The sequence below is a fragment of the Haliotis asinina genome, chromosome 2 (assembly GCF_037392515.1).
Source record: "Haliotis asinina isolate JCU_RB_2024 chromosome 2, JCU_Hal_asi_v2, whole genome shotgun sequence".
In the NCBI taxonomy this organism is placed as follows: Eukaryota; Metazoa; Mollusca; class Gastropoda; order Lepetellida; family Haliotidae; genus Haliotis; species Haliotis asinina.
The window spans coordinates 22,888,936-22,949,414 of NC_090281.1; the positions used below are offsets into that span (position 1 = coordinate 22,888,936).

The 60,479-nt window shown below is 39.9% G+C and overlaps 2 protein-coding genes and 1 pseudogene across 3 annotated transcripts; 2 read left to right on the forward strand and 1 right to left on the reverse strand.

The window, feature by feature from the left end:
- Positions 1 to 23,330: 23,330 nt before the first annotated feature.
- Positions 23,331 to 25,975, forward strand: LOC137272357 (histidine N-acetyltransferase-like). The gene is made up of 3 exons (XM_067804729.1): positions 23,331 to 23,492; positions 24,847 to 25,077; positions 25,258 to 25,975. Exons 1-3 carry the CDS (start codon positions 23,331 to 23,333, stop codon positions 25,771 to 25,773), a joined length of 909 nt encoding a protein of 302 aa, XP_067660830.1. The 3' UTR covers positions 25,774 to 25,975.
- A 4,106-nt stretch (positions 25,976 to 30,081) lies between these two features.
- Positions 30,082 to 37,523, reverse strand: LOC137271649 (neuronal acetylcholine receptor subunit alpha-10-like; annotated as a pseudogene).
- A 9,792-nt stretch (positions 37,524 to 47,315) lies between these two features.
- On the forward strand, positions 47,316 to 56,892 carry LOC137273410 (neuronal acetylcholine receptor subunit alpha-6-like). 2 transcript variants are annotated; one of them, XM_067806079.1, is made up of 7 exons: positions 47,316 to 47,418; positions 49,686 to 49,819; positions 50,238 to 50,383; positions 51,128 to 51,172; positions 51,916 to 52,019; positions 53,224 to 53,762; positions 54,184 to 56,892. In XM_067806079.1, the coding sequence occupies exons 2-7, from the start codon at positions 49,771 to 49,773 to the stop codon at positions 54,510 to 54,512; spliced, it is 1,212 nt and encodes a 403-aa protein (XP_067662180.1). In that variant the 5' UTR covers positions 47,316 to 47,418; positions 49,686 to 49,770; the 3' UTR covers positions 54,513 to 56,892. The 2 variants fall into 2 exon arrangements, with proteins under 2 accessions (XP_067662180.1, XP_067662181.1); XM_067806080.1 differs by lacking the exon at positions 50,238 to 50,383 and having other exon boundaries at positions 47,329 to 47,418; positions 54,184 to 54,516.
- The last annotated feature ends 3,587 nt before the right edge of the window (positions 56,893 to 60,479 follow it).

Consider the following 60,479-nt stretch of genomic DNA (forward strand, 5'->3'; position numbering starts at 1 on the left):
GTAGATAATCGAGTTTCGATCAGACAATCCAGTGATCAACAGCATGAGCATCGACCTGCACAATTGGGAACTGATGACATTTGTCAACCAAGTAATCGAGTCTGACCACCTGATCCTGTTAGTCGCCTCTTACGACACGCATAGTCACCTTTTATGGCAAGCATGGGTTGTTGAAGCCCTTTACTTCCAGCAACATATAACAGTACACTTAGAATGCTAAGCCTTGAGATTCTTTTGAATTTAGGTATTCTATAAATATAACAAAATTCAACCTATATCTATGAAGTTGAAGTTATTTGTGAAAGCCCTAATCAAGAGTGACCAAACTCCAGTGACTATGCTGGGACACATTAATAAACGGTGTTGTGAGATCTTTAAACTGTATTGAAATATGTCTTGTCAATTCCACTGACATTCACCAAATGTACCCACCTAGTAGTTTTAAGTGTACCTACCCAGTTTAGCATGTTTCGTTTTAATAGTGTGGTCTCCATTTTTAGTAATTCCCGTTTGCCCGTCCCGGCTTTTCTTCGTCCGAGGTTTTATGGGGTATTCTCCTATTTGTCAGACCAGAAATAATCTACAACAGGGGTAGGTCACTCCCTTGTTTTCTTTACCATTTGTACTAATTAGTATGCGCCTCCTCATGCTCCAATGCACACAGTGACCTGATTCGTCTCCATCGCAACTTAGGCTGCGTTTAACAGTACTTCAGCCAGTTTACTGTATCAGTCGAAATCTTACAATGAATGAATGAATGAAGAGCAAGAAGTATATGTGAATGAATGAAAGAAATGATAAAAGAAAGAAGTGCATATGTGAATGAATGAAAGAATAAATGATACACCACGGCCATTCCTTCCAAAACATGCTAAAAACGCAAAACTAACGTTAGATCACATGTGTTAACATCAGCTTGTTATTGTCTAACTGGTCAGACGTAACAATTGTCAGACAGATTAAAACAACAAACTATCTGGTTGACTGCACAGCTGCCTGTTGACGTAGTCTACCCACATCACCTACTTTTCCTGCGTAACCTTCATCTACATCACCACCCTTAATATATTGAGCAGAGAGCACAGAAGGCCCTATAGCTGTAACCACTGAACCGTGGCGTCTCTCTGCTCCCAAGTTCCCAAGTGGGGGTGTCCTTCTCTACCTCTTCCATTATGACAGACATGTACTTTTGTACTGTGAGTACTATGTAACTGAACGAAATGAATTCTTCTCCACCCTCATTGACCAACTGGATGTTGACAGTTATGTTAAAATTGAACTTTTGGATGAAAATGAAATGCTTGCATTATTCTGGGGAGCGGCTCAAACATTACCTGGAATTGTTAGCTTGACCACTTGGGACAATGTGTCACTATTATTTTGTAAATATGTATTTCATCTCAAGAATGTGTTGGACAGTCCTCTCTTTTCTGTGCAGCAATAACCGGCAGTCTGTGTACGTATGTTATTGAATAGTTATTTACACAGCTTATGACGTTAGCATTCATATTTCTATTCTAGCATTCATATTCTATATATTAACATTATGTGTTTGCTCTGAGTAACATCAGAGATGCTGTAAATCTTCGGATGTAAATTCTGGAGGAAATAAAGAAATTCATTCATTCATTCATTCATTCATCACCACCCTTAATATATTGAGCAGAGAGCGCAGAAGGCCCTATGGCTGTAACCACTGAACCGTGGCGTCTCTCTGCTCCCAAGTTCCCAAGTGGGTGTGTCCTTCACAACCTCTTCCATTAATCTTAAAACATCTAACAAGCTCAACGCATGCATCTTTTTATTAAAATGTGATGTTATACATAATCATAAGAGTATTTGTATGTATTATTCAGTTGATAAATTATTATTTTATGATATGTATACATATATATATGTATGACACGCTGGACAGGTCTAGGGCATTTTGTGTTAATTTACCATTCCCATTTTCATAATGCTTAAAAAAGACACTCATTAATCTATCACAGAGTTGTCATTCCTTCACTCCAACATGGTTGCTAAATCCCCTATGATCATAGTATATCGACTCTGCCATACCCAATTCACCTTATCCTGAGAAATCAACCAGTCATGACATACCCACATCGCATAATTAATTTTCCGTACCTATCGAGTAAAAAATACATAAATTGGGAGGACGCCTTGTTAACTAATGGGAGTGAGCCTTGTAGGGAGTACCCTCACTCTCACAAACCCACATATTGAGGAGAAGCGGCCGTGTTTGTCGGGGATTTTTCTGGCTTTGCTAAATAAATCGTACATAAACATGTAAAATATTTTGCTTTGATTCTGTAACTACCCACATTGTGACATTGAGACCATTTTGATTTATTGAGTAAAATACGATTGAATAGTTTTGAGTTTGAATCTTGCCACTTTAGCGCTCTATCTTTTTAAATGGGGCGTGCATACTAATATTTAGGTGGTTTTTAGTATTCCATCTATTTGTTTAAATTAATTGATTTATCTGTTTTAGCTTTGTTTGGGTTTTTTTATTGCTAGTGGCCCAGCGAGTGAGTCTGCTTTGATACCTGTAAATTTATTCTGACGTTTGACGAGCGGGACGTAAACAAGAACATATATGGAGCCCCTGCATCAATACGTATTAAAGTGTTTGAAACATTATTCTAGACCAGTATTTGTACACAACTGATGAAGTGTACCTGAAAGATCAAGGTTCATAAGCACTACAGGGCACATTTCTCCTACCCCATTTAAGAATGTCCATTTCTGATTGGTTCACGTGGCCTTGCGATCATTAGGTTTTATCCCGCCACGTGGGAAAAGCCTGCATCCACGGCAGTCAGTGAACTGTAAAGCAGTGGTTCGAATCGACTATAGTTAGTACCATGTTAATATAATACATGGTTTCAGCTTCTTTTGATGCTCTATTTACATAAAGTGCTATTTAAACATCCGTTATGGTAAATACGGTGTAGCAATGTGATGAAGAGTATGCGGGTTTTCTTCATCCCATTTCATCCACCGATGAGAATGGTGGTATCCTCTTTTGGTTCACACCCGGATTGTCGATTGCTTTATCAAATACACAACAGGACTGTCGAAAAGCAGTGGAGTGTGACAGTGCTCAACACTGTTCTAATGACACTCGGAGCGTCGACGACCTTGGAGAACTTGTGCCCGAGAATAGCAGGACCTGTCTCTACGCTAATTAACGAGCTAAAACACATACACAAAGACATCGGTGAAAGAATGAGCTGTGGAACCAGTTCCTGATAGTCGTCGCACGAACAGTAGTCGAGAAAGTTGGCGTCATCGTGAATCGAGGGTCTGTGAGCATGTAAACTGCATATTGTGACACAGTGGCCACAATAAAGAATAAAGAAGAACTTGACAGAAGGCTTCAGCGTCTCAACGAGCAGCTCCAAAGACAAGAGATTTCCGTAATGAACTGTGCTCATCAGACTGTCTGCCTCGCTCATAGTGACCACATTACTGTACTTTATAACGTATTTGGTTTTCCTTCATGTCCGGAGCGTCGAACGCCATAGTGTTGACACCTGATTACCTCCGTACGTAATACCGGAAACATCGAATTTACAAAAAATTCAATTCAATTTTAGACAGCTCAGGCAAGTCGTTTGTTTAAGGAGTAAGAGGATTAGGAGGCATGGTCGACTAGATTTCTTTGTTTAACTAATCCCACACGGCCTTCACCAATAGAGGGAATGATTTCTGTTCAGTTATGACATTGCTGTTCTCCATATGTCTCTATTTTCTCCACACATCTCCATGTTGTTGTATATTTGTGTGTTTTGTAACTCTGATTGGGACTGGTGAACAAGCTTTACTGTACCTCACCCATACAGCATATAATACAAAATATAAATGAAGCATGTGTCGTCATCCATATGAACTATCATATAATAACATATGCATACATATCATTACATCAAATACAACAATCATATAGGTAAACATGAAAAATAGAGTTATGGTTTGTTGTGTCTGACTAGCTCTTTGTAGAAACACTGAACATTTGTGAGAAAGTTTTTAACAAGTTAATTAGTTTCCTGTTAAAAAATTAAAAATCAAGTTTTGTGTTTTATGATAAAATCGTGGACGGATTCAACTATTTTCTGGTTTTCACAGTGAATAAGTTCTTTTCCGTTCACCGAAGTCATCATAGACCACAGTGAGAAAAGGTCGATCTTCAAGCAGTAAGGAAGACCATGATAGCGTATGGAGTACGTGTGTCTTGGTCATCTCCTCCGTTACCCCCTCCCCGAATCCACACCCCACCAGGGCGTGTAGGACTTGTCTCGGTGGATAAAAAGGGACTCCTATAACTCCATATACCCCTAATCACAATGCTATAATTTGTCGTTTTTGTGTATCCGGTATTGTGTATTCTGTAATATTGTATGGTACTGGTGAAGTGTTAATCAAAGCAATATTTTGCTTGCTAAACGAACCACATTCTTTGAGAATCAAAATATGTTTTAAGCACATTTCCAAAATTGAAATGCAGCATGCACACAATAACTAAATTGGAAGGAATATCGTGCCGGACAAGGTTTTCCAGAGCACCTGCACATAAATGTCAATGTCTTTCAAAGACTACTATGTGCAGGTCTTGCAAAAGGACAAAGCAGGTATGCTTGACAAAGTTCTTGCAAAGGGGGTTTATACACAACACCAAAACCAACTGGTCAGCTCGACGCCTTATAAAACAATCAATTCGAGATTTCCTTTGAATGTGAGATATTTGGCTGCGCGTCTTGCGCAATCAGTCTTTTTCATCCATATACACTCACGAACACCTGTTCATTTCAAAGCTGGTGTCCCCTAATGACCTAATGTGATCCATGGATGAATTTTGTATATGACAAGTAAAATACACTTGAAAGCGGCAGCTGTTTTACTCCAATAAACAAGACCAGCGGACGAGACATGACTTTTTCGGCGCAAATTGTCGTAGGCGCTTTGCGGAAATTACGTAAGTGAACGCGGAAGAAACAGAAGTGTCATCGTTCCGCTCAGTTTCCATTGTCTTTGCGAGTTATGCTGAGATACTCAGCAAACTGAGATAAAAGTAAAAATGATGAAAAAGTGGAAATCAGTGTGTGGATTAGAACTTGAAAATCACTCATGAAGTCTCTGACAAAGTAATATCTGTTCAGGTCATGATCATTTGGAAAAAAACACGGAAGTTCTATGGATGTACAACTTCTTATAAGGTAAGCAGCATTTCGGCGTAGCTGTTAAACTCGTTATCAAGAAAGGGATATCTTACAGGTAGTCCTGTAAGTTAAACCTTTGTTTTGGGTCGTGGTCAAAATCGTTTGGTGTAGTGACAACGGTGTTGTTTTATGGGATTAGATTACGGATTATACGGATTTTCTATAAAAAAAAGTAAAATGTGTGTCCTCAGAAAACGAAATAAGACACGTGTACAGGATTGTAAGTGAATCGATGTTGGCGAGTTCAATCAGTGACTTCAGTTAATAAAATGGGCTTTCAGTTCACTCCTTCCATTAGTAATGAGTTATTTAGTTTCTTGATAAAACTGCCTGCAAAGCAAGGTGAATGTTGAAAATGACAGTTTTCAGGATCATTTTAGCAACTTCAGTTATGGCAAATGCGCTGCTATGCTTCACATTTCGTCCTACTTATTTTACGGGAAGATACCTTTATGTAAACAGCTATATGTTCATTTTGAGAACTGGTAAAAAGGGAGAATATATCTCGTGAAAAGGAATTTTGAAAGACTGCAGATCAACAGTTCCAGTTGTCTCAACAACATAATTTCTAAAATACTTAGAGACCACAAGCACGAAATCCAAAGTAAATCTTTTCGAGTGAAGCAAAAATAGTGAAAATTTATTTAAAAAATAGAAAAGTAAATGCAAAGTCAATCTTGATTACATTACGTATTCCTCATAGCCCGATATAATGATTACACATTAATAGTATGGATACGTTAATCTATAGTTTAAACCAATCTCCTCAAGTAATCGGGACTGGATTGGCAAGCATAAACATACATATCAATGCCGCTCCATACCAATAATATAATTACATAACACACATGATAACAACACTTCATGTTCCGCTCGTCAAACGTCAGAATAAATTTACAGTTATCAAAGCAGACTAACAGGTCTGCTAGCAGTAAAAAACAAAACAAAACAAAAGAAAAACAAATATATTAATAAATCCAAATGAATAGATGGAATACTAAAAAACACCAAAATATGCACGCCCCCTTTAAACAGGTAGAGTGCAAAAGTGGCAAACCGGTAAAATATGCCAAGATTCAAACTCAAAACTATACAATCGTATTTTACTCGATAAATCAGAATGGTCTCAATGTCATAATGTGGGTAGTTACAGAATCGAAGCAAAATATTGTACATATATGTATCATGAAATAATAATTTATCAACTGAATAATACATAAAAAATACTCTTATGCATGCGTTGAGCTTGTTAGATGTTTTAAAGATTAATGGAATAGGTAGAAAAGGACACCCCCACTTGGGAACTTGGGAGCAGAGAGACGCCACGGTTCAGTGGTTACAGCTATAGGGCCTTCTGTGCTCTCTGCTCAATATATTAAGGATGGTGATGTAGATGAAGGTTACGCAGGAAAAGTAGGTGATGTGGGTAGACTACGTCAACAGGCAGCTGTGCAGTCAACCAGATAGTTTGTTGTTTTAACCTGTCTGACAATTGTTACGTCTGACCAGTTAGACAGTAACAAGCTGATGTTAACACATGTGATCTAACGATAGTTTTGCGTTCTTTAGCATGTTTTGGAAGGAATGGCCGTGGTGTATCATTTATTCTTTCATTCATTCACATATGTACTTCTTTCTTTTATTATATCTTTCTCATTCATTCACATATGCACTTCTTTCTTTTATCATTTCTTTCATTCATTCACATATACTTCTTGCTCTTCATTCATTCATTCATTCATTCATTGTAAGATTTCGACTGATACAGTAAACTGGCTGAAGTACTGTTAAACGCAGCCTAAGTTGCGATGGAGACGAATCAGGTCACTGTGTGCATTGGAGCATGAGGAGGCGCATACTAATTAGTACAAATGGTAAAGAAAACAAGGGAGTGACCTACCCCTGTTGTAGATTATTTCTGGTCTGACAAATAGGAGAATACCCCATAAAACCTCGGACGAAGAAAAGCCGGGACGGGCAAACGGGAATTACTGAAAATGGAGACCACACTATTAAAACGAAACATGCTAAACTGGGTAGGTACACTTAAAACTACTAGGTGGGTACATTTGGTGAATGTCAGTGGAATTGACAAGACATATTTCAATACAGTTTAAAGATCTCACAACACCGTTTATTAATGTGTCCCAGCATAGTCACTGGAGTTTGGTCACTCTTGATTAGGGCTTTCACAAATAACTTCAACTTCATAGATATAGGTTGAATTTTGTTATATTTATAGAATACCTAAATTCAAAAGAATCTCAAGGCTTAGCATTCTAAGTGTACTGTTATATGTTGCTGGAAGTAAAGCTCTGTGCTCGGGACCCGTGAAGATCTGGAGTAGAAGAGGGCTTCAACAACCCACGCTTGCCATAAAAGGCGACTATGCTTGTCGTAAGAGGTGACTAACGGGATCGGGTGGTCAGACTCGCTGACGTTTGCTGACACATGTCATCAGTTCCCAATTGTGCAGGTCGATGCTCATGCTGTCGATCACTGGATTGTCTGATCTAAACTCGATTATCTACAAACCGCCGCCATATTGTTGGGATATTACTGAGTGCGACATAAAACTAAACTCACGAAATTAAACTGAATTTTCATTCGAATTGCATCTATTTTTAAACCATATGTTTGCAAAATAAAGAAAAGAAGCAAACGAAAATATTTTCGTCCACGAGCGAGATTAGTCGAATTAAGACCGGAAGGATTTCATTTTTTTTGTCGTGATACTTATAAACACACTTTCATTCATAAATTTACAACCCCCAAGACAATAAAAAAAAGCTATGAAAATTTAAGTGGAAGTCCAGATTCTTGTACTTGTTACAAAATTAGCAGAATTAAGTCAAAATGAGTTGAATTTTGTGCCATGATACTTACAAATATATCGTCATTCATTTACAACCTCCAAAACACAGGAAAAGATGTATTTTGAGTAAAAGTAATTATTCTGGCATATTTTAAAAAATCTTCCTGAATTCGCAAAATTAAGTCAAAATCAGTTGAATTTTGTGTCATGATACTCACAATGGCACTTTCATTCATTTACATCCTCCAAAACATTAGAAAAGATGTATTTGGAGTGAAAAGGAAATATTCTCGCTCATGAGCCCAATGTTTTTCGCCCATGGGCGAGATGTTTTTGAAAATCGGTCTCAATTAGCAGAATTAAGTCATAATGAGTTGGATTTTGTGCCATGATACTCATAAATATATCCTCATTCATTTACAACCTCCAAACCACAGGAAAAGATGTATTTTGAGTGAAGGCAAATACTCTTGCCCATGGGCCAAAATGTCTTTCTCCCATGGGCGAGAGTTTTCAAAATTGCTCTCATTTAGAGGAATTAAGTCAAAATGAGTTGAAATTTCTCTCATGATACTCATAAATGTACTTTCATTCATTTACACCCTCCAAATATTGGAAAAGATGGGTTTGGGGGTAAAAGGAAATATTCTCACCCATGGGCCAAAATGTTTTTCACCCATGAGTGAGATTTTGTTAAATAGCTCTAAATTAGCGGAATTAATTCAAAATGGGTAGAATTTTGTGACATGATACTTATGAACATACTTTCATCCATTCACAACCTCCAAAACATGGGAAAAGGTAAATTTTGAGTAAAAGTAAATATTCTCACCCATGGGCCAAATGGTTTTCGCCCATGGGCGAGGCGTTTTGAAAAATCACTCTAAATTAGCCGAATTAAGTCAAAATAAGCTTAATTTCGTGTCAAGACAATAATAAATACACGTTCATTCATTGAAAAGCTGCAAAGCCTGGGAAAAAACATGTAGTTTCAATGAAATTAATTATTCTCGTTCATGGGCCAATATGTTTTTCACCCATGGGTGAGATTTTTAGAAATCGCTGTCAGTTAGCAGAGTCAAGTCACAACAAGCTGAAATTTGTGTCATGATACTTATCAACATTTTTTCATTCATTTACAACCTCCAAAACATTTATTCTGGATGAAATTAAACACTTTCGCCCATGGGCCTGCCCATGGGCCTACCCATTGGCCACTGTTCGCCCATGGGCGTGCCCATGGGCGAGCGAGTTTAAATTTTGAGTTTTCGAAAAAAATTTTTTTCATTTTTTTATCCTTAGTACATATACACAACAGCTGTATGTTTAATTTTGCGAAATCCCTTGTGAGAGAGTGGCCACAGTGCTGAGAGTTTCTGGACTTTTGTGAGTCCAGAATTAAATTGTGACGTGTTTTTGGTTTATGTTCAGGTCGCGTGATGGCAAGTGAATTGCAGTTTAGAGGTAAAATATCGCACATTACATGCTGACGTCCACGTTATGTCGTATGTGTTGTACAAGGTGGTTTAGATCATTCGACATTTTAAAAATAAACTGAGGGGCAAAAACTAATATTCTTCTCCTCCCCCCCCCCCCCCAAAAAAAAGTACATATGCAAAGGTATATGAAAGATATCATTGTATTTTACAGACAGAACACTTAACGTCGGGTGGACCGACTTTAACAACCAGATGTTGATGTTGATAGGAATAGTGAGCATTCTTGCAATACGTGTTGGATTGTCCATAATTCGATCACATTCCACTTCATGTTATCATTACACAAATCACAGTACACCATCAATATCGAGTGTGTACAGACGTTTCCAGTCTCCTGACAATGGCTGGAGTGATGTGACGCCACTCTTCTTGCAGTGATGGTGTCTGACTGTCACGTCGACGTTGCTGACATTGCTGAATCCGTCTCCCAAAATGGGTTGCCACAAAACCACAACTGAGAGGCTCGTGAAACGTCTTATAGAGACTGGTGGAACATCAGACAAACCACGAAGCGGAGGACCACAGGTGACCACGACCACAGGAGACCGCCATCTTCGTCTGCTGCACATACGTAACAACAGGTTCCTCACTGTGACGTCATCAGATCCTTGCACAGAATTCTCCTTGTGAATTTTCTCCCAAAACACGCACAAACCATATTTCACAGAAAAATCGTGATGAAGCTCCACGAGACCATTGAAATAACTGTTGCATTTGGGACAATGTTTTTATAATGCCTCAGGCCATGCTTTGAATGGTTGGATCGTGTCAACGTTTATAAAACCAGCGTTTTTTTGCCCCAGAGTTTATTGTGCACATTTGTCACACCCCCTATAGCTAAGGTACAGTACGCACCGTGCACTTAAAAGACCCCAAGAATCCGTTGGTGGATGACCAGATTGTGGCCACACGAATATGTGCAAACATGTAGTTGCGGGTACAGCTACGTGCGGTAAACTTGGACAACGTACCGTGACTATGTGCCCAAGTCCAAGTGTATTGTACATTACAATCATTATTCACAGTTCAGATATATCTCCATTGTTGTTTGTTGACATAATACAGCCGGCATATCAGTTGACGCGTTATCTATTGATGGTAAGCGTCTTGATATGAGAACAAAGTGAATCTACAATCACAGACCCATTGATGTGATGCAGCAATACTTTATTAAATCACTTCGCAACAATCGCTTTTCACAAAACAGCGTACCATTTCAAGCACTTACTATAGAGATTTGCGTCAGCAAATATGTTAATGCACTGGGGACACCATATGACTGAAAAGAATCCGGTGGACCGTTGTTCCCAATTCCTTACAAACTTTGGCCTGAGTTTGTGTTAACGGTCGTTCTGGTTCTATCTCAGGGGTCGTTTGATTTCAAGTCTGTGACATGTGAAGAAGTTGGCGGGCATTATCCTGCCGCAATAGGTCTAGTCTGCATGTGAACAGAGGATTGAACATAATTATCATACTGGCCATAAAGTTTGAAAAGTTGTGGTGGCGCCGCTCCATACCATCACATTTTCATCCTGACAATTTTGAGCAATGCAACATATATCATATTTGGGATTTCACTTTCTTAGTAAAGACATATGTTGCAAATATGACATATGTTGCATTTGTTCACTGTCTAAATGGCATTGTGTAATCATAATTTTGAGCAACGTAAACGTTCTTTAGGTGCTTGTAGACCAACTTTTAGCTCTGTCAAGATGAAGTGTGAACAGTGTCCCCGCCATGTTTACTCAACCTCAAATGCTGCATATACAGGAAGCAAAACTTGGCCCACCACAAGACGCCATTGGTTGGATATTTCGATTCCTCAACCAACTAAGTATAGCTAACCGGGTCCTGGGGTGTGTTTTCTCCAAGGTTTTCTGTCCGGACAACTGAAATTGATCTGAATAATATTCACTGAAGACACTCTAAGTTCAGTGACTTCATGCTCAAATTCTTCACATTGTATCTTTGAAGTAAACCTTAATTTTCACCAAAGACTTCTCAACCCCCATCTTCACCGCCCCCTCAAGAATAATACAAGGCGTCGCCCTTGCTGCATGTGATGATAAATTGCTTTCAGCCCATAGAGATCCAGAACAGTGATACACACCTCCCGTTCTTTAACATTGCACTTCAGTGACATTACGATCATCTTAGTGCCTTGTGCAGTGTTAACTCTAGTTAAGGTTGCTTCGTGAAAGCAGCCCGTGGTTAGTGAAACTCACGAATGCAAGACTAGGGCTCACTATTCGAACTGGTCCGGCTGTGTAAGATAGTGTATCAAATATATTTACATATACCTCTCTACTGTGACATTATTACATGAATAATATATTTTGTACTCAAGTACCAGTGGGGTCAGCAGTTCTGTACATATAAAACATAAACGTATCAAGCTTAAAGAATATGGAAATGTGGAGGGGATCGGTTTGTTTCGAGTATAACAAGCAAGGGGTGGAGGGTTGGGCACCCACGCTATACATCAAATCTGGGGGCTTCACTTCCTACACGCTTCCCCATAAAAACATCATAACACGCCATTACGCACGCGCGCGGGCGCGCGCGCGCACACACACACACACACACACAAAACAAACCACCCCCAAAAAAAACCCCAAACCAAACAAAAAAAAATCAAAAACAAAAAAACCCCCAAAAAACCAAACCAAACAATACAAACCCACAAAAACAACAACAAAAAAAGCCAAAAAACAAAAAAAACCCCACAAAATAAACACAAAAACAAAAACAAACAAACAAACAAAAAGAAGTATTGCTTCATAATGATCCAAGCTATTTTTTATTTTGTGCATAACGTTTTGACAAACAAGTGAAATGCTCAAGCGTCCAGTGCCTCTGAACCAAATTCTTGGTATGCTTCAGACTGGTATGTCATGTCATGCTATTGGACACACTGTCATCAGCAGGCTAATACCGGCGAAGTGAAGACTGCACCGAGGTCTAGACGTCCCAGAAAACATAACGACAGGGAAGATCGTGCAGTCGTATGCCATGCTAGAGGAAGCACAATGGCTAATTGTACACAGCTACGACATGGGTGCCATCATACAAGAGTGCCATGTAAATTATGCAGGATTGAGAGCAAGACAGCCACTCCTCAAATCGGCACCTCTATGCCCGTTTAGCCTGGTGCCAGTCAGGCGCCAGCTGGAACTTGAGGACATGGAGAAGGATTTACAGGTCGATGAAAGCAGATTTGTACAGGAGGGATTGCACAAGTTTGGAACCATGGATCCGTCAGTGTGTCGGGGTGATGTTCCTCATCACAGGTCCCGGGCCATTGAATGGACAGAGTTACCAGAACTTGATCCATGAGGTGTTGTAGTGGCTCGTTGCGTTAACTATGCTCTCGCCACACGTCCAGTCTTCATGGACAATAATTCCAGACCACATCGTGCTCCAACACAATGCAACTATCATGGCCAGCAAGAAGTCCAAACATGAATGTCACTGAACATTTGTGGGACACATTATGACATTTTAGTGTTCAACGTCAGGTCACAAGATGTACCACTAGCATGTTGCATGTCAGGTCACAAGATGTATCACTAGCATGTTGCATGTCAGGTCACAAGATGAACCACTAGCATGTTGCATGTCAGGTCACAAGATGTATCACTAGCATGTTGCATGTCAGGTCACAAGATGAACCACTAGCATGTTGCATGTCAGGTCACAAGATGTACCACTAGCATGTTGCATGTCAGGTCACAAGATGAACCACTAGCATGTTGCATGTCAGGTCACAAGATGAACCATTTGCGTGTTCCGCGCCTGGTTACTACATTTGCCTGAGTTGCACGTCAAGTCACAAGATATACCACTTGAAAGTTGCATGTCAGGTCACAAGACGTACGAGTTGAATGTTGCACGTCAGTTCACAAGACGTACGAGTTGAATGTTGCACGTCAGTTCACAAGACGTACGAGTTGAATGTTGCACGTCAGTTCACAAGACGTACGAGTTGAATGTTGCACGTCAGTTCACAAGACGTACGAGTTGAATGTTGCACGTCAGTTCACAAGACGTACGAGTTGAATGTTGCACGTCACTTCACAAGACGTACGAGTTGAATGTTGCACGTCACTTCACAAGATGTACTGTTTGTGTGTTGCTCGTCAGTTCACAAGACGTACGAGTTGAATGTTGCACGTCAGTTCACAAGACGTACGAGTTGAATGTTGCACGTCAGTTCACAAGACGTACGAGTTGAATGTTGCACGTCAGTTCACAAGACGTACGAGTTGAATGTTGCACGTCAGTTCACAAGATGTACTGTTTGTGTGTTGCTCGTCAGTTCACAAGACGTACGAGTTGAATGTTGCTCGTCAGGTCACAAGATGTACTTGACGACATCCCGAAACGTGTCGGGGCTGTTTATCTGAAGCCATTTCATTCAGAGGAGCATACCTTTAGAAGATGGGTTTCAGAATGACTTTAGTGAAAGTGTTCCGCATTTTGTATTTGTGCACATGATAAGGTAGACATAAGGAAACACTGTGTTATTGTGTGGTCTTTAGTTTGCCTAGTCAAAGTGATATTTAGGTTGTAAGACCCTGGCGATAATCGAGTCGGGACAACGTAATCCATTGATCGATGACGTGAGAAAAGAAAGACCAACGCCGTCTGGATCTTTAGCTGGACGCATGACAATATAATATCCCTGCGGAATTTACTGTAGGTTGCCATAGTATTTTAATGAGTGGTCAAATGCCATTATTTTGCAGGATCATGATAATTGATACACAATTTTATGATGAATATTTATGTTCTAACTCGATTTGTACGATGTTGTCCAATATTTTACAGCCTCTTCTTTCATTGTGGCGTTTCGATTCACACCCGTTTATGTGTAGTATGCACCTATTTCAACCCATTGTAATAGTAGAATTCGTATAGGTACGACTGAGAAGGTATTAAGGTATGAAAACATGATCCCTTAACAGTACTTAGAGGCTGCCGCTGGGGGAGACTTCTTTTCTTTTGGTGATCTGACAATATCTGAGCCTCATTTAAAACTACCTGAATTAAAATGACTTCAAGTTTCAGCCTTCGAGTTTCAGCTCCGAACAAAGATATGTCGGTAGCTTTGCATTCACAACGAACCGACACTTTATTCATTGCCAAAATGTCCAGCATCGGAAAATACAGAAGCAATATGGTGGCGGTTTAGGTCTGCCTTCTATATCTGGAGTCTCTGTTATATGTCGGGTGGCTCTGTTGACGTTACAGGCCATCAAAAACAGGGGTTGTAGTTGAAGTTCTCCTTGCCTCGCTCAAAGTCGACCGTTCACCTCTCTACGGGGGCACTGGTATGGATGTTCTTAGTAATTGTTCGATTGCAGTACGCATGCGTCAGTCAGTACGGTTCTTGGCGCCGAACAAGTCAGCCATGTTTGCCGTCGGTAAACTGCCATCAAACATTAACACATACCTGAAAGCTGACTATAATTAGTCATATTCACCATATGATCACTTAACAGACAATACTTTTTCAGTACGTCCTACAACGGAAGTTGACACTCATCCCATTCTTTTATTTATAAACCACGTGTTGGTAGTTGTCTTGTAGCATGGCAGATGCCATTTTGAAAGCAATGGGAATCTCCCCTTGTTTCCAACAAGTGTGAGTGAGTTCAGCTTTATGCCGCACTCGGCAATATTCCAGCTATATGGCGACTGTGTGTAAATAATCGAGTCGGGACCAAACAATACAGTGATCAACAGCATGATCATCGATCTGCGCAACTGGCAACCGATGACATGTCCCATCCAAGTCAGCGAGTCTGACTACCCGATCCCGTTAGTCGCCTCTCGAAGCCCCCCTTTGAAGCTGAAGAAAAGTAGTGTTTTTAACACCCTAAACGTGCTTTAAAATTACCATGCTGAGGAAAAATAAGAACATAAATGTTGGACAGTACAATATCCTTATTTTTTTGACAAGCATAGTCGCCAAACAATATTTTTTATTCTTTGTTCAACAGAAGCGAAATACTTCCTCCTAACAAACCACTGCTTCCTGTCTGTCTGATATAGGAATAGCGGGAGTGTTGCTTATTTGAGTGTGCTGTTGTTACCGATGTGTTTTTTTTTGTATTAACGATTATTATCATTGTTGACTATTGCATTCATCAGAATTAAGTCATTGTGGTTTTGCATTTATGAAAGTGTAGCCGGCAAAGCGATGAACGAATGAACAAAAGAACTCCCCCTACAAAATGTGCTCACCAATTTTAATGTTTATACTACATCAAATATTGATTTCTTTTCTGGCCTGTATGAATTTACAAAGCATATACAGTTCATACTTCCTTTGATGCACTTAGTTACCTCGCGGTATGTGATTCATTATGAAAATTGTTTTGCACTAGTCAGAACGCACCGAATCCGTGGAATTCAAATAGCAGAACATAGCTAATAGGTACGCGCTGTCTCCTATCAGACACAGACTGTCTGCTGAAATGTATGAACTGACAGATGTCATGTATGAACCGCCTGATGTCAGGTATAATCCGACTGTTAACAGATATGAGCTGTCTACTATCAGGTATGAAGTTTCACTATCAGGTATGAACTGTCTGCTATCAAGACAAGTCAAGTGAGTTTTATCGTATCAAAGGCCATCGGCCCATACACAAGTTTACACAAGTACAATGTTCGAAATTTGTAGACTCAGTGGAAATCATAGAACATCCGTTTAACAATTGGTGGTAATCCGGAGAACTTAGTGAGGGAAATCTGACAATCCATTTAACAAGTTATTTCTTAGGTCCATTCCATGATTTACAAAGAGAGATAATCTATATATTACATCGACATCATTTGAGGATAAAATTAGAAACCAAACCTATTTTACTCGTCTTAGATAGGAAGCGCTCTGGTATATATTTAGTTCGTAATTCAGCATAATAAGGACATTCATAAGTAAAATGTATTTCGTCTTCTATAGCGGAGTTACATAATGGATAAGTTCTTTGCTTTCTTTCAAGTGATATGTTCCGTCCATAATTAATCATTAGTTTTGACAAGCCAAGTCTATATTTGATATATGTATATATATTTCTTAGGTTACTACTTGTTAAAACAGATAGATATTTTTCTGGCTCTAATAATGTTTTAGACTTTTTGTACAGATCATAACGTGAACTGTTTCCTAAGTTAGATTGCCATCCTTGGTAGAACATATACTACCGACAGAAAATAAGGGAACCAAGAAATTGAATGTAGATGACTTTGACTGTGACAGGGTCCGTTATCGTGGCGTATCTCCCAAAAGCAACATCCAATGACAATGGAATTTCGCATAATGCATGCCCAGCACGTGCTACACGTGCATACAGAACTTAACTCCTGTAAATGTACTGGAGAAGTCGCAATCACTAGTGCAATAGAGATTGACACTTACTGACAGAATGCCTCCGAGGCAGTATCTCGGTGAAGCAACAAAACGGAGAATTGTGGGGATGATAGAGGAGGGGGGAAATCATTATGTGAAGTTGCCCGGCAGATGGGTAAATCAAAAAGTGTAATTTCACGCCTGTGGGATAAGTACCGTCAAACGGGTGGGGTTGCAACGAGACCTGGGCGTGGTAGACCAAAAACAACGAAACCACGACAGGATCGTCTCATTACGTTAATTGCTCTACGCGATAGGTTTAAATCGGCCCCTGCCATCAATAGAGAATTCCGCACACTCACTGGAAGACGCATTTCAACCTCAACCGTTAAAAACCGACTCTATCAAGCTCGTCTGAAAGCAAGACGGCCTTTTAAGGGTGTCACCCTTTCAGCTCAGAATAAGCGCCAAAGATTGGCATGGGCTAGGCAGCATCAGGGACGGGCTATGCACCACTGGCGTTACACCATGTTCTCGGATGAGTCAAGGTTTTGCCTACGATTCACAGATGGCAGAAAACGTTGTTGGCGTCGGAGCGGGGAGCGATATGCCAGAGCAGCAATTCTTGACCATGATCGATATGGAGGTGATAGTGTCATGGTGTGGGGTGGGAATACACATGACAGACGATCAGAGTTGGTCATCTTTAACGGAGCCATGACTGGTCAGCGATACGTTGACCAAATATTGCGTCCTGTTGTGGCTCCATTGGCTAGAGTTATCGGCCGAAATTTTGTATTCCAAGATGATAATGCCAGACCACATCGGGCCAGAATTGTCTCCGCTTATCTCTGACAAGAAGGTATCCAGACATTGGACTGGCCCTCTAGTCTCCAGACCTGTCCCCAATTGAACATCTCTGGGACGTTCTTGGTCGAAGGGTGTACGCCAGGGACCCAGGACCCGCCAACCTGGCCCAGCTTGGTGCAGCTCTCCAAGAGGAATGGCGGGCAATACCACGGGCAACCATCCGGAAATTGATTAACAGCATGCCATCAAGGTGCCGTGAATGTGTTGCCCAACATGGTGGACACACCAGATATTGAACTTGACGCCTAAAATTGATTTAGTGGATATTTAAAGCAGTTTCAAATTCGCTATTATTTCATTAGTTCCCTTATTTCTTGTCGGTAGTATATTTATTGCTACTTTACGAAAATCATTTAGAAACAGGTATAGATCGCCAACAGACTGATTAAGCCATACAAACCCATAACCATGGGAAAATAGTAGTGTCCTTATATGCGAAACCCATGTAACCTTACCGATACTATCTAGATGAATAAGCATGTTATAGACTGTTTTCGGAAGCCGATGTTCTGGCATATGGATAATACTAAACCAGTATCTTAGACATTTTATTTGCGAATTTATATAAAGTGGGTATCTTCCACATTCTCCATATATCATGTTATTTGGAGTTGCTAATCCAACACAAAGAACCTTTTTACATGCCAGTAGGTGGATTCTTTCTATGCATTCAAATCTTTGGCAACCCCACACTTCGGATCCATACAATAAAATTGGCTGTATTTGGGTGTCAAATAATTTGAAAAATATAACAGGTGTAATAACTCCAAGTTTATGCGAAATCGACATCATATTAAGTAAAGCTCATTTCTCTCGCAGTGCCAAGTCAGAAACGCATTGGTCCATATTTGGTGTTGAATTAAACATTATACCAAGATATGTATAACCATTAATTACATTAATTCGTTATCCATTTAAGTACCATATCTCGTTAAAAGTCAAAACAATAATTTTCTGAAAACAATAATTTCCGTCTTATCTAAATTTACAGATAAATTCCATTCTTTAGTGTATTTATCTAATACATTCAACTGATTTTGTAGGCCAATAACTGTATCAGAAAGTAAAATAACATCAGCAAAAAGGAGCATAAGGGTTTCTAGGAAGTCGGGATACATCTTTACACCATACTTACCGTTGCTTGAAATTTCATGATATAATTCGCTAATGAAAAAAGAAAATAGAAGAGGACTCAATATGCATCCCTGACGTAAGCCAGACGGGCAAACGAAAAAGTCAGTAATGCCAAAGTTACAACGTACACATGATTTAATATTTGAACACATTGATTTTAATACATTAAACACTTTCCGTTGTAGCCCAGCCCTTTTCAAACAATACCATAATTTATGACGATCGACTGTATCAAAGGCTTTTTTAAAACAACATATAATTTGTGTTTACGACATGGTAAACATTTTTGGACTACTGCATATAACGTAAAAATGTGATGGATGAATATTTTTTTTCTAAAACCAGCTTCAACTATCAAGTATGAAGTGTCACTATCAGGTATGAACTGTCTGCTATCAGGTATGATCTGTCTGCTATCAGGTATGATCTGTCTGCTATTAGGTATGAACTGTCTGCTATCAGGTATGATCTGTCTGCTATCAGGTATGATCTGTCTGCTATTAGGTATGAACTGTCTGCTATTAGGTATGATCTGTTTGCTATCAGGTATGATCTGTCTGCTATTAGGTATGAACTGTCTGCTATTAGGTATGATCTGTCTGCTATTAGGTATGAACTGTCTGCTATCAGGTATGATCTGTCTGCTATTAGGTATGATCTGTCTGCTATCAGGTATGAACTGTCTGCTATCAGGTATGCACTGTCTGCTATCAGGTATGAACTGTCTGCTATTAGGTATGAACTGTCACTATCAGGTATGAACTGTCACTATCAGGTATGAGTTGTCTGAAACCGGATATGATCTGACTACCATAAGGCATTGAATCGCCTTAACCTGAGTGTTTTCATTGCACCACGACAGCGACAGGTCATTTTATCATCAAATAGTATTTTTGTAGTATTTTTAAACAAAAATAAAATAAAAAAAACCCAGAGACAATACCCACCTTTGGTTCTGGGTTTGAAACTGTGGGGTTTGGGATATGCTTGAGGCTCGGTAACTGACGTTGAACTGGCATAGGTGAAGTTACTGATAGTTAAGGACACTACAAACCTGACAGGGAGTGTGGACTTTGGCTGATACGGGTTCATCAACAACGGCCCATGCTGACACCCAGCGAGAGACCTGATTGAAAAAGTCCCTGGGTAAACTCAGATTACAGTATCGCCTAACCTACATCCTAGGTCAGTCGTACTTGGATTGAAGAAACACTGACACGTGACTGTATGAGGTCACCGCACAAGTGGACGTCACCGTTAGAGGATTTTATACACAACAACACTATTTTGCAGGTAAAGTTACGAATTCTAACCTTTCTGTGTTTGGTATATGGACTCACAGTGAGTACATATGGGCCGGAGATCACTCGTATGGACAGAGCTGAGATCACAGGGCCGCTTTCGCAGTTACACAGGTAACCTGTGTCATTGACACGACGAGCACAACAATTAGGTTAAGCAGTTTTCGTGATCTACATATTTGAGAGTTTTGCGTTTCTCTGAACAACCTTACGTTATATGAGAGCTTAATGTTTGAGTTACATGAGGGCACGACGAGGGACAGGTCACTAGATGTTCCAGTTACGTTTTCCATGTCAGGTCACTAGGTGTACCACTTGAGTGTTGCACGTCAGGTCACAAAATGTACCACTTGTGTGGTGCACGTCAGGTTACAAGACGCACCATTTGAATGTTACACGCCAAATCACATAATGTACCATTTGAGCGTTACGCGCCTGGTCACTAGATGTACCACGTGAGAGCTGCACGTCAATACACGACGTACCATATGAGTCTTGCTCGTCAGGTCACAAGGTGTACCCCTTGAGTGTTGCACGTCAGGTCACATGATATACGACTTTGGTGTTCCACGACACATGAGATAAGAAAGTTTAAAATCGTTGAAAATCAATCGTTTGTTACATGTGTCTGAACATAAGTTTAGTGTTACTTTTATCTCGCGCGTTGGTTAATAATTCCATGTATTGGAACATATATGAATGATCTCACGATATTGATGTAAAGAAGAATGATGACGTCATTATTCCCCACGCTGACATGTTATCACGTTGTGCAGAATTCCATTTCAGTATTCTTGTTATTTCATATGTTAAATATATATTGCAGCCACGATGAGCAACTATACTATTCGACGGGCAACTCTTGGGGACTATGAAAGTGTTTTAGCGATCGGTGAAGTGTACAACGGAGTGGATTATCTCCCTTGTAAATATGCTGAGTTAATGGAGGACGACAACAACTTGAACTTCATATGTATTGTAGATGGAGAAGTGGTTGCTTGAAATTTCATGATATAATTCGCTAATGAAAAAAGAAAATAGAAGAGGACTCAATATGCATCCCTGACGTAAGCCAGAGGGGCAAAAGAAAAAGTCAGTAATGCCAAAGTTACAACGTACACATGATTTAATATTTGAACACATTGATTTTAATGCATTAAACACTTTCCGTTGTAGCCCAGCCCTTTTCAAACAATACCATAATTTATGACGATCGACTGTATCAAAGGCTTTTTTAAAACAACATATAATTTGTGTTTACGACATGGTAAACATTTTTGGACTACTGCATATAACGTAAAAACGTGATGGATGAATATTTTTTTTCTAAAACCAGCTTCAACTATCAAGTATGAAGTGTCACTATCAGGTATGAACTGTCTGCTATCAGGTATGATCTGTCTGCTATCAGGTATGATCTGTCTGCTATTAGGTATGAACTGTCTGCTATCAGGTATGATCTGTCTGCTATCAGGTATGATCTGTCTGCTATTAGGTATGAACTGTCTGCTATTAGGTATGATCTGTTTGCTATCAGGTATGATCTGTCTGCTATTAGGTATGAACTGTCTGCTATTAGGTATGATCTGTCTGCTATTAGGTATGAACTGTCTGCTATCAGGTATGATCTGTCTGCTATTAGGTATGATCTGTCTGCTATCAGGTATGAACTGTCTGCTATCAGGTATGCACTGTCTGCTATCAGGTATGAACTGTCTGCTATTAGGTATGAACTGTCACTATCAGGTATGAACTGTCACTATCAGGTATGAGTTGTCTGAAACCGGATATGATCTGACTACCATAAGGCATTGAATCGCCTTAACCTGAGTGTTTTCATTGCACCACGACAGCGACAGGTCATTTTATCATCAAATAGTATTTTTGTAGTATTTTTAAACAAAAATAAAATAAAAAAAACCCAGAGACAATACCCACCTTTGGTTCTGGGTTTGAAACTGTGGGGTTTGGGATATGCTTGAGGCTCGGTAACTGACGTTGAACTGGCATAGGTGAAGTTACTGATAGTTAAGGACACTACAAACCTGACAGGAAGTGTGGACTTTGGCTGATACGGGTTCATCAACAACGGCCCATGCTGACACCCAGCGAGAGACCTGATTGAAAAAGTCCCTGGGTAAACTCAGATTACAGTATCGCCTAACCTACATCCTAGGTCAGTCGTACTTGGATTGAAGAAACACTGACACGTGACTGTATGAGGTCACCGCACAAGTGGACGTCACCGTTAGAGGATTTTATACACAACAACACTATTTTGCAGGTAAAGTTACGAATTCTAACCTTTCTGTGTTTGGTATATGGACTCACAGTGAGTACATATGGGCCGGAGATCACTCGTATGGACAGAGCTGAGATCACAGGGCCGCTTTCGCAGTTACACAGGTAACCTGTGTCATTGACACGACGAGCACAACAATTAGGTTAAGCAGTTTTCGTGATCTACATATTTGAGAGTTTTGCGTTTCTCTGAACAACCTTACGTTATATGAGAGCTTAATGTTTGAGTTACATGAGGACACGACGAGGGACAGGTCACTAGATGTTCCAGTTACGTTTTCCATGTCAGGTCACTAGGTGTACCACTTGAGTGTTGCACGTCAGGTCACAAAATGTACCACTTGTGTGGTGCACGTCAGGTTACAAGACGCACCATTTGAATGTTACACGCCAAATCACATAATGTACCATTTGAGCGTTACGCGCCTGGTCACTAGATGTACCACGTGAGAGCTGCACGTCAATACACGACGTACCATATGAGTCTTGCTCGTCAGGTCACAAGGTGTACCCCTTGAGTGTTGCACGTCAGGTCACATGATATACGACTTTGGTGTTCCACGACACATGAGATAAGAAAGTTTAAAATCGTTGAAAATCAATCGTTTGTTACATGTGTCTGAACATAAGTTTAGTGTTACTTTTATCTCGCGCGTTGGTTAATAATTCCATGTATTGGAACATATATGAATGATCTCACGATATTGATGTAAAGAAGAATGATGACGTCATTATTCCCCACGCTGACATGTTATCACATTGTGCAGAATTCCATTTCAGTATTCTTGTTATTTCATATGTTAAATATATATTGCAGCCACGATGAGCAACTATACTATTCGACGGGCAACTCTTGGGGACTATGAAAGTGTTTTAGCGATCGGTGAAGTGTACAACGGAGTGGATTATCTCCCTTGTAAATATGCTGAGTTAATGGAGGACGACAACAACTTGAACTTCATATGTATTGTAGATGGAGAAGTGGTAAGTAAACAACCTGTTTGTCTAGATTAATGCCCTCTTTAGGATAAAATATCGACACTTAATATTGCCTCATAATTTAGACCATTTACCATTTGGGACAAATCAAGAAATGAAGCGTCCCTAAGGTCCCAATTTACACTCATCAGAGGGGTACACAAAGTACGCAGTCTAGACTACCAGTTGTCCAGCTTTCATTTTGTGGAAGTCGCGGTGGCTGAGCGGGCTTGGCAGCTGACTTTGTGTGCTGGCGCTTAGGTGCCTGACTCTGAGGGTGCCGGTTCGAATCCCGGATGGGACTCAACCAAACCAAGTACTAGAATTTGTACTTTACTAAGAAAGTGAAATCCCAAATATGACATATGTTGTCCCTGAGGTGGGTTTTACTGCTGGTATCACTGGAAACTAGGAAACGTGAGATAATGTGACCTGCAGACCAGGAAGAGCTTTCCCCAGTGTGGTAAAAGGGACGTAAAATCATACTCACTCACGGTATAGCAAAGAGTAAGCATGACTTTCTACAGTTTTACTACTTTTACACCAGCATCACAATGGGTGATTCAAGAGACAGGCTTCACACATTGCACACCTGTAAGGGATGGAACACAGATGTTACTCCACCCTAAGCTTTTGTCCATATTTCCGATGTGTGTAGGGGGCATATGCAAACGCTTTCCTTGGGGTGTATTTGTTGGATATATGTAATAGCCATAGACCGAGTTGCTGTGCTGTATCCTCAGCGCAATCAAACTGATTGATAAAATGATGACAAATGCACGGACAAAAATGACAGGGAAATTATATACATGTATATTGATTTATATGTGCGTTAATGTCCGGTTTTCGATCATGTTGTATCTTTGTGATGCACCTTGATATACTAGGTTATATAGTAGGGGAACTGGATAGTAAACCATGACTTATTTTGTCGTTTTTCTGACCATCAGTGGGGACCTGTGGTAAAAAGTATGAGTGAATATAGAGGCATGCAAGACTTCCTAGGTGTTTCACATTGCATCCAGCTATATTTGTGCTCTACAACTAGGTACTGTAAATGATTTAATCTGCACCACGTAATCTAGTGGTTGAGATCATGGCCACACGGTACGTTGACATGCATCAACCATGTTCAGTTTCTTTTATTGGGTGGTGTGAATAGATACTTCCACTCTGTAGTATCATGCATTCGATGAATGAATATTAAATAAATTTAGCAGCTGCCTGGTGTATCTGTTTGAGAAATCATTTATGTGTAAATAGAGTAATTACCATTAGACTGATAAAAAACACCAGTCACTCGTGCCATCAAAATGACTGCTAGTTTTCCCGCAAAATGTATCCCTTTGCTACTCCTCAGATTGGTTTCCTGTGTGGAGCTTTGATTGACAACCGGGAAGCATTTGTTCTGAGAGCTGGGAGGGTCAAGGAGGCCTACCAAGGTCAAGGTTACTACAGAGCCCTGAGGAGCCATTTATACCAAACAATGTCGAAGATCAAATCAGTGAAACACGAAAAGGTGGTTGTGTTCAACGAGATAATTCAGAAACTGCTACGACCAGATAGTGGCTTTGAACATATAACTATGCAGGTAATTAAGGCGTTTAATTTCTTCCATTCTATACAACAATTCATTTGTCTCTTATATTTACAATTTTGTAATCCAATTAGACCCCATTAATATGTGTAGTGTTCATCTCAACTGGTCTGTGTCCATTCACAAATACAATGTCATGGATACAACTAAACGTTCTGCTCCAATGTCTTTCAGAAGCTGTATACATATGAGATACCAGAAAGTTTTGTTGAAGAGGCATCATATGACCTTCAGCCTTTGACCCCGAAGGACCTTCGCCGCTTGCTCTCTAACCCGGAAACACGTCACTTCCTGTTTCCGGAAGGAATCATCTTTGTACACCGCGTGCCCTACAAATTAGTGGAGGGCAACTTTCCAAGTATTTTTAACAAACGAACTGTCCTGTTCGGCACTCCATCCTATAGCTCCCTGTATAAGCTGGTGACGACTGGACATTACTACAACGCTAAGTTAGGCTTTCGTTATATTTTAGATATATACGGATCGTCGTCTGAAGAATTCGGAGATCATTTAAAGGCTCATTTGGCATTCATTCGGGAATTTAACAAAGGAAAAACAACTGTTACTATCTTTACCCCTCAAACATTCCCTGTTGATGTACTTGACAATATCCTGAAACGCGTCGGGGCTGTTTACCTGGAGCAATTTCATTCAGAGGAGCATTACTTTAGAAGATGTGTTTCAGAATGACCTATGTGAACATGTGTCGCGTTTTGTATTTGTGCATGTGATGAGGACGACATTTCTTAAGGAAACACTGTGTTAATGTGTGGCCTTTTGTTTGCGTGGTCAAAGTAAGGTTGCAAGACCCTTTCGATAAATGGTTGAGTCAGGACAGCGGCCCTGCTTTAAGTGTGAGGTTCTTGTTATATTAGTATATGGTCCAACACGTTTTAAAGTTTTTTACGTTGTTTATTACCTCATCCCCGTCAACCCATCAGAGTAAGGTACTTAGATAACACAATGGTTATGAGTACATTTATACATTAGGACTAGAAAGACCATGGGGTTGTAGAATACCTTGAGGCCATGTAATTGACTTTCCAAGAATAATTCGGTTAAGGGTCCGTAAAGATGTCTATGGAATTACAATAGCCATGACAGTATCATTCATATATAAATGGTTGCAACTTTTAATCTGGTGAATTACATTTTTCTATTTGTCAGTTTTAAAAGTTTTTAAATATGTGTCAACCAAGTCAACAAGCCTGACCACCCTACCCCTTTAGTCGCCACTTACGACAAGCATAGTCGCCTTTTATGGCAAGCATACGTTGCTGAAGGCCTATTCTACCCCGGGACCTTCACGGGTCTAAACATAACAATAAACCTGAATCACAGGCAAAGAAAAGAAAGAATTTTTATGCCAAACTTAACAATCGGTGATTCACCAAAACTGCATGTTAGTATTTAGAAACAGACACTGATATTGTCTGATAGTGTACACTGATATTTTGTCACGACGCGTCATGAATTCTCCTGTCTTTAATTTTGTCCTTTTTGGTTTGATGCGCACACAGCAATATTCCGGCTTTATGCCTGCGGTTTGTAACTTGATAGAGTCTGTAGTAGAGAATCCAGTGATGACCAGCATTAACGCCGATCTACGCAGTTGGGATACGTAGGCATGTATCAATCAAATACATGTACTAGTGGGCGCCCATCCTATCCCTTTAGTCGGCTCTTACGACAAGCATGGGTTGCTGAGGCCGAACCCTAGGCCAAATCTCCGACTGGTAATGGCCTTTCAAGGAATACATTGCTTTTACAAATCTCTCCATGAATTCTCCAGTCGTACATATTTGGAAAGGTCTTTTAACAAAAGCCTCGTCCTTGGAATGATTCCTTGTAGACAGCCTACCTATAACTTGTTAAGAGCTAATGTCGAATAATTTGAACAAATATATGAAAATCACACATTCATTTTTTTAGATCTGGTAAATGATAATCATTAATCCATTTGCAATTTGATTCCAATGTTCGAAAGATAAATTTCATTAGCCACAGAAATGATACAACAACAACAACAACAACACAAACATACATCCACAACAAACAAACCATCACAAAATCCAAATGGCAGACAAAACAAACAACAAAACAAACGTTTAGGACCCATAAACCTCTTAATCATATATTTGGAAATAATCGTATACAAATTAGCGAATGAATACATGCTGGACATGCAAGTTAAACACAGTGGCGAAGCCACCACTAACATATTCAATGAGTAAGTGAGTGAGTTAATATTTAACTTCACATCGGCAATATTTCAGCCATATCGTGACGAAAACATTTAACAATGAAAAAGACTATATGTATATTGTAAAACCTGTCGAGGAAGGACAGTAACACAACTAGAATATCACAAGCTGAATTAAAACTAGCGTGGTAAGTTACAACTAATATCACTCTTCGCACAATACAATATAAAAAACAGGCTATAGGTTACCAACAACTGAAGGTAGATCACCATCCTAGGGACCATGGGCACAATACCTTTGCTTCCTGCATGGACCCTAGCTGGATTTACACCATCCCTTCAGATGTTAGCAATTTAGTCACATCTAGCCACAAATTAAAATACACATATACTACGATTAAAAATGTCCAAATGTACTTGGAATGTTTTGGGTCTTACATACCCTCTCAGCAGGGCAATAATTTTACAATACTTCAACCCCCTTTAAGGGTAAAGTCACTAACAATCCTAAAGCTACTAATCTAAACTACCAGTCATAAAAATACATCTATTTACAGAACATATTACTCATAATTCAACTAAAAAAACCCCAATTTCCTTAAAAAAGAAATAATTAAATGAGCGCTGACTGTGTTTAAAAGGTCTTTAATTGTTTTAACTGTTAAATACTTCTCCCTTATGATGGAGGATTCGGTACAATCAAGCAGGATATCTGCCTGTTTTAATTAAGTCTCCTGCAAACAGATCGATGAAGGTGTAACGTCTTGGACTAATAGCTGCAATTCTAAAATCTTTCCTCAATCCTCTGCAGTTCCATTGTACAATATTATTGGAATAAACAATCTTTAGGGGGGATTTACTGGGGATCTACCCCGCACTCCTTTGGAGGACGACAACCTTGTTCAGGTTGACAAGCTATGTGCCCTAGAATGGACGTTTGCAGACACGTCTATGCCTTCAAGAGCCCATATTTATTGAACAATTGAATTTTATTTTGTGACCCTTTTGGGGACTACCACTTTGTTGTTTTGAAGCATCAGGCTTAGGCTTAGGTTTACTTTTAACAGTTTGTTGACTATCAGCTGTCGATTGAGACTTTGAGTGTGACTGAGATGATGATTTGTGATCAGAAGAAGACTTTGAGGAACTAGGAAGTGATCCTTCAGTCTGAGATGATATAGCAGGGTACAAAAGCTGAGGAGAGTCGCATTACAATAGGTCAAGGCAGTTTGGCAGCCTGTGGATGATTTTGTTATTTTAGAGCTAGACCCAGATGATGTTTTTGCTGAAGCATAACTTTCTGGAAGATGAGATCTCATTACCATTTTGTTGCCTTAGAGAAAGAGATATTTTGAGTAAATTCTATTTTGTTTATCTCCATTTGTTCTTTCCAAATATGACACTGTTTAGAAAATGAGGAATGGTCGCCTGAGCTGTTGATACATTTTTAAAATCACTAGTACAATCTTTTGTTGTATGTGTTTTCTCACCACATTAACCACATACAACAGACAATGTGCAAATAGTTACACCGTGTCCATATTTCTGGCATTTAAAACACCTGAGCGGGTTGGGGATGTAGGTGTCAAATTGAATGTTACAGTAGCCTGCCTTCACTGATTTGGGTGCATTTGGAGATGGAAAGGTAAACAGATACGTATTCGTTTTGATGGTTTCCTTGTTTTTCCGAGTTGAAAAGCGCTTGACATAAAGCAAACCTTGATCCTTCATTTCTGATACTATATCAAGGCACTACATATCATCAAACAATCGATCACGATCTCTCACTTGTGTTTAAGGTTTTGTGAGCAGAGAACCGGAATGCCCACGATTTAATCAGGTTGGTTGCTTGTTGCCTTTCCCGCATTCAACTAGCAGCGCACCCGAACGTAAGCGTCTAATGTTTTTAACATCCCTAGCAATACCATGAATACCATCCAGCTTGCAGCACCAAGGATACCCGGATGATACACTCCAGCAGAAGTATTAAAAGATTAATAATTCCACCAGATTGGCCCATGAGCCACCGCCTCCTGAGCATGGGACTCTAGGCAAACTTCAAAAATGCATTTCAAAATCGGTAAAGCTCGAAGAACAAACAGGCCAAGACTGATGATAATAAATAAGATAATGACGAAACATTTCATTAACATATTTGGTAGCTCCATATTTGGACAAGTGCGAATATTTCGCTTTGTCAGTGTTGAACTAATTTTAGCTACAAATCAATGTATCCACTTGGCGTATAGGGATTGTTTTCAGTCAACGTAAATGTGTTGAAATGTTTGATATGGAAACTCTCAGAGACATCAGCAACCATTCATGTTTTAATGTGTGTAACCGTGGTTTATACCCCATGACCTTTCAAGTACAATGCACAGTTGCAATACTGACGCAACGAGCTTTATCTTAACGATGTTTAACAATTAATTAGATACCATGTGTTTACAATGAATTGTCATTTCTTCAAAGTATGAAAACTCCTTTGCAGATGTCAAAATTATTAGAGCAGTTATAAGAAATTGTCTTCTTCTTTAAGCTAATGTTAGTACCTATGCATTAGTCAGGGCACAATCACTAACATTCATAAGCAACAGTCGGGGGTCCGTCACTGCCTGTTTCCAGTAAATGGTCGCTTTAAACCAACTCTTCAACTTCAGCTGAAGTGGTTTCCCTATGCCAAAGGGTCCCCTTCATCTTCAATTCTATCATTATCTCTGTCATTTCCTCATACATTGTATTACAACGATCACTAAGGCTACAACTATGGCAACACATAAACATGGAAGAACATCTCATATAGTAATGTCCGCACCAGCATGAGAATACAAAACACACACTAAGATGATGACCATCACTAAGTGTGCAACAAAGGAGAAAATACCAGCCCAAATCTCCATACGCTTTATTTTGTCCTTACGGGCCTTTTTCTTGTTTCCCTTACTTTCCTTGCTTTCGCCATAGAAAAGCATCGCCAATGAAACCGCAATCATGGCTGCACCACACGTCATCGTTGTTGCAATGTATACACCTGCAAACATAACATTGATTACATTCAGTGTGATTGACACATACAGGACGGCAAAGTAAGCCTTGCTTGTCATCAAACAGAAAGCTAGTTTCCATCTCTTCTGTCTCTGGGCAACATAGATTCATGTGATTGGAACATATCAGTGACGGTTCCCGTTCGAAGGTTTATGTGGAAACTATCAATTGATTAATCTTTACTGTAGTGTGTGACACTCATTCGACACAACCAAACAACACTCCATGTCAATGTTTATGATACACTTACTGGGGCGTCACGTGTATATGTGTTGTTAATCAATTTTTTGTCGGATCGTATTATCTTTGAAGACGAAAACATATTTGCTTCCTATGTAACATACAGGCAGTTAATGTCATCGAAAATGAAAAATTGAATTCTGTTTGCTGTTTAATGCTGGAGCCCAGTTGGTCATGGTCATGATGTCGGGCTCCCAAATGAGCGTATCACGCAATTCAGTTGGAGTTTTTAAAAGATCGTAAGCATTCACATTCACAGTACATTCAACTACATATATGTACACCGTGAATAAAAAGTTAAGCGCCACCCAGTATATTTTGCAAAAATCTTTCAGAAAAGACGAGCTATCATAATTTGGTTTAGTACTTTAAGATTAAAAGCAAAACCATAATAGAAATTATCTTTTACTTTCAACAGGATCCATGCGCTTTTGGAAAACATGCATTTTGTTTTTCTCGAAAAGGTTACCTTCTGTTGAAAAGTGAAAATCAGAAATGACTGTTATATGGTCACATGATTGCCTCTTTTAACAAGTGAAACCTAAATTTAATAGTGTTGTATAAGAACAACTGGAATAGTTATTTTGATTTAGAGAGCAGTGTCATCATATCTGTAACAATATGTCCTTTAATTGTAACTACACATTTAATAAACTAATCAATTGTATATTGCAACACTACGCACTGTCTAATCCTTGCAATCGTGCAGTGTGCTCTGTCGTACAGCGTACCCTGACAAACGGAAATCTGGAAATCGTGGAAACCTCAAAACGAGGCTGGACTGCAAGAAAAGTTTGGCGGTCTGGTACGGACTTGATATCATATCGATCACATTGTACGTTACAAAAATACGTGAACTAAGCGCAAAGAACACATAACAGGTGTAACCAGTGAGACAGATGGATCATCGCACGATGTCTTCAAACAGGAGCAGTCTCCGAGGCCTCAGTTAAAGACATGCTGCCTAAACCTCGACATAAAATATAGAAATACGTTTTTTTACACTTTAAAATAAAAATGTATTTTCATATGAAACAAGAAATAGGGATTTAGTGTAACCTTAGTTGTATTTAGTGTCTCTTTTTCACTTCCACGCGCATAAATTCGGATCGGCTGAAAAGTGAAATGGTTAATAAGATTCATTCTCAGGTTTGAACGATCCGCTTTGTGATATTATTTCTGAGAGCTGGCATATTGGGTATAGGGCATCTGTGAGGTTTAAGTAATTATCTTTAGTGTTTAAATTAAAATCTACCCATACTTTAATTCAAAGCAGATGTTTTCCTTCGTTATCTAATGGCAAATCGGCAGACTGCAATACTAGTATAAATTGTATAGAAAAGTAGAATCCCTCTAGAATGCAACCTACTGTTGAGATCATTGTTATCAAAGCCCTGTCATATATGTTTAGGTTCTTATAATGTACAGAATAACACCGATATGTACACTTAGTGTCACTCACTGTCCAACACTTAATTTCCCAATTTATACGGACACCTGAATCGCTATATATTTCTATACAATGCATTTGCCAATACATAGCCCTAATGTTCATGGATGCTCCCGAATGTAACACAGTTTGTTTTCATTATCATATTGGCCTTGATATTCGCCAGGTATGACCTGAACTTTAGTGACGAGAATCACATTAGATATGATTGGACAGTAGGATGGATGACGTCACAGGAGACTTTTGTTGTATGTGAGCATGTAAATCAAGTAAATGTTGATTCTTTACTAAACAGGTGCGATCGTATGGTGTGTGAGAAACTGCTTACTGTACTCGTGTCCATAAGATGAATTTATCGCATAACTCAATGTTTCGAAACGTTTCCATGCGTTTTGAGCCAGCTTGTAAGTTAAATGGCACATGGCAGAAACCCGTAAATATCTATGTCTCTACATAGTTGTCTCCAGTTACTGTGGTACAAATGAATTGTTTTCTTCAAGAACATAGGCGTGATTGGTGGTTATGCATTTCGAACTTGCAAAATCTAATATATTTTTAAGGAATCTAAAGTCGAATTTGTCATATCACAAATATCGGGAAATCAGATATGACTACATTAATGATTGATAATCAGGTAATACATTTTAATCTGGATGTGAACGTATGGGTGTTCTTTCAGGCGTTATGCATGAATGTTGGTCTCATTGATTCTTCTTACTTACACACCAAGGAGACTTGGGTTGAAACAGTTGGGAGCTTTTGAATAAGAAAGGAACTGAAGAACGTAAATGACAGCATCACTGTTAGACCGTATGCCATCTTCTCTCCAGAATGCTCCGACACGATGAATATACCTGGCATCAGAAGCGACAGAACACACAGTGGTACTATCATCAATGGAATATACCATGTAGGGTCCCTGTGGAATTTGAAAGTATACTTGATCTTTCTATAAACCTGGTTGTGTGAACCTGTCTCTTGTTCCCTTTTTTGAGAACAGTTCTCTAAGCGCCACTCCCCATCTTTCACATAAGAACTCGTATTAATGTCCAGCGGCCGGAGATCCACTTCACTCGCGGGATGCGCCCACTCCATGATTTCAATGTGACATGTCTGATTGTCGTACGGGTAAAACATAACATTTGCCTCACATGTTGTCGTGGTGGCTTCGTGGAGAACCCACTCCACTTTGCCCTTTCTTGACACCCTGAGGGGGATAGGACCGTCGTCAGTTATACCCATCAGTCCAACGTTATCTACACTGAAAACAACAACGCGGCATTAGAATGCATTTAACCCTTAGGGGAAACGTGGATGGAAATAAAGGTATTTACTTCCTAAGTTTTCTCATAAAATAAAATAGGATATTCACATTGTATAAGTCTCGTAGTACAAAATAACTGATATTAAACAGAAACGACGAATGCTCTCGGTAAATTGTCATCACATTTCTCTTGAATGTATTACACAAGGTATAGTTTATTATCCTCTATTAAACGCAGTGACAAAGCTTCACATCTGACGGAAGCCATGACTGGACATAAATTCGTTAAACATGCCTCAGCTGTAAACCTCATGATGAATAATCTGCATCTGCCGCCACCTTCACACATTGTGCTAAGAGAATCTTAACTTGCAATATTGAACCTAATAGCAATATTTGTGCCTGGCATAGTATGTTACCATATTTGAAGGAGCACATTGTCTATGTGAACCTTCTTAAACGTTTAAAAAAAATCTCTTCATTGCGACTAGAAAATATACTTACTAATTTGTAATAACAAGATTTGGTGTCCATATCTCTTTGATGCTGTATATCAGATAGTCGATATTAGTCTTTGATGACCAAGTGAGTCGCTCATCGATCCATGACTGGAGCATAGAGAACGGTTGGTTGGTTCAAGTTACATATGCATACAATTAGTAAGAAGAAAACAGCAACTGCCAATGACACATTTTATCCATTTAAAACGAATAAGAAACAAAAACAAAACAAAAAAACCCAAACCAACAATGCTTTTCTTCAGGATGTATGACCTATGATAAACACTTGAAAAATTGAAGCAGAATTGACATGGTCTAAGTTGTTGTTTGTCAACACTGGTAACACTGAAGGTACGCACTACTGTTATCAATGTTATTCTTGATAACAGTCTTAGCATCTACACCGAAACGTTAACTCGTGGAGAATTTTATAATTGCGGTTTGGATCCCAAAATAATGATGTCAGCAGCAAATGGTGAAATACCTGTTTTATTCATTGTTTTCCTTTTTGTCGAATTATGCGCGTGAGTATAAGTTTCACTATTTCCCAGTACTGTGTACCGTGAAAGTATTTCTGTCCCTCATTTCTTATCCTGATGGTATTCTGAGATTAAGTTTAATCATGGAAGCTGACCTTGAGAATGGTTTTATTAGAATGCCTACATTAGTACTCCCATTAAAGAAGTTACTGCTTGACAAATATTAGATGAACCACGACCTGACAAATGACCCCATTTTGCATATATGGGAACGCCCCCCCCCCCCCCCCCCGAACATTCCATTTGAAACACGAGGGAAACGGGTTGTCGTCTAAGTATTGAAAAACTCAAGTTTCTCATGCGAATGGTGTCGTGATGGTGTTCTGCTGAACTAAATCACTCCACCAGAAACGTGTTGAACAGTAGCAGTATTGGTCATAGCGGTATACGCCATGGTCAGTATGTATTGCATGTACGTATTCGCCAATCTACCTGTAGCAACCAAGTGTATTCGCCCAGATTACTTGCCCCGCCTGCTTGTCACGAAGGTCGCTACTGAGGGATCTACACCGAAACGTCGCATCCACAGCAATAAAGAAATTGACTGTCATAAAAAGTGTTCCCGTTCATGCCATTTAAGGAAGTTGATGACAGAAGGCTGCCTCAGTAACTACCACTCGTCTCTTTGTGTTTTCATACAAAGATATGCCTTCATGTGTGACAGGAAGGGTTAAGTCTGCACTCATCATATACAGCTGAAACGTGGTACTGAAAGTCTGGGATGCGATGTCCTGAAAACACGGGGAATCAAACCAACATCCTGGACACATGACTGATTAATTGCAAGGAAATTTTGAGTAAGGTGATGTTTGTAACAATCACTTACAAGACATTGTACAAACACGGATTATTAGTGGAAGATTAATTTCAAATGCTATCAAATACTCTTACTTTATTAATATCTATGTAAAAGGTCCAAAACAAACAAACCCAATGTAACTAAAATGAAAGCTCATTTGCATTCTTCGGAATGTGTACGAAGACTCCCATTCAGATTGTTATCCTTTGTTAACCACCCGACCCCCTGCCTGTATATTAACCTCCTTCTTTCCTCTGTGTCTTTTATACATTCATCTTTACGTTGGAATCGTTAAAGTTCTGCCAGTCCACGGCCTGTTCAATTGTTACCTTTGCTCTTTATGCATCGGTTTCCCTTTGTTATCTGTACAGTTTCAAATAAACCCGCCCTGCCTTTTCTCACTTTCTTGTATAAACTCCGCACTGCCTTCACTCGCTACACAGTTTTAAATCCGCCCTACCTTCACTCCCTTTCTTTTAAAAAAATCCACGCTGCTTTCACTCCCTATACAGTTTTAAATCCGGCCTGTCTTCATTCACTATACAGTTTTGAATCCGCCTTGCCTTCACCTGCTATACAGGTTTTAAATCCACCCTGTCTTCACTCGCTACACAATCTTAAATCCGGGTTGTCTTCACTCACTGTACAGTTTTAAATGGCGTCCTCCCATTTGTGAGAACTCCCAGTTATAAGACGCATTAATTAATGGTTCAGCACTATTTTGTTGTCACCTTCCGTTTTCTTCCACGAGAGGGGACCCCTTCCTGGCAGAACAGCCTGGTGTGCGAGATGCTCGTGTGAAATTGAAATTTCACTACACATGCTTGGTTATTACCTGGCTGTTCTGCCAGCAAGTGCCCCTCCCGTAGTGGAATATAACGAAAAGTGACAACAAAATAATGATTGTTTATTAAACAACTTTCCTATTCGGGTGACGAAAATTATGAGACTAATCATCAGCGTTGGTCCATCGATTTCATGTGACTGTATAAAATTTGGTTTTGTTGCAATTATTTGTGTTAGTGATGAATTGACCATTCTTAAATGAAATGAAACACAATTGAGACAACTATAGTTAGAGTGGAGACCCCATTTCCTACCTTGTTGTAACTATCTAGAGATGCGTCTCAAGTTGTAGTAGCTCTCAGACTAAACTATCAATTTATCCTTACTCCATCCTCGAAGTCTATATTCTAACCCATGGTCCTTAGTGTGGTGATCTATCTTCAGCTGTTGGCAATCTATAGCCCATTTTTATATTGTATTGCCTTTATAGTTCAACTGTTTTAGATCGAATTACTAGTTTTACATTCTTCTCTGTGATAATCTAATTAGTTCTACTGTCCTTCGTTGACGGGTTTTTACAATGTACCATTAATTAATATGTATTTTTATAATTAATTGTTCTCGTCACGATATGGCTGAAATAATACCGATGTGACGAGACGATAAATTTTAACTCACTCACTCACTATATTCTAACCACCAAGCACTTACCAATTTGTCCAGAGTTCTTAGATCAAGAGTAATGTTGACGATGGTCTCAATTTCAGGTCTCACTTTCTAGTTGTATTTTGACGGATGGATTAATGCTTGCCTCAGTTTCCCGTATTTTTGTAAGTAGGTGTCAGCTGCAACGGGTGCTGGGGTGATGAAAAGGTATAATGTGCAGTGAATATGGAGTCGAATTACTTGAAGAATACCACATAGTCCAGGAAAGGTCATGGATGGTCAACAGAATAAATTCATGTTGTCCTAAAGGTTTTGTAGTAAAGTCATTAGAATCTATTGATTCTACTTCATTTCGTGTGTGATTCAACAGATTAGTGTGATTAAAACATATCAAATGTTACGGAGTTTGATATAAGCTTCCAGACTAAAGAAGGTTATTACACAGACAACTGAAAAAAATATACGATGGTACAGGTTTGAACCCAAACTTGAAAAAAAAACCGTTTGCCAAAATGCATCATAGTCCCATTTATGACGATGCTGTACGGAGGCTTGAACTGACGTAAGTATCGGACAATGTGCCAAATCCGCGTGCATGAAGCACGAGCTGTACAACAAATAAGGGAGTATAAAAATGAAAAATAGCCATTTAAAATCGGCTTATTTGTGACAACCTCCGTTCACTAACCAACGATTTTGAATATGAAAAGTAAGCTATCACAAATAAAAGGATATATATGTTTCATATTTATACTCTTTCCTTAAGGTATGATAAGTGAAAGGGCAGTATGTTGGCCAGTAATTTTATGCAAGTTGTCAGCAGAAGGAGTCCTGTTACGAAACTGGAAAAATATATATTTTCTATCTGTTTCTTTACAAGTCTATGTCATATAGCTCACCCACGGCAATGACGATGAAGAAAAGAAGGCAAAGTGGACAGTTTCCCATCCTCTTGAGTGGGCGGAAATTGGATGGAAGGTGCAAATATTGCTGTTGAAGGCTGAATCTGCCCAGGAACTGTTGCAGCAGTCACGGTGTTGTCTGAAACGAAGCAAAACTCACAATTCTGTCAAAGATTTCTGTCAAACCTTTTGTGCCGCGTTTCTCTTGAATATTTCTGTGACGCACGATGACGAGAAATGAAGGGAAACTGTGACAATTTATTCAGTTCCTTAGGAAATGTTTCATCTTTTGGATATATATTACTTTTTCTCATATGACATTGGCGCTGGCTAGTGGTATGCTCGCAAAATGGAATATCCCCTACTTGTTGAGAATGGTATGTTACAGTGTAAAGTACTACCACACTCACTCTAGCGCCCATCCATCCACCTTCCAATTAATCATCCATCAAACATGACTCCATCTATCCATTAAATATATACATCCATCCATCCATCATTCGTCCACCTGTCCATCATCTATCATCCATCAACCACCTCTCTATCTATGCCTCATCTATCCATCCACCATTCGCCCACCTATCCATCATCTATCCACCCACCACCCCTCTATCTATCTATCTATCTATCTATCTATCTATCTATCATCCACCAATCCATCATCCTTCCACCAATCCATCATCTACCCACACATCACTGTCCACCTAGCCATCTATCGACCACCCATTTATCCATCCATCTGTCCACCTATCATCTGTACATCACCCATCCACTGCTCCATCATCTATCCATCCATCAATCCGTTCACCTCGCCGTCTGTACACCCCTGTCCTGCCACCTGAGCTTTGCACATGGATTCTAGACTCATCTGTGAACAAAATTGTAACCTAAATGTTGTCTACACCAGGCAAAACGTGCACGTCAGTGACATTGGAGCCGAATGTAGTGCTCTCTCAGACGGTTTTCTTTAGTTCTGGAACTAATTGGGCGTAAGTCAGGACGCCACGCTGATTTTCTGTAAGTCGTGGCGTGCCGTGCACGTATGAAATTAACGTATTTTCCACAACAGTCAGGGAATAACCAATCGTCCTTCAATTTTCAATATCAGGTGTGTGAACTTGTATCAAAATGCATACAAAAAGTCAGTAAGTTCATTATGCACAAAATGTCATACAAAGTGCATGGCTACGTATTTATTTAGGACAAACAACTCTTGCGTTAAGCAATTTAATACTATGTACAATCACTTTTCCTTTACTATATATATGTAGTGGACGTTCACTTCCCAACCAACTGATTTAAAGGGTATTCAGGAGTTATGGAAAGAAGAAGAAGAAGAAGAAGAAGAAGAAGAAGAAGAAAATATTTTATTTAAGTGTCAAGTGATGTAATCGTTAGACACAGTTTAAAATATCAAAATATCAGATAAAATGTCACCAGGCCAACATAGGCCTATAAGACACTAATTCTCCTTAAAATACATATAAAAGCACCATAGGTGCTCAAAGGTAACAACGAAAGTCAGCGATAGTGGATGTGCTTGCATTAAAATAGCGTTACGAAAATAAATAAATAAATAAATAAATAAATAAATAAATAAATAAATAAATAAATAAATAAATAAATAAATAAATCATCACATCTTAGCTAACATTTTGAGAGAGTCTAAACATATTTTAATCAAAGCGGCAGGGAGTGGTTAAGGCTTGGTTGTTTCATGAGAAATACAAGCTGATCCCTCGCAGACAGGTGGAGGAAATTTTGATCTAAGGACGAAGCGCGATTCCAAAGCGGGCTTCTTACTGCTGAATACAAACTGCGTGTCGTCCAAAAATGAACCTCGGCTTCCGTGACGTTAGAACTGCAAAACTTGCATAGACGGTTCTCAAGCGGGATTTCGGGTTCTGTGAAACGGCCAGTCTCCATTGTTAGGGGAAGTGTGCCACTTTTACATTTTGCTAAATAGCTACGGGCAACCCTGTCGTTGAGAGATTTCACATGTTCTGAGGTACAAAAAGCAGTTTTGTAGAGACGGTACGTGGATAACTTATTCCCATTAACTTGCCTCCTGTCGTCCACGAGTTTTAGAAGCCAATTATTTGTATCGATATCAATAAGTTTACGTTTTAAATGACCAAGTAAACAACATTAAAGTCATACGGATTGTCACACACAAGCTGAACTTGAACTTGAACTTAGTTCTGTTGGCAGTCAACTTGAACTTAGTTCTGTTGGCAGTCAACATGTTTAGGAGAGCTTAACCTTTTTCCATATATGAGGATTAATAATTATCATTCAGTAAAATACTATTATCAGTCTGTCTTCCCGTCTATCGTAAAGTGATGGAAAGATTTCCCCTACCAACAAAAGAGTCGAGTACTCAAAGTTTTTTCAAAACAAAAATTCAAACTACAAACTAATATGCGCCGTTATATTTGTTCTGTGGTTTAAAGGGGCACAATATGTTGTTTACAAAATTACGCCATTAGTGATCCTAGTAAACTATGATATATTCAGAATTAATATGATAGGCATATGATATTAGTGACCCTAGTGATGAAAAAGTTCATCACTATATGATATGATGTCCACTTTATAATACACACGTCCAGTGAAGGTCCCTGGGTAGAATGGGCCTTCAGCAACCCATGCTTGCCATAAAAGGCCACTATGCTTGTCGTAAGAGGCGACTAACGGGATCGGGTTGACACATGTCATGGATTCCCAGTTGTGCAGATCGATGCTCATGTTGTTGATCTCTGGATTGTCTGGTTCAGACTCGATTATTTACAAACCGCCGCCATATAGCTGGAATATTGCTGAGTGCGACGTAAAACTAAACTCGCTCAATCAATCACTCATAATACACAGTTTAAAAAAAGAAGCATGCAGGTGTTTTCAGCATTACATTTCGATATATTTTGTCCGGAATTGCCATAATGTTGCCCATATTAGAATGCTATAACAGCGTTGATCATGTCGTGGTTGACAGTCTATAATGTGATTTGCTGAAAACGTCGCCAAATGGTGTTTATGTGAACGCTGGATCACGCTGCAAGGTAAAGAAGCGTAATTTATCGCTGTCAGCTCTCATCTGTTTTTTTTTCTGTGATGAACATATTTCTTTTTTTTTACTACAATACTTCTTGAGACTGAGTGGAAATATTAAGCATCTGATTGTCTAGAATCTGGGCCTTTAAAGTAAACATTTTTCTCAATTTTGCCATGCTTCTTGTAAATTTCGTGTGTCTAGTATCTAGTGCTTCACAGGTTCATGAAGAGACGAGAAATACATAACTTTTGAATAGTACAAAATATTCTGAAACAATGAACACCTCCTTTGGACTGTTAAACTTTTTGAGTAAATGTGTGTATGTTTGATTTATCTATTCATAATTGACTGAAAATGAGCATAATAAGTGGTAAACAAATACAACACTAAAAAGGTCTTGGATATGTTTAAACATCAAAATCTACGTGATTATCCCCCAACTTTATGGCTCAAGAGCAAGAAAGGAGATACTTTACTTTTTTCCGGTACAAATGACAGTATTACGTAATTGGTTTTTTTTGTTTAATGGTAAATATCAATTAATACAGAGGAAACATGCAAATTACACCTTATCTTGACGCATAACAATTGCTTGTCTTATCTCATTTCTGAATAGTAGTGTCAATTCAGGTGCTTGTGTTCCCTTCCCACAGAAAAAAAAAACACATCTCACACCAAAACATTCCAAGCTTCGCATGTGCATCGGATGCACGGGACCAAGCCTGTGACTCTTCCCTTCCTCATATTAGCGCCAACAGGGTTAGACTCACATAGTGAAGCGCCAACACCAATCAGTCAACTGCTAACTTGGATTGCAGACGGGTTATCCATAGCTTTCCCAACGCCTGTTCACCATAGCACCAATTGGAGCAAATTTGCAAGTCATCAACACCCAAGTTACCATAATGCAGGCTCTACAAAGCATGATAAGCCTGATACTATTATCAGGGGAGCTCGAGTATTCCGGCCCTGACCATGTCCAGATCCATCAACAAGGCGATGACTTCACACTTCAAAGATACTCAGTCCAACAAAGAATGTGTGCTTTGTCCCTGATCAACTAACAGAAGTACAAGGAGTTCATCCTCGACCACATCTGCTCAACATCATCAGATTCACATCACATCATCAGAAGTATTGGCCAAACCGGGACCTTCTGAAAACCCATTCATCACAAAAGTCGTAAGGAATAGATTTACCATTCCGTTGAAAAGGACGCAAATCCTTCACTCTATCCTCCGTAGTTACATAAGGCAGAGACCCTCACAGATGCGATAGAGTCACTTCTATTCAAAGAAGCAATAGAAAATATATTTTGAGAGGAACTCGACCTGAGGAAGTTGATGTGAGGAAGTTCAGTAGTGACGACTTATTGAATACAGAGATGTTCAAAATTCTCCTTATTCTACAGCTGAAGCAGATGATAAGACAGACCAACTTTCTGGCAAGCATGGATTTAAAGGATCTAATTGGCATATGCCAATTCACCCAGGGTTTAGGATGTATCTGCATTTCATGTCCAACCGTAAAAAGTCTACAGTTTGTGATTTTCATGGCCCGTGTTTATTCACACTGGTGACCAGGCTTATCCGGAGCTTCCTGCACAACAGGGTAATTAGATGCCCCTTCCACTTAGACAATAGCTTTGAATCACTTCAGCCAGCTGTTATGCCCAAACGTCAGTTGGATTTCACCCTGCCACCATTGCTACACAATGATAGACAAACTGCAGCTACGACCCATTCGGATGTTTCTAACTTCACTCCTGGACCAGCATGACCTCAGACCACAACTACCACATCACCGTATACAGTATATCCAATGTTGGACAGTGAAATCACAAGCCTGCTAACTCACCAACTCCCACCCCCAACCCCCCAAAACACACACACCCCACACACACCCAGCAGCAGTCTGGTTTAAAACGTTACACTGGTGAAACCTTCTCGCTTATCCTCACTTGAAGCAATACGACACATTCATACCAAGAGCACTATATGGCATTTGCCCCTTCCCCACTACCCCGGAAGGATACGTACACATATTTTTCGTTTTTTGTTCAATCATTTTGAGATTATTTGCGAAGAAAAACGTAATTCATGCCATCCCGTCAACACATACAGCTGTTGTTCAGAATGCACAGCTCACCAGGTCGATCATAAATGGGGCCAGCCATTCTTCCACTGCCTCAACTCCCATCTCCAAGTGAGTGGGGCTGGATATAGAAGGAAAGTTTTGTATCCTGTCTGTACAAAGGGGTGTAACAGCCGATACATGTGCAAACAATCCTCACTTGCATGCGCTGGTGCGAGAGCCCGTGTTCATAACATTGATTAAGCAATGTTTTCAAAAAGTTTATAAGTATTTTGGGTCAGTATTTACGAAAAAAAATAATCGCTAGTCAGAAAAGGCCAAATACTGTTTACTCACTGCGCATGCGCAAAATGAAATTTTTGAGTGCCTCAATATGTTCAGTATGCACGAGTCTATAAATGTGCAAAGTTTCATGCATTTTTCATTAAATGCACCTTTTATCTGCGCAGCCCCTCCGCTATACAGCTTTTGTTATTGGATGCACGTTGCATTGCTGAGGACAATACTCCAAGCTGTCACAATTTGTTGAGTTAAAAAGTAGTCATGCCATATGTGCATTATGATGCCAAATTAAACCTTGTGTAGGCTAATGTAATATTATATATGGTCGAATTCAATTCCAGACGGTCTATGTATTTGATGACATCAATAAACTGTGCAATGTTAAGCAGCTTAAGGATGAAACTAGTATATACACTCAGACTTCGGGCTAGTTATTTTTGTGACCAAGTAACTTGCAGGCATAGATAGCCCGACTGGCAAAATTTGCAAACTATTTCGCACACTGTGTATCATATCAAAAAAATTATCTACAAGATTGCCAGTGAAAATGTTTTATGTCAAGTAACTTTCTCCTCTAAGTATATGTTCATGTTTTTGAAGACTTGTGTTCTATGCATTTCGTGAATATTGTGATTAAATCAAATCTGCCTTTTAGTCATCTCAGAATCCACTTGGGCTACAATGTCCACGTTAAACGCTATTTCAACATGACACTAAAATCAACGTACATACTCACCGCCTTAACGTTGACGCCGAATGACAACGTTTCTATGGGTATTGATGGCGGAAAGACGTATTTATTGGTCGATGGTCGGTCACATCACGTGACCACGGACGGATACAAAAGCAGCTCTAATGACGCATCGATTGGGAGAGAGCTTTTATGTCACAAATGTATTGAACCTGAGTTACCTAAATTATGCATGCAGTGAGCGGCCATATCCACACGACGTTGTGATATGTTGGTAGTGCGCGATATTGCGATATCAACTTTGTAAAAGACGTCATTGCGTTATTTCACTTATTGTTACATCTGCACAAAGCTCAAAGTTACGCAAAGCGGGTGCACTTGAAAGCTGTGGTTTATGTTCTATTTTAATTTCAGGTCGCGTTGTGACAATTAAATTAACCTTAGGTGTAAAATTACATGCTGACATCAATGTTATGTCGTGCGTGTGTGTTACAGGGCCATTCATTATACATAGGCCAGATATATATTCATTTGTTGTTTGTTGACGTAATACAGCCGGCATATCCGTTGACGCGTTATCTATTGACAGTAAGCTTCTTGATACGAGAACAAAGTGAATCTACAACCAGAGACCCATCGATGCGTTGCTGCAATGACACGTGTCAAGCACGTCAGTGAACCTGACCACCCGATTCATTGTGTAGCCTCTTACAAAAAGCATGGGTTCAGGAAGACCCTGGCTAGCTATTCTCGAAACGTTCGTAGCCCTACGAACTTCTTAAGCCATTGTTAACACATTGACTACGATCAACGTTAACATTTCTTTGGGCAATGAACGTTTCGAGAATACGTGCCCTGGTCCAGGTGTAATTGTCCTGAGGCTTTGGATTTCTCTGTGGTAATATGGGTGAGTGAGAGTTTAGTTTTACGTCGCACTGAGAACTGTTCCAACCATACATGTATGGTGGCGGTTTGCAAATAATTGCGTCTAGACCAGAATATCCAGTGATCAATAACTATTATCACCAGCATCTGCACAACTGTGAACCAATGTCATGTGTCAACCAAGTCAGTGAGTCTGATCACCCGATCCCGTTAGTCGTCTCTTATGACAAGCATGGATTACAGAAGATCAGTTCTAACCCAGATCTTCAGAGTCCGTCATATATGTAATTTAGTTATTACACTTTAGTGACAATCTACATTTGCGGGGGCCAAGAGACAGGATATGTATATTTACCTCCTGAAGTTCCTTATGTCATAATAATTTGTAACAGTTGCATGGCACACCGTGTATTTCAACATGTATGTTTCTTTCACTAATTGTTCTTTTGATGTTTCTACTTTCTCGGTAGCTGTTTCCACACCACGTGGAGAGAGAACATACTGAATGCATTTGCGTTGATACAGGCGAATCATTGAGTACACCATGTGATTGAAAACAGCCAGAAGGACGCTATTCCAAATTTTTAATAAACCTTGGCTTACCCCGAAATACTCTTACCGGCTCTTCTGGTCCTTTCTCAGAGGTCGTTAGATTTGTGGCAGGCAACATCCTGCTGCAATATGACTTATCTCAATGAGAACAAAGGATTGAACGTAATTATGGTAGCAAAGGTCACCATATTTGCCATAAAGTTTGATGAGTTGTGTTGTCACATCAACAATGGTGCCGCACCATACCATCACAAGTTCATCCTGACGATTTTGAGCAACGCAAGCGATCCTTGGGTGTCTGTAGATCATTATGCAACTATCCGATCTGCCGAGATAAAGTGTGAAGAAAGACCTCACCTTGTTTTATACAACCTCAGATGCTGCTTGTACAAATCTAGGAAGCAAAACTGGACCCACTACAAGACGACACTGGCTGAAGACTGGTCTCAATCAGGGATGCTTCAAATATTAACGTGGCATCATTTTCCTAAATCCACCAACAGGTGATGTCTTGGCTCATCGGGTCATTGAATGTGTTTTCTCCAAGGTTTCCTCATGTGATATCCTTCATGTATTAAGATACAACGTATACTAGTATCTGAACAACTGAAAATTGATTTTTGTCTTAAAAATGCAATTTCTTCACATTGTATCTTTGAAGTAAACCTTAATTTTTCACCAGCGTACTCAAGCAACTGTTCTTGTGACATTTAAAAACATAATCCAGTAGAAGAGTATCTGCACAATACATACTATCAGGTTCAGCTAAGATTTCACTAACTTTGAAGATTCAGCCAGTAAGGGAATGCGTTTTCAGTCTCCCCTTCTGAGATTTCCCGGTCTGAGAACAGAAGCCACACACGAATTTTTCCTAAATTGACAACAGTGGCAAGTGGGCACGGGCAGTTGTCAATTGGTTCCGAAGGGCTTGGAGCACAGCATACCGGCTTTCTGCCCTGGATGTTTTTTCTAGGTCTAGCAAGACCCGTGAATGTCCGGGGTAGGATAGGTATTCAGCAACCCATATTTGTTCTTATCGACATATGGTAAATAGAATGTACGGGCGTGGAAAGAGTAGGGGAAACAGGCACAACGTATCTGAGTCAGCTCAGACTATCATTAAGTGCAACCAAAGCATTACAAAACGACCTTTGGCCAGAGTTCCAGACATTTGACAGCAAAAGCCTGTCAGTTTGAACTCAAAGAAAATAATCCTTGATCATAGTCACATTTGAAAAATAGGTTGGTATCTGTCTTCCGATAATAACTCAGTGAAATACTAATATTTACCAAATACAATTTCAAAGGATTTTTTCTTCAAGCAGACCCGTGAATGTCGGGTAGAAAATGCCTTCAGCAACCCATGATTGCCATAAAAAGCAACTCTGCTTGTTGTAAGTGGCGACAAACGCGATCGGATGGTCAGGCTGGCTGACTTGGTTGGCACATGTCATAGGGTCCTAAAAAGCATTTGACTTGAAACCAAAGTCTCAAAGAAACACTACCCATCAGTATCCAGTAAGGTTATTGATGTTGAAGTAGGCCAGATGTAATGTGTGCAGAACCACTGAAGGAATGAACTGGGTGGCCTCAAATTGTGGTGCGCTGTTTTCACGAACCTGACACTTTAACTGAAATCACACCCCACCTCTACCCCAATCTCCACCCGTTCCCACAAGAATGATATAGGGCGGGATGTGATGATTAATCGTTGTTTTCCTCATAGATCAGTTCAATCCATAGGGATCCAGGACAGTGATACACACCAGGTGCACCTTTCACAAAGAAACCTTTACTTTGACATTACGATCATCTTAGTGCCTTGTGCAATGTTAAACCTAGTAAAGGTTGCTTCGTGAAAGGAGTCCGTGGTTAGTGAAACTCACGAATGCAAGTCTAGGGCTCAATATACAGCATAACAAAGAGACATTTGAATCGGCCTGGCTGTCTCTGATGTCACATTATTACTAAGCTGAACACTTTTAATCCCTCAGTGCATTCATTCTTACCATGGGTGTAATTCACCCGTCCTCTTTTCCATGAAAGAAATGCTAAACATGCAAGACTCATGTTACGCGACATAAACAAACAAACGGGGAAACTGGGCGTCGACGACAACAGAACTCAGTATGATGGTTGGGTTATTTGAGACTGTCACGTCTCATGTTACGGTCTCTTAACTCTCTAACAGAGTTCGAGATGTGGTTAACATAATCTTTCTTCTTATCTTGTCTTTGTGCAGATAATGTCTAAACCAATCACAACTGACGACACAACGGTCCGAAGTCACGTGAACGAAAAGGCCTTGTCGACATGTATATGTAAGTGCAACTACCATCAATACAGACTGAACAATGTCTTTGCTATAGCTACAACGTGAACACGGTGAGTGGTCGATATTACTGGGCATGTCATGAGGGTGCTAGTCATTATTATAGTGACGGTGAAGATGTAGGTCCTGTCTCTATTTGTCTATAGGCTACACTGGAGGTGACTGGTTGCTTGCATGCATCAAATACCATGATGTCGATCGCAGGTGACGATAACAGCCATCGCATTGTCTGTTTGAGAGTAGGCAAGACCTGACATATTGTTGAATCTATGGCTAAACTATTGCTGAAATATTGCTGACACTGACGTTAAACAACCCTCCACTCAGACACACTCTCACACATGTTCTATAACAATAGGACGTTCATTTACGTCACATTGAGATCGTTCATAATTTAACGTGATGATGATTTGAAGGGGGTCACCCATTTTGTTCCGGGCAGGTAGGGATCACAGATGCGCATGTATTGAGGGGAGGTCAGCTATTTTGAACATGACATTCAGGGGGGTCACGAACTATGTACATAAATGTTTGTAGGGTGGTCATTCACACTGTGCATGCTTCTCCATAACAAATCACCACAGTAGCTATAAACTATGAAAATTCACTAACGAGACATTGTTTCTTTCTTTATAAAATATTTAAATATTAGAGTACAAAGGCTTTAGCGATCACGGATAATGCCCAACCAATGCACTTGTAAATATCGCAAGGAAGCAGTATGGATTTTGCACTGATAAACTGAGCTATATAGACCGTGACAAAAGTTATTGGTTACCTGTCAGAGTGACATTAACAAATGTACGTTCTGTACTCGACACACCACTTTGCGAGCGACGCCTCAGCGTGCTGTATTGAGCAACCACGACTATATGTCGCCGTGGTCAAATTACAAAACGCTGACTGGATAAACCTGTTCTAACAGCCCAACCTGGATTCGTACCTGACGAAACACACCCGTGTCTGGGCCTTTTAAATCACCTAGTAGTCATCACTGTTGTGTTTTGTGTTTTTGTGTTTTCGAATTATTATCCTAAGACACAGGATAGTGGTACTTCCGGGTTCTACTATTTTCAATCTGTTAACTGTTATTCTCAGAAATGCCAGTGAAGAGTATTTTGCCATACTGTAGACAGAAATTTACAAATATCGACTGATTGCTCATGTTACTTGTTAACAAACTACGTTCAATCAATTACGGGAACATGTTATGCCACGTGGGGTGGGTGGGTTGGGGTGGGATGGGTTGTGTGTGTGTGGGGGTGGGGTGGGGGTGGGGGTGGGGAATGCCCCATTTTACTGTGCGGCGTGATACATCAAACTCCTACTAACGCGATCGGGTGGTCAGACTGACTCGATGCCCGTGCCGTTGATCACTGGATTGTCTGGTCCAGACTTGATTATTTACAGACCGACTATTGCTGAGTGCGGCGTAAACAAATATTGAATAAATTGCTTCACTTCATGTCCTAACATGTCGTTGAAACGTGCCCATTAAGCACAGAAAAAGTACCATCTACCTTAGGGTATAAATGATCTCACCATATTTAAATTTATGTATGACTATCAAAATTAGGGTGTTCCCATACTTTCTGTTTGCTACATTAATGACATTACTTCTTTCAGTGATATTTGGGATGAATCTTGAACACATCTTACAGATAAAACTTCTTCTATTTCGTGTATCCTATCGAGTATCGAGTGACATTGAGTCAGAATTAATGGGCGAATAAACGTAGTGAAAGGGTGAGTTTTGTTTTAAGCCGCACTCAACAGTATTACGGCTATATGACAGCTGTCTGTAAACAATCGAGTCTGGATCAGATAATCCAGTGATCAACAGCATGAGCATCGATCTGCGAAATTGGGAACCGATGGCACGTGTCAACCACGTCAGCGAGCCTGACCACCCGATCCCGTTAGTCGCCTCTTACGACAAGTATAGTCGTCTTTTATGGCAAGGTCTATTCTACCCCGGACCTTTACGGGTCGTGGATAAGTGAGTGAAATAATGAGTTCAAAATCACTACCAGAGAAATCAGCTATAAAGACTCTTCCCCAAAAAAGCCCTAAACCCCATCTGTTCACAATATACTTATCATAGTCTTTTAGACTCAGCGCTGTTGTGCAAATACTTTTAGGAAACAGGCGCTATTAATTCATGATTAATGACCACTATGTGTGACATGAAAGAAAAGGAAAAATCGTGATGAACCCACGAGAGCAGCATGCCACTGGAATATTGAACATGATTGTGACACAATTATTTGTCAGAAATACTTTTGACAACATTAGTGAACTGAATATTTGTGTAATTCAGGCAACGTCGTGGCTGCTGCATCATAAGGTCCTGGAAAGACTCATCCTTCAGCTGCGGTACTGTCAGTTAACACCCAGACAAGAGGATGGGAAACTTCCCGCTATGCCTTCTTGTCTTCATCCTCATCTCCGTGGGTGAGTTTTGAAAAGTTATATTACTTCAGGATGCAGCGGTCATTACTACATGTACCAAATTATTTAGTTTATTCTGGGGTAAATGATTCTAAATTAAGTAACCAATTGATTTTTATGTATGGTTATAGTATTTAAACATTATGATAGGTTTCAGAAATTCTCACGGAGTATTATGATTCTTGATTAGTGATCATTAGGTTTACGTGACATCTTGTCTGGTGTCTCCACTGTCACACCCAGCTGTTTCCAGTTCTTTAAAAAACCCAAACTGCATATTATACAGACTAGTCAACGTGCAACTGGGAATTTCATATTGTTCCTACGTCAATTTTTAAGTTCCGAGGCAATGGCAATCTACAGAGAGAACAATCCTAGAGTCTCCACAGCTCATATGATAATTTGTAATGGATTATTGCAGCGCCATTTTCCGCTAGAACCTTCTTAGAGGACTATGGTGACCTCAGGGAAAGCTTAGTCCAGGAGAAGACATATAATTTCAAAGTGAGGCCAGCAAATGAGACAATCATCAACATCACTCTTGATTTAACAACTCTGAACAAACTGGTATGTGCTACATTTACCGTCGTAATTCTTACACTTTAGGACATTCCCGTTGGCTTAAATTGACTCGTTACGAAGTCAAATCTGTTGAATTTTACGGCCAGCTGTAATGTAACTTTGGGTCCTCTTATCACGAATAGTAATGTCAGAGCACCATGAGAGGATATCCAGCGTTTCACTGTAATCTGACTGTAAACACGAACTTGAATTAGAGAAGTGAACGTTTTGCTTTGACCTCACAAATGAGTTAGAGAGAAATTCGAGGGCTGTATAGAAAAGGAACAAAATGAGAAACTTGCAGAAACAGAGTGAGTGTAGTTTTACGCCGCACTCAACAATGTTCCAGCTATATGGGGGCGGTCTGTAAATAATCGAGTCCAGTCAATCCAGTGACCAACAGCATTAGCATCGATCTGCGCAATTGGGAACCGATGACATGTGTCAACCAAGTCAGCGAGCCTGACCACCCGATTCCGTTAGTCGCCTCTTACGACAAGTTTAAACAGAAGGAAAACTGTATTAAATGTACAAAGAGTGGGCGATAGGAAGTGGACAGCACAGAGGTTGGGCTGTGGGGGTAGGGATAAACGTAAAACTTTATAGACGGCAAAGAAGGGAACACTATACTGACGTCAAAAGCTTTAGTGAATTTGCCAAAAGGAGCCAGACACTTTTTGTATAGGTTATTGATAACCTATTTCCACATTTTAAGAATTAATAGTCTTGGTTTGATTTTCCTATTTGCAGGACATAGGATCTCAGACTTTAACTTCCACATTTCTGCTGTATATGGTGAGTGACGATTTTCAAAACACGTAAAAAGTGAGAATCAAAACACCAAACATACGTGCTAACACTCATCCGAATACCTGGTGTCGAAAATCAGAAGACATGTTAACATTGGCAGTAGAAAGGCAGATCAACCAGACTCGCCATCATCAATCTGGACATCTGGTATCCTAGATGACAGGTGTTAGCAGGGATACAGATTAGACAAGATATACAAAACTTCTCCAGACACCGATATCATGATTTGGACATTTACGATGTATTTTGGAATCTGGAACTACCCAGTAAAACACATTATTGATCAGCTGTGCATATTATCCAAGAGAAACACCTTCTCATGTGTTACTGACTGAAAGTGCTGTTCTGTGTTCATCTTAACACGTCAACCCAGCTTTTCAACGTTGTGAATACGTTTGTAGCCAAGGGCAAAGTATCGGACAGGCAAATATAAATAATGACAAACTAACTTAAATCCATTGATATGCCTAATATTACAATTTATATCTTATTAATAGGACTATTTCTATTCTTTTACTTGCTTCAGCTTCATTTTGTTACTTTAAAAATAAAGCATGTAGTTAACTTACCAATAAGTCTGTCAACTTAGTGTTTTGCAGGGGACGTTGGGGAGGAATAAGCTTATGTGATACCGTGTATCTTGTTTCTACTTCTACGTGGTATACATTTAGAGATAACTTTAAATACAAATTTAAACATTACCAAATGTCCGTTATCTTTCCTTCCAGTCATGGATCGATGAGCGACTCACGTGGCCATCAACGACTAACATCGAATACCTGATATACAGCATCAAAGAGATATGGACACCAAATCTTGTTATCACAAATTAGTAAGTACATGTCCTAGCCACACCTGAAACAGATCCGTGAAGGTCCCGTGGTAGAATAGTCCTTCAGCAACCCATGCTTGTCATAAAAGGCGACTATGCGTGTCGTAAGAGGCGACTAACGGGATCGGGTGGTTAGGCTCGCTGACTTGGTTGACACATGTCATCGATTCCCAGTTGCGCAGATCGGTGCTCATGCTGTTGATCACTGGATTGTCTGGTCCGGGCTCGATTATTTACAGACCGTCGCCATAGCTGGAAAATTGCTGAGTGCGGAGTAAAACTACACCCACTCACTTCCTGAGCAAAGTCTGTCATTTACTCTCACACTGGCCTGGAACCCGCCCCTGAAACACACACGAAGAGATATTTACTCGTACTGAAGTTCGTTCACATATCTGTCTAATGTTTGTGAAATGATTACATACAATCGGCAACATGTGTATTGCAGCAACAATACAGCATCTCGGCTAACCAGTGTACGCAACATGTGAAACAGACTGGGAGTTGGAAGCCACAAAAGTGCCCAGAGCTAATTTCTTTTCAACGATCTAAAGTTCTTATTATGCCTACAACTAAGGTAGACTGAACGATGTAGGATGGAAACTTTATTTAATCTACAAGAAATATGCCGGCATTTTCCATTAAATAAGAGTAGGATACGTTAGTTTTAATACAGTGTTTTGTGGCATACGTATACTTCTTCATGTCGGTTCTTTTTTCTGGTCAAGTTCATTCAAAGTAGGGGCGGTGGGGTAGCCTAGTGGTTAAGGCGTTCGCTCGTCACGCCGAAGACCCGGGTTCGATTCCCCACATGGGTACAATGTGTGAAACCCATTGTCTGGTGTCCCCCGCCGTGCTATTGCTGGAATATTTCTAAAATCGGCGTAAAACCATTCACTCACTCACTCATTCAAAGTCTATAAATAATGTACAATATGATCCATAAATTTAAGATCTAATTACTTGAAATACATATATTTTCTGAATACATTTTCTCATAAAGTATGATGAACGTTTAAGGTAAAACTAAATGCCTCAGCTACATCACTCAAAGATAATGAAATGCTGACGTCTTTGCCTTCTGATGCCATTTTATATATTGTTCAAGTCCAGACGCCATTATTTACAGACCACCGCCATGTAAAGAGAATATTGCTGCGTACGGCGTCTCACTCACTCACTCACTCACTCTTATTGTTTCCAGTGTAGATGACTTTGGACTGATTGGGATATACGAAGACGGACCAGTTCCTCTCAGGGTGTCCAACGAGGGTCGAGTGGTGTGGACTCTCCGCGTGGCTACCACTACAACGTGTCAGGCCGACATTACTTATTATCCGTACGACATTCAGACGTGTCAGATACAAGTCATGGAATGGGCGCATCCAGTAAATGAAGTGGATCTCCTGCCAGAGGGGATTGTGAGCAGTTCCTTTCAAAGCGACGGCGAATGGGAACTGCAAAGTGCATATTTGGAAAGTTATGGAGAGATCGGTGCACACAATTCAACTTACGAGAAGATTAAGTATACATTCCACTTCCAGAGGCAGTTTCACTGGTACATTCCGTTGATGATGATACCGTTGGGTGTTCTGTCCTTGCTGATGCCCGGCGTGTTCCTGGTGCCAGTTGAGACTGGAGAGAAGATGTCCTACGCTCTTACAGTCATGCTGTCATTTACGGTGATCAGTTCTTTTCTGTTTGAAACACTACCAACCGTTTCAGTCAACTACTCCTTATTAGGTAAGTCAAAGAGTCGTAACTTTAAGAAGATAGTTGCAATATTTGAGAAATTAGAACTATACATACAATAAATTGAACAGAAATCCTCTTAGATTCAGTCTGTGCAACTCACACAGAACCGACGTTAAGTTATCAACTGCCCCTGCGACCCATGTTTGTCATCAGATGTGATTAATGGTCAAGCTCGCTGACTGATTGAGCTGCGAGGATCAATGATCATCATTGTTTGGTCCAGACTCAGTTATATACAGACAGCCACGTAGCTGAATGCAACGGTCAACAAACAAACAAACAAACACACAAACAAAAACAAATTCATTGGGTCTCCGGGAAGATGTGAACCATCATTTTGCTGAGATGGCAAAAGACTCAGCTTGCTGACTTAAATAACGGAACATTTAAACACTTTATTTGTTTTCAGGCGTCTACATTTCTGCGACGATGACATGTGGTGCTCTGATGATCGTTTGTTCACTGGTAGTGCTCTTCCTCAACTACCCTGCTGATGATAGTGACCGGATGCGAACCGTGAAGGCATTTGATACTTCTGCTTTTGTCTTCTTCTTTAGTCTGATGGTACTTATGATGGTCTGCTTCCTGAGTATTTTGAATCATCCTATTGCTGACAAGGACGTTAGTGTTCTCGGAATAATGCTGGGCGTTCCCATTACTGCCAGCGTTCTCATATGTTCGGTTGTTATCATATTTGCCTGTCGAAGGAGTTCCCATATCAAGGATACAGGAACGTGAAAAAGGAAAGCGGACCTTTGCTGCATTGCATTGACTAGTTGCCTTCACGTACACACATTGTATGAACGCTATCGCTCACGTACAAGCGCACAAACGCACACTGCATCTAACACATCAGTGTGTAGGTAACATTTGAAGCTTGGGTTCCAAAGAGTGGGTCTGAAAACGTGTTACAGTATTTTCCCTATGTATTAACTATATGTAGTGCACATAGAAATGTTCTTATGTTTGATACATTTTATATATATTTTCCCCATTATTTCAGTGTCACATGTCATGTATACGCGTACTAATGATACAAGGACGATTGGTAAACATTTACTTACTACCAGTATGAGGTAATCGTGATGCGTTATGTAGACGTAGACAAATGCGTTTGGTGGTAGTGGTGATAATCCCTATCACATCGTATCAAGAGGAATTCAGTATTAACCGTCCAGGAACTGACATCTCGTATCATCACTATTTGATATTGTTTCATTTATATAGTATATTTTGTTATCAGAAGCGTACAGTAGGTAAAATATTCATATGTTAAGAGGATCAATAGTTTCGCTTATATCTACACTTCGTGGAGAGGGGGAGCTCCGCTGTGAGGAGCTTTTTACGTTTAAACTTCCGGGTATTGAGAGTTATTAAATAATTGAAATGTTGTTTCCTTGGCTGGTTAACGCCGCAATATTCCAGCTATATGTCGGAGGTCTGGAAGTATCGAGTCTGGGCCAGACAATCCAGTGATCAGCAGCATGAGCATTGATCTATATGCAACAAGAATAATTATGTCAACCAGAGAGCCTGAACACCCGATCCCGTTAGTCTCCTCTTACAACAAGAATGAGTTGGTGAAGAATAATTTTAGCCCCATCTTCAAGATCGGACAAACCGGTGCTTTAGAAAATGTAATCGTATAGACCTAAGTTAGGAATACCATCGTATATTTCTAGATGGCGTTTTAAACCACCTTTGTTAGAACTCTATATTATAAAATGTTATCAATGTAACAAGTCTACGGATCATATAAATCACATGATGTTTTAGTGACCAACGCTGCAATTGTCAGAATTCAGCTAACATCAGTGACTGATTCAGTGCTTGACGTAAATGTCGCTGCATTTCACCTCAAGCTGTCTCGTATCGGGAGTAACGAAATATTCTCCTAAGGAAATCTGCCATACCGTCATACCATGAGCGACATATGAACAGAAACGTGAAATTAGGTTTCTGTCCTTGAATGAAAGGCCCAATGACCTGCTCCCTGTCTCGCAGACCTGTCAGACTGCCATTAACAATTCGACGTTTTAGCCGACCATGGGGTGTGATGTCTCTTCACATAAAACTCAGTCACATAACGCAGTCTACATGAAACTGTCGCCTGTCTTTCAACCTTTCCCCGCCACTTTAGCTATCCAGATAAATCTCGATCCGCCAGTGAAAAAACGTCATTCCATTCTTGTCTCCTCTACCCTTGTTAACAAACTCTCTTCACCTGGCCAGACATGCCTCTCGGTGACGTTGGAGCAAAAGTGAGCTATTGCAGGCCGTCATGGTCGGATTTTGTGCTACCCCCGTCGATACCGTACAGTCCTGGAACTGATTGGCCTTAAACCGAATGGTACGAGCTGTCAAACCGGCAGTCGAGAAGCGATTCCTTCGAAGAGAGAGCCGAATGTTGTCTTGCTGACGTGACGTAACGCGGGGACAATCACTCCAAAGCATATTTCTCACTATAGAATGCCGTAATAGAGATGACACCCTGTTTCGATGGACATTAACATGCCTGGACACTTCATTTTGGGCCATCTCAGTCTTTGGGGCACCCATGGAGAGGAGGCGCTGTTTTTTTTTCTGTAAGCCGTGGAATGATGTTCGCGCACTTTGGGTTGAAATGAACCTGTTTTCCACAACACTCCGAGACTTGAGAATAATCAACGGCCTTCAATTTTCATTAGCAGGTATGTGATTTTCATGTGTCAAAAAAACATGCAAAATTGAGTAAGTACTTTGTGCACAATGTGCACGTGCTTTGCTACATTTATTTAGGTTATATTTTATAACTGTTCAAGTAGCTTTTACTTTGTGCAATTTTACGTTAAAGTTACTATTTCCGCTAGTAAAGTAATTTATGATCTGCATGACACCGACGATTTAACAGCGCTCTTTAGAGTGGACAGTTCACTGTGTTTGTTGAAGTGCTCAGCCCGGTACGATGGTTCAGATGGACCCCAGGAGGAGAGGAGACATCCTCATCCTCTGGAAAATATTAATACCAAGAGGTATCGATTATCAATATCCATCAAAATGTCTGTTTGAATATATCTTTACCTCAGTTACGCTTTAATGTGCCCCAGGAAATTTCACGCAATAAATGGTCTTCTCAGCCGATATTTGTCATAAAAGGCAACTTTGATTTTCTGACGTCGCTGATGCGTCTTATTGGTTCCATTGTTTCCATGACTTCGATCACAAGGTGTTCAAGGTGTTCAGGTTCAGACACGATTACCTCACCGCGGCCATGTTGTTTGAATACCGATGACTTCGACTTAAGAAAACAAATACAACACAATAATGCATGGTGGGAATTTAGCGTCAATTTCGCCTTTATATTTCTTTCCCTGGAAGGTGGGTAGCCAAGTGGCTAAAGCCTACGCTCGTCACGCCGAAGACCCGAGTTCGAATCCCCTCATCCAATCAATGCGTGAAGCCAGTTTCTGTTGTCCACGCCGTTATATTGCAGGAATATTGCTAAAAGTGGCGTAAAACTCACTCGCTCACTATCGGTTACCTGCAAAAGACCTCCCTTTCCTCGGTGCAAAGCTACAACCATCATTACAAACACGGGTACGACTGGAAGGGAGACGATGATCCAGCCAATTATGGTCGAGTAGTAGGGATACACGTACTCCCCATATGTAGGAGGGCGATATTGAAGGAAGGTGGATATCATAATTGTCTGAAAAAAGGAATTGTTAACGAAAATAATCCGAATTATGTTTGGGTTTTTTGTTCTGTAACGCTCTATATATTCTGCTACATGATCTGTAAATATTCGAGTCTGGATCAGACAAGCCAGTGATCAACAGCAGGAAGCCTGACAAGGCGAAGCTCGTTAATTGCCTTTTACGACGAGCAGTCGTGAAGATCCGGGTTAGAATTGATCTCCAGTAAGCCATGCTTGTCGTAAGAGGCGACTGTCGCCATCGAGTGGTCAGACTCGCTAACTTGGCTGAGACTTGCCATCGGTTCACAACTGCACAGATCGATAACCATGCCGTTGATCACTGGATTGTCTGGTCCATACTCGATTACTTCCAGACCGAAGCCATAAAAGTGGAATATTGCTGAGTGAGAGGTAAAACTAAACTCACTCCTACACTCTTAATAATCCGTAAACATCTTTACACCAGCAATTTCAATCAGCGCCATGTTTCCAACCTCAAAGTCACTTGTGATGGGTGGATTACGTTTTTCAGCTACATCAGCACGTTTTCGACTTGATTTGGAAAATAGTGTAGATCTTGAACATTTTCGATTATGGTGAAACGGGCATACTTCAAGACATAATCTTAACGAACCGAGATTCGCATCCTATCACAGGTTTCCGCAACGCAAAGGCGACGTAACTGTGCATAGATAAGTGCAACGCCTGAGACAACTTGACAGTTGGGGACCCCAACGTGAACCAGAGTTCACTAAAGAAATGTTCGAGCATATGTTGCGTTCCATAAATGAGGATGTTTTCACAATGGAAACCTCTACAGATCCAAAGATTACAAATCAACGTTTATCGTTTAGACAAAGACGTTAATGATGAAATGATTCGATCTTACCAGCAGTATTGCTGGAGTAACATAAAGCCACGTTATCTTGAAAAAGAGGGGTGCAGGTCTGCCAATCATCAACTTGATGTCGTCACTGAATCGGTCAATACCTGCAAAGTATGAGAGTGAGCGAGTGAGTGAGTGAGTGAGTGAGTCAGATTTACGCCTGTCTGAACAGTATTTAAGTTGTCATGCCTGCTCCAATGCTTCTTTTATAGTTTGCGGAAGAAAATGAAGACAGTTATTACCAAGATCTTAATCTTTAATTGTCCGTCTAAACTATACACATGGTAAATAGTAGGGCAAAATCATCTCGACCTTGGGTCACACCACGCATTCATTTTAAATATGCACGTGGTACGAACAATGGCGAGCATCGCAAGCAAGGAGTGTACTTGTCATTGTGCAAAGGTTTCGGAAAGTCGTTCCTTACACCAGAAAAATCTGTTAATTTCTTTGTTGATAAGCAAGTAAGTGAGAACTGTCCAAGTTATTGGTTTTACAGAATTCTGGTATAGAACTGAGAGTTACTGCAAGAGTTGGCCATTTGAGTTGCCTAGAAACCAACCACCTCATAAATTAGTTAATGTTAATATATAATCCACGTCAGTTACATGATTTGCAAGATGCAAAGGATGAAGCCAGGGAGATGAAGAAAGGAAATTTAAGGAAAATGTGACAGTTTCATACATTCCATCTGTATGGCCATATGTTACTTATATGTTGTCTCATATGCACTGGTATTGTCTAGTGGTATGCTCGCCAAATGGAATAGTCCTTACTTAAGGGTGATATACTATTGCTCAGAAAGATATCAAGTGTTGCAATACATTTATCGACGTGTATACAATATTTTTCAGTTGTTGAAATAGCTCACAAAACGCAATCATTATTAAATAATAACATGTCAAAATTATATATACATAAAGTAAATTTTAACACCCCACCCTTTAAACTCTAAAAGACGATAGGTGTCATACTTCCATCGAGCAAATTAGAAGATAGCATTCTGTTAATGTTCACCTGGATGAAAATCACGATGACAAGACAATACAAACCAAATCTGCCTACCTCACTACATAAAACCAATAAATACAGTTTCTCAGCTCATAACCAAGCAGAAATATCCTACTTATCATACAACCTTTTTGAGTGCGGCGTAAAACTAAACTCACTCACCATACAACCATGAAACCATGATACACTGTAGAAAAGCAGCTAATATGAAGAAGATTGTGACTATGTACCAGTCCACCAGCTGAAACACATAGACCCCCACTCTGAAATTAAGAATCACATGGCGTTATAAGTAATGATCTATATGTACGTTGAATAACATACCATCGGCTCCAGCTTATTTATTCAACGTTACTCAGGAGTGTTGTACGAAAATCTCATTTGGAAAGATCCTGTGATGTCAACTGGATAAACTGAAAGTAAGTTGTACTTGAAATTAATAAATGTGTGCACAAACCTCTGTTGTCATCACAAGTCCGGCGAGAAAAGACAACAAACAGTAGGCTACATTGATCGGAACCCTCCATCCCAGTAGGGAGGGATATTCATCCAAGATGGCAGCCATAAAAGTTTCAACATGAGAGAACTTGATAAAATAAAATTATAACAACAATAGCTACACAAAATTAATATTACAAAAAAGCATCGTAGCAATGAGAACAAACTCGAAAATTGAGGTTTTTGAATACAAACAAACTTTGAAATAACGAGAAAATAATCGGCGGTACAAATACTCAAAGCAACGAAATCATTTTAAATTCGATTGAATTAAGGCGAATTTTAAAATGCATTTCGATTTAAAATGTAGACACATATTTGAGTTGTGTTCCTGGAACATAATGCCAAGGTGTGTACTTTCTTTTACACGTCAGTTTAGTACCGAACACGTTGTTTTCTTACCAGCGAATCCATCGCTAATATGATAAGCATAGCGAAGAACTGTGGAAGCGGAAGTTGAGCTAAGGCTTCTGGGTAGATAACAAAACCCAATTCAGGTCCTGCAAGTAGACAGGTGTGTCATATATAAAAATAACAGGCATGGATAATCGGGTGTTGTGTTTTTGGTGCAAAACAACGAGAAGATTAATTCCATTCATGATCTGTATTGGGCTCGCAAGTATAGCGAGGTAAT

Bases quoted from the DNA above. Each gene is read 5' to 3' on its own strand.
- LOC137272357 (XM_067804729.1), top strand. From the start codon at position 23,331: ATGAGCAACTATACTATTCGACGGGCAACTCTTGGGGACTATGAAAGT. The intron at 23,493-24,846 runs GTAAGTAAACAA...GCTACTCCTCAG, and splicing joins GTATTGTAGATGGAGAAGTG to ATTGGTTTCCTGTGTGGAGC. The intron at 25,078-25,257 runs GTAATTAAGGCG...AATGTCTTTCAG, and splicing joins TTGAACATATAACTATGCAG to AAGCTGTATACATATGAGAT.
- LOC137273410 (XM_067806079.1), top strand. From the start codon at position 49,771: ATGGGAAACTTCCCGCTATGCCTTCTTGTCTTCATCCTCATCTCCGTG. The intron at 51,173-51,915 runs GTGAGTGACGAT...CTTTCCTTCCAG, and splicing joins CCACATTTCTGCTGTATATG to TCATGGATCGATGAGCGACT. The intron at 53,763-54,183 runs GTAAGTCAAAGA...ATTTGTTTTCAG, and splicing joins AGTCAACTACTCCTTATTAG to GCGTCTACATTTCTGCGACG.